Source organism: Triticum aestivum, chromosome 3B, assembly GCF_018294505.1.
Source record: "Triticum aestivum cultivar Chinese Spring chromosome 3B, IWGSC CS RefSeq v2.1, whole genome shotgun sequence".
Classification (NCBI taxonomy): domain Eukaryota; kingdom Viridiplantae; phylum Streptophyta; class Magnoliopsida; order Poales; family Poaceae; genus Triticum; species Triticum aestivum.
This window is the reverse complement of record NC_057801.1, coordinates 670,201,211-670,273,299: the sequence shown is the minus strand read 5'-3', so window position 1 is coordinate 670,273,299 and position 72,089 is coordinate 670,201,211. Positions and strand designations below refer to the sequence as shown.

General features: G+C 45.0%; 2 protein-coding genes across 5 annotated transcripts; both read right to left on the bottom strand.

Annotated features, from left to right (window-relative positions):
• Positions 1-23,023: 23,023 nt before the first annotated feature.
• Positions 23,024-29,787, bottom strand: LOC123071600 (beta-galactosidase 3). 3 transcript variants are annotated; one of them, XM_044495181.1, is made up of 19 exons: positions 29,467-29,781; positions 29,284-29,379; positions 29,070-29,182; positions 28,909-28,975; positions 28,736-28,828; positions 28,509-28,652; positions 27,757-27,845; positions 27,526-27,631; positions 27,156-27,243; positions 26,956-27,074; positions 26,550-26,714; positions 26,102-26,286; positions 25,675-25,778; positions 25,139-25,248; positions 24,810-24,917; positions 24,534-24,644; positions 24,246-24,457; positions 23,814-24,150; positions 23,024-23,457 (listed from the first exon to the last, which is right to left on the bottom strand). In XM_044495181.1, exons 1-19 carry the CDS (start codon positions 29,641-29,643, stop codon positions 23,347-23,349), a joined length of 2,535 nt encoding a protein of 844 aa, XP_044351116.1. In that variant the 5' UTR covers positions 29,644-29,781; the 3' UTR covers positions 23,024-23,346. The 3 variants fall into 3 exon arrangements, 2 of the variants coding, with proteins under 2 accessions (XP_044351116.1, XP_044351117.1); XM_044495182.1 differs by lacking the exon at positions 26,550-26,714 and having other exon boundaries at positions 29,467-29,784; XR_006434442.1 differs by lacking the exons at positions 23,024-23,457; positions 23,814-24,150 and having other exon boundaries at positions 24,326-24,457; positions 24,810-24,910; positions 29,467-29,787.
• Positions 29,788-35,566: 5,779 nt separating this feature from the next.
• Positions 35,567-41,967, bottom strand: LOC123071601 (beta-galactosidase 3). 2 transcript variants are annotated; one of them, XM_044495183.1, is made up of 19 exons: positions 41,578-41,955; positions 41,405-41,500; positions 41,199-41,311; positions 41,054-41,120; positions 40,860-40,952; positions 40,642-40,785; positions 40,206-40,294; positions 39,959-40,064; positions 39,630-39,717; positions 39,428-39,546; positions 39,129-39,293; positions 38,713-38,897; positions 38,431-38,534; positions 37,843-37,952; positions 37,524-37,631; positions 37,218-37,328; positions 36,927-37,138; positions 36,490-36,826; positions 35,567-36,130 (listed from the first exon to the last, which is right to left on the bottom strand). In XM_044495183.1, exons 1-19 carry the CDS (start codon positions 41,749-41,751, stop codon positions 36,020-36,022), a joined length of 2,532 nt encoding a protein of 843 aa, XP_044351118.1. In that variant the 5' UTR covers positions 41,752-41,955; the 3' UTR covers positions 35,567-36,019. The 2 variants fall into 2 exon arrangements, 1 of the variants encoding a protein (XP_044351118.1); XR_006434443.1 differs by lacking the exon at positions 35,567-36,130 and having other exon boundaries at positions 36,521-36,826; positions 37,524-37,624; positions 41,578-41,967.
• Between the last annotated feature and the right edge of the window lie 30,122 nt (positions 41,968-72,089).

Genomic DNA, 72,089 nt, shown 5'->3' with positions numbered 1-72,089 from the left:
TGCGGGAGAGGAATGGATCTCGTCGAGTGGGGAAGGGATAGCCACACAGCACCGCGCCGCAGCTTTAATCCTCCGCCATTCCCGACGCTCCTCCTCCTCCTTGACCTTGATTCTCGCGTCGCGCCGCACCACCGCCCCAATTCCCAGCACCCTGCCTACCAGAACAACGTGACAAGGGAACTGAATTTATGTACCTCCTATATTTTCTCCTAATCGCGTACCCGCACCGCGTCGACTCGCACCCCACGATCATCCAGCAGCGCCAGCCACGGCGACCCGCCCTGCTGAAGGAGCATGCCTCATCAGAAAAGCAGCAGCGCCGACGTCTCTAGGTCGGAGACGAGGTGCACCGCCAACCTGCGATCAGGGGGATCCGCCTCGCTCGTGTCGCTAGAGGTGACCCGTGTCGCCCCCCACCATCCGTCACGTACGTGGCTCAGGCTCAGGTACCGGCTCTGTGCCGATGATGCTTTGTTTGAAGCCACCACGTTGCAGGCACCGTACCAAAACACACAAGCCGTCCAGTGGTGCGTGCGTACGTGCAACTTTTAGAGACGACGTGCGACTTGGACGCAGGCTGCAAAGGTGACCATTGAGCATTGGCGGGACGAGCTGGAGTCATAGGCACGGTTGGGAAGCAGGGGCATAAATGGAGCAAGAGCAACGCCGTGATGTGGTCAGTGACCTCATCCGATTGATCTACCCTGCCCGCGAGGTGAAGGGAAACGGGAGTCTCGAGCTAGGAGGAGTGAATTGATGATAAGGGCTCGGCGATCCGCGGGCAGGTGCTAGTACGTGTATTGTACGTAGAACCCAGTGGGGGATTTGACGTACGGCCCGATCGATGGTCACTTGGCCAACCAGGTCGGATTATCAGCCCCTCTCTCTCTCTCTCTCGGTGTCTTCGTCTCTCGATCGCCTAGTCTAGTCTCTAAGGCCAATTCCACCGCGCGACCCTATTATGTCCGCGCACGTCCGTTTGGGGTAAAATGAACGAACCAGATGGCCCAGCGCGCGAGAGCAAACAGACTTTTGTCTGTTTTATGTCCGCTTTTGACCCATCCCCGGCCCAAGTTTGCGCCACTTTTGGGGTGAGACGGACACCACGTGAACGCGCGGGTCGTCTGCATGTGTCCTCCCCTGGCCCGCCCGTCGGTGGCACAGGGTGCGCCTTTTTCTATCCCCCCTCCCTCCAGCCGAACCCCCCTCTACTCTTCTCCACTCTTCCTCTCGCCGTCATCGCCGCCGCCGCTGCCATTGCAGCCGTGCAGCTCGAACGTGCGCTCGCCCAGCCCCTTCCCCTCGGTGCCGCCGAGCTACCCAACCACGGCCACCTGGTTTGTGCACCCGCCGGCCGGATTTGGTGCGGATCCAGTCGGTCTTGAGCTCGCCCAGTTGTGGGAGGCCGCACCGCGCCATGGACTGGCCGGGCACCTCGCCGGAAGGCCCTGGCAGGGCCGCATGGCCAAATGCAGGTAGTGGCTCCTCCTCTAGCCGTTGGGATCTGCACTATCGGTGGTCCGTCGGCAGATACATGAATGACTGTCGGTCGGGCTCGATGCTTGCTTAAAAGCTCGTCGGCGCACCGTTGCCACTCATTAAGTGCGACCACTGCTCAAAGAAGGTCGTGCGCCGCGTGTCTACAACGCCGGAACGTCCCGGATGGGTGTTCATTAAGTGCTTAAACGATGGGGTATGTGCTCTTTTTAGCTTCGGTTTGTGCTCTAGATTTGACTAATTGTGCTAACTTTAAATTTTATTATGTAGCATGGATGCAAGTTTTGGTATTGGGAAGAAGAGTACATCGATATATTGATAGAGCAAAATTTAGTAGATGTTTGTGCATGTTTAGCTAGCATAGAGGTTGTAGATGAGACAACTGCACTTGTTGCTAGATTAGAGACTAGACACGATACTAGGTGTGAGGAAGCAACATCGATTTCTTTAGACTCGAAGAAAAAAAAAAGCATGCAGGATCGAGCCTCCTCCGCAGATCAACAATGAGTGGATCGAAAAGGCTCTAACCCAACTCAAGGGAGCAGTTATGGAAGTTGGGTATCTTCTAAAATGTATTCTTATGGTTCTTGTTTTCTTTGATCTTGCTGTACTAGTCAAAATTTGATGATGTATTTTCATGTACCAAAAATGAATGATGAAAAAAAGTTAAGGGCTTGCAAAAAGTACGCGGACATGATGCGGCTGGGATGCGGCCGTGCGCTGGACGCACGGCCACCGTATCCTAGAAATTGTTCGGACACGACCCCATTACCCTACACAAACGGACAGAATCCAAACAAAACGGACGTCCGTTTGAGGCCGCGGGGTGGAGTTGGCCTAACGGAAAGGCCCGTCTGGATTAACAAGTTGGCCATCATCATTGTAATCTCCAACCGGATCGGATCACCCATGCTGCAATCGAATATATCTCGCACATGCCGCACCCACAATTTGCAGTGCATGCGCAGCGTGGGAGACTGATTGGTTGCAGGGCAGTAAATTAGTAGTGGTCGTGGTAGATTCCACTAGCACGGGTCCGGTGGATTTCACCGTGGGCGGGCGGTGGTTGGGAAGTGGCGCCGTGGCGCGGCCGTGTAGAAGTTGGTGGCGACGGCCGAGACGACGGGGGCACACGCAGACGACCGCGCTTCATCAGCGGCGTGTGGACGGTCGTCACGTCTCGACACGTCGGGTTGGGCCGATTTTGTTGGGTTCCGGTGGGGGCCCGGCGTGCGAGCCACGGCTCAATGCAGCCATGCAGGCTACTGTGGTATCGCTTAAGAACGTGACATCACAAATCACGTGTTAAGCAGCTTTTGGGGTTTTTCAGATCGAAGTCGTGTTATTCTGAATCAGACAGAGCCCACCAATAATACACCGCGTGGGCAACCGATGGAACATGTGCCTAGTGATTTCCACATGTGACTGGTAATTAGTAACCTTGTACGGCGTTACTAGCAACCAACCGGATCCGGCCGTGGCTCGAAAGCCATGGGCAGAAAGGGACGTACGTATGTTGTCAATTTCTCCGGGAGATCCCGGTGGCAGTGACGTTCCTTTTACTCGCCTGATCGGCCGCCTGATTAGGTGAAAGCATGCAACGTGGACCGGTTTGGCCCTATTCTAGCTAGGTCCAAATCACGTCAGATATGAACACTTGATTTTGACAGTCCAACCGAGGTTAGCTGCAGATTTGGTGAAACTGTGGAGACGGCAGTGGGGAGGAAGATCCAAGTCGATCGTTGGGCTATGTTAGCGGTGAGTGGATCAATAGTGGCCCTGTTTGGATCCCGGAGTTAGAGTTACTCCCTTCATTTTTATACACAAAACCACAAACTCATATTACAGATACCAAGATAAAATTTAATGCATAATTTGCAAGTCAACTTTTCTTTTCATTTACTAGGATCATTAATACGCAGCATGCATGCAAGGAAACTGAGTGGAGGAAGTAGCTAGTGTCATTATGACGGCATGCATGCAAGTATTAAACATGTTACTAGTACGAGGAAATATCATTAATTCTTTGCTCGATTACTGTTGGTGGCCTTGTATAGATGCAAAACGTATATTTCATAGTGGCCTTGCATAAGTAAATGGAAGGAGTAGTTTGGGTTAGTTTGGGCCCAATTAACCAAAAAATATTCAAACAAGAGGGTTAATTTGGGTTAGATGTATCTAACGAATTTAAAAAAACTAACCCATCCAAGAGGCGCTTATTTGGGTTAGTTCTCCTCGGGATCATTAAAAAAACAATTTCTCCCGCTCTCCCCGCAGTAGATCTCTCTCCACTTACTCGAAGCTTCTCGTCCTCTCCCTGCCTCTCGCACCGCCCGTGAAGGCGCCTCGCCGTATTCGCACTCCCGTCCGCCGCGAGTAAGCAGCCCCGCCCTATCTTCCCGTTCCAACCACCTCGTCGACCCGTCCGCCCGCCGGTAAGCAGTCGCGGCTCCTTGCGCGGCCCTTCCCCGTCGGCCTCGTCCAGCGTGGTTCCTTGCGTAGGGACGGCAGATTCGGCCAGCGGGCTGCGCGATAAGCCATCGCAGCTCCTTGCCGGGCGCATTCCCGTCTACGGCCAACGCAGCTCTGGGCAGGGCACACCCAAAGTAGCCAAATGATTGAGAAAGAGCATTTATTGTCAATCTAACCATGTCATCCAAACACCACTTTGGTTAGAGTTAGTTCAGAGCTAGAATCTAACTCTAACCTCTAACCGAATTAGAGTATCCAAACAGGGCGGGTATATCTTTATTAGTTTTTTTTGGGGGGGGGGGGGAATCTATCTTTATTAGTTCGGTTGTGACCGTCATTTCTTTCTTACTTTCTACTTGGACAACGAAATTGAAATGAAGTCAAATGAAATCTAAGGATTGACTTAGACCAAAAGATTCCAATATTTGCAGGGAGGTCAACTGTTTTACTAGCTAATTACCGGTTTGTTGCAGCGAGGGCACATATTTTAGTGGTTCAACATCAATTTCGTTCAACATATACTTACACCCACTATATTATAGATCTTGGTAAGGTTTAATTTGATTTGAGTATCTATAGGGGAAGGTAACGGAAGTTTTGATTTAGTCGAGGCTTTATTAAGATTTGATTTGGCTATGGGTAGGAAAAGGTAAGGAAAGTTTTGATTTAGTTGAGATTTCGATAAGGTTTGATTTGATCGAGGCTATGGTAAGGTTTGATTTGGCTATGGGTACGGAAAGGTAAGAACAGTTTTGTTTTAGTTGAGATTTCAGTAAGGTTTGATTTGATTTTGTTGAGTTAACACATGGCATAATTTTTGGAAAATACCAATTTATTTTAGATTATTTTAAGTTACCCTATTTATGCTAGTTTTCATTTTGTACGACAAGGAAGGCACTACTAAACCTGCAATTAGGTTGTCACTTATGCAGTTTCGTACACATTCAATCCGGATTTTGAAAATATCATGCCTTATAAGTTCCTATGGAAAATATAGGTTATTTATCTAAACTACAAACATAAAAGTAAAACTGAAAATAAAAAGATACTAAGTTAGTAAGGGTGATGCTTGAGCAGTAAGGTGCTTTCACAGGTTTCAGACTCATCACCGCTAGCATGATCTACCCAACAGATGTGAAGCGTAGTTCTAGCCTACATCTCTCTAACCACGTGTTATGTGTTAAAAGTGGGTGGATCCCGATACAAATAGTTTCTACATCACAGAATCTGTATGACGTACGCCACCACCATAGTTTTGCCATGCCGGTTTTCACTACAAATGATAAGGGTTTCCTCTTGGACGCAACGTTATTTGCCACTACTCCCCTACCTAATCGCAAAGGCGGGGAAGAGAAAATATTATTATAACCTATTTATCTTTGTTGGGGAATGTAGTAATTCAAAAAAAATTCTATGATCACGTAAAATCTATCTAGGAGATGCATAGCAATGAGACGAGAGAGTGTGTCCACGTACCCTCGTAGATCGAAAGCGGAAGCGTTTAGTAACGCGGTTGATGTAGTCGAACGTCTTCACGATCCAACCGATCCAAGTACCGAGCGTACGGCATCTCCGTGTTCAGCACACGTTCAACACGATGACGTTCCTCATGCTCTTGATCCAGTTGAGGACGAGGGAGAGTTCCGCCAGCACGACGGCGTGGTGACGATGATGATGAAGTTTTCGGCGCAAGGCTTCTAACTGAACCCGAGCGAGGCGTTCGCCTACTGAACCCGAGCAATTGCACTGGAGGCTACACGTTACTGAACCCGATCAAAAGATTCCTTCGTTCGCTATGCTGCTAACTGAAGCCGATCGAACCTGCTGCCTCCTTCCCTTAATGAACAGTGAGCGTTGTTGGGGGGGTTGGATGAATAGTTCTCATTTGATGAACGAGATCACATCATTAGGAGAACGATGTGATGGACAAGACCCATCCGTTAGCTTAGCATTATGATCGTTACAGTTTTATTGCTAGTGTTTTCTTCATGACTTATACATGTTCCTCGGACTATGAGATTATGCAACTCCCGAATACCGGAGGAACACCTTGTGTGCTATCAAACGTCACAACATAAATGGGTGATTATAAAGATGCTCTACAGGTGTCTCCGAAGGTGTTTGTTGGGTTGGCATAGATCGAGATTAGGATTTGTCACTCTGTGTATCGGAGAGGTATCTCTGGGCCCTCTCGGTAATGCTCATCACTATAATCCTTACAAGCAATGTGACTAATGAGTTAGTTGCAGGGTGAAGCATTACGAAACGAGTAAAGAGACTTGCCGATAATAAGATTGAACTAGGTATGATGATACCGACGATCGAATCTCGGACAAGTAATATATGGATGACAAAGGGAACATAAGTTGTTATGCGGTTTGACCGATAAAGATCTTCATAGAATATGTAGGAGCCAATACAAGCATCCAGGTTCCGCTATTGGTCATTGATCGGAGATGTGTCTCGGTCATGTCTACATAGTTCTCGAACCCATAGGGTCCGCACACTTAACGTTCGATGACGATTTGTATTATGAGTTATGTGTTTTGATGACCGAAGTTTGTTAGGAGTCCCGGATGTGATCACTGACGTGATGGGGAGTCTTAAAATGGTCGAGATGTAAAGATTCATATATTGGAAGGCTATATTCGGACATGGAAAGGTTCCAAGTGATTTGGGTATTTTTCGGAGTACCGGGGAGTTACGGGAATTCGCCGGGGGAAGTTAATGGGCCTTATTGGGCTTCAGTGGAGAGAGTGAAGAAGGGCCATGAGGTGGTGCGCGCCTCCCCCCTGCCCAAACCAAATTGGACAAGGGGTGGGGGCGCCCCCCCTTTCTTTCTCCCTTTCCCTCCTTTCCTTCTTTCCTACTCCAAAAAGGAAAGGGAATCCTACTAGGACTTGGGAGTCCTAGTAGGACTCCCTACACTTGGCGTGCCCCTAGGAGGGTCGGCTTCTCTCCGTCCCTCCTTTATATACGTGGGCAAGGGGCACCCGTAGAACACACAAGTTTCTCTCCCAACCATGTGTGGTGCCCCCCTCCACATTTACACACCTCGATCATACAATTGTAGTGCTTAGGCGAAGCCCTGCGACGGTAATATCATCGTCACCATCGCCACGCCATCGTGCTGACGGAACTCACCCTCGTCCTCAACTAGATCAAGAGCATGAGGGACGTCATCGAGTTGAACGTGTAGTGAACGCGGAGGTGCCGTACGTTCGGTACTTGGATCGATTGGATCGCGAAGAAGTTCGACTACATCAACCGCGTTATTGAAACGCTTCCGCTTTCTGTCTACGAGGATACGTGGACACACTCTCCCCTCTCGTTGCTATGCATCACCTAAATAGATCTTGCTGATTGTAGGAATTTTTTTGAAATTACTGCGTTCCCCAACACAAAACAGATAATATAATAGCATGGAACAATCAAAAATTATAGATACGTTGGAGACGTATCAGGCCTCCAAAGCTGCTATCTCCTTGCTCCTTTGGACGCGGCGACTGGTATTGCGGGTCGCCCAGTTGATCTTTCGGGCGGCCACCATGTTTGGATCCTCCTCATCCGGCTTCGGCAATTGTACGGATGGATCCATGCGTCGACTACCGGGAAAAAGGGCGGGAACGTGGGTGGACAGTGGCGGCACACATAGTGCGGATGTGGCCAAATGTGCGGGCTCCTAGTGGGGTTTTCGATGTGTCGGGGTTGTTAGAGTCCTATGGTAGGAACCGGATCCCTACCAGGGCGTGGTATATATCTGGCCATGGGCCGGGCCGGGCCGGGCTTGGGCCGGGCCTAAAAAAGCCCATGGCAGAAAACTGAGGCCCAGGCCCTCCCAAGCCCTACCATCGGGCCTACTTTTCAAGCCCAAACCCGGCCCATCTAGTAAAAAGCCCTGAAAAGCCCTTAGGGCTTAGGGCCGTGGGCCGGGCCTCTTCCTTAAAATGCCAATATGCCAAGCCCAAGCTCGTCCAGGCCCTGCTGGTGGGCTCAAAACTCAGGCCCAAGCCCGGCCCACGGGCAAGCCCATCGGGCCTAGGCCCCGGATTTTAGGGCCGGGCCTGGGTGGGCCGACAGAGCCGGGCCTGAGATGGCCAGGACTAGCATGGTCTCAGGTTGTAGGGGTGAAAGGATGGATGGCCTGGAGGAAGGCGTGGTCACCGGCGCTGGGGCACTGTCTTTGCGTGCGCGCGGGGGAGAAAGAGTGAGAGAGAGAGAGAGGGGGGGGAGCCGAGCAAATATGATTGCTTCTTGCTTAATCCCAAAACGGGAACTTACACGAGTTTATATAATCATCCTAATAAGATAATTGGACTAAGCCCCTAATAACGATAAGATAAACTGGGCCAAAACTAACTAGGCTAAACCCCTAACATGCCGGTCATAACATCTCTCCCCGCCTGCACAAACAGCTCGTCCTCGAGCTGGAAGGTGGGTCAGATCAACGGTCGCCAAACACCTCCGCGTCAACTGGGGCGGGCTGGTCACCGAGCCCGGCGGCGGCGGGGTCCTCCTCAATTAGTCTGCAACCTCCAGGTAGAAGAGTCATGGGCAGACGTGGCCCGGTATGTAGGGCTCGTCGCAGTTGAAGCACAACCCTTGGCGGTGACGCTCGAGTTGCTTGGCCGGGGTGACCGGCGGAACGGGCGTGCCGCAGCCGCAGCGAGGGGCGTCACGGAAGTCTGGGCAGGCCGACCCTGCGCGGGAACTTCTGGCCAAGGTGGCGGCCCAGCGGCCCTGGGCGGTGGCGCCTGCTAGATGGCCACCGCGCGACGCTCGAACACGCGGGCATAGTACATGGACGTCTAGAGGTCATGTGGCCCTCGCATCTCTATGTCCACGCGAATGTGGTCTGGTAGGCTGCAGACGAAGAGCTCAGCCCACCGATAAGCCGAAACGTCAGGGGTGTGGCACGCCAGTGCCTGGAAGCGGCCGGCGAAGTCTTGCACCGAGGTAAGGAACAGAAGACGCCCAAGCTCCGCCAGACGGCTCCCGCGTATAGGCGGACCAAAGCGCAAGAGGCACAATTCACGAAAGCGCTCCCATGGTGGCATGCCACCCTCGTCCTGTTTGAGGGTGCAGTACCATGTCTGCCCGGCTCCTCGGAGATGATACGAGGCGATCCAGATGTGATCGCCGTCGGCACGCTACCTCTACATTTACCTACGGGATTAGTTTTAAACCTCAATAATTGTTATTTAGTGCCAAGTTTGAGCATGAACATTGTATATGGATCTCGTTTAATACGAGATGGCTACTCATTTAAATCCGAGAATAATGGTTGTTCTATTTATATGAGAAATATGTTTTATGGTCATGCCCCGATGGTCAATGGTTTATTCTTAATGAATCTCGAACGTGATGTTACACATATTCATAGTGTGAATACCAAAAGATGTAAGGTTGATAACGATAGTCCCACACACTTGTGGCACTACCGTCTTGGTCACATTGGTGTCAAGCGCATGAAGAAGCTCCATGCTGATGGACTTTTAGAGTCTCTCGATTATGAATCATTTGACACATGCGAACCATGCCTCATGGGCAAAATGACCAAGATTCCGTTCTCCGGAACAATGGAGTGAGCAACCAACTTATTGGAAATCATACATACTGATGTGTGCGGTCCAATGAGCGTTGAGGCTCGCGGAGGATATCGTTATGTTCTCACTCTCACTGACGACTTGAGTAGATATGGGTATGTCTACTTGATGAAACACAAGTCTGAGACCTTTGAAAAGTTCAAGGAATTTCAGAATGAGGTAGAGAATCAACGTGACCGAAAAATAAAATTCTTACGATCAGATCGTGGAGGAGAATATTTAAGTCACGAATTTGGTACGCACTTAAGAAAATGTGGAATCGTTTCACAACTCACGCCGCCTGGAACACCTAGGCGTAATGGTGTGTTCGAACGTCGTAATCGCACTTTATTGGATATGGTGCGATCTATGATGTCTCTTACCAATTTACCGCTATCCTTTTGGGGACACGCTCTAGAGACAGCTACATTCACTTTAAATAGGGCACCGTCTAAATCCGTTGAGACGACACCGTATGAATTATGGTTTGGAAAGAAACCTAAGCTGTCGTTTCTAAAAGTTTGGGGATGCGATGCTTATGTCAAGAAACTTCAACCTAAAAAGCTCGAACCTAAGTCGGAAAAATGCGTCTTCATAGGATACCCTAAGGAAACCATTGGGTATACCTTCTACCTCAGATCCGAAGGCAAGATCTTTGTTGTCAAGAACGGGTCCTTTCTGGAGAAAGAGTTTCTCTCGAAAAAGTAAGTGGGAGGAAAGTGGAACTTGATGAAGTACTACCTCTTGAACCGGTAAGTAGCGCAGCTCAGGAAGATGTTCCTGTGGTGCCTACACCAACTGAAGAGGAAGTTAATGATGATGATCAAGGTACTTCGGATCAAGTTACTACTGTACTTCGTAGGTCCACAAGGACACGTTCCACACCAGAGTGGTATGGCAACCCTGTCCTGGAAATCATGTTGTTAGACAACGGTGAACCTTCAAACTATGAAGAAGCGATGGCGGGCCCAGATTCCAACAAATGGCTTGAAGCCATGCAATCCGAGATAGAATCCATGTATGAAAACAAAGTATGGACTTTGACAGACTTGCCCGATGATCGGCGAGCGATAGAAAATAAATGGATCTTTAAGAAGAAGACGGGCGCGGATGGTAATGTTACCATCTATAAAGCTCGACTTGTCGCTAAGGGTTATTGGCAAGTTCAAGGGGTTGACTACGACGAGACTTTCTCTCCCGTAGCGAAGCTGAAGTTCGTCTGAATCATGTTAGCAATTGCCGCATACTATGATTATGAGATATGGCAAATGGACGTCAAAACGGCATTCCTTAACGGCTATCTTAAGGAAGAACTATATATGATGCAGCCGAAAGGTTTTGTCGACCCTGAGAATGCTAACAAGGTATGCAAACTCCAGCGATCCATTTATGGGCTGGTGCAAGCATCTCGGAGTTGGAACATTTGCTTTGATGAGATGATCAAAGCGTTTGGGTTTATGCAGACTTATGGAGAAGCCTGCGTTTACAAGAAAGTGAGTGGGAGCTCTGTAGCATTTCCCATATTATATGTAGATGACATACTTTTGATGGGAAATGATATAGAACTTTTGGAAAGCATTAAGGCCTACTTGAATAAGTGTTTTTCAATGAAGGACCTTGGAGAAGCTGCTTACATATTAGGCATCAAGATCTATAGGGATAGATCAAGACGTCTCATAGGTCTTTCACAAAGCACATACCTTGATAAGATATTGAAGAAGTTCAATATGGATCAGTCCAAGAAAGGGTTCTTGCCTGTGTTGCAAGGTGTGACATTGAGCTTACCTCAATGCCCGACCACGGCAGAAGATAGAGAAAAGATGAGTGTCATCCCCTATGCCTCAGCTATAGAGTCTATTATGTATGCCATGCTGTGTACCAGACCTGATGTAAACCTTGCCGTAAGTTTGGTAGGAAGGTACCAAAGTAATCCCGGCATGGAACATTGGACAACGGTCAAGAACATCCTAAAGTACCTGAAAAGGACTAAGGATATGTTTCTTGTTTATGGAGGTGACGAAGAGCTTGTCGTAAAGGGTTACGTCGATGCTAGTTTCGACACAGATCTGGATGACTCTAAGTCACAAATCAAATACGTGTATATTTTGAATGGTGGGGCAGTAAGCTGGTGCAGTTGCAAGCAAAGCGTCGTGGCGGGATCTACATGTGAAGCAAAGTACATGGCAGCCTCGAAGGCAGCGCATGAAGCAATCTGGGTGGAGGAGTTCATCACCGACCTAGGAGTCATACCCAATGCGTCGGGGCCGATCAAACTCTTCTGTGACAACACTGGAGCTATTGCACTTGCCAAGGAGCCCAGGTTTCACAAGAAGACCAGGCACATCAAGCGTCGCTTCAACTCCATTCGTGAAAATGTTCAAGATGGAGACATAGATATTTGTAAAGTACATACGGACCTGAATGTAGCAGATCCGTTGACTAAACCTCTCCCTAGGGCAAAACATGATCAACACCAGAATTCCATGGGTGTTCGATTCATCACAATGTAACTAGATGACTGACTCTAGTGCAAGTGGGAGACTATTGGAAATATGCCCTAGAGGTAATAATAAAATGGTTATTATTATATTTCTTTGTTCATGATAATTGTCTGTTATTCATGCTATAATTGTGTTATCCGGAAGTCGTAATACACGTGCGAATACATAGACCACAACATGTCCCTAGTAAGCCTCTAGTTGACTAGCTCGTGGATCAACAAATAGTCATGGTTTCCTGACTATGGACATTGGATGTCATTGATAACGGGATCACATCATTAGGAGAATGATGTGATGGACAAGACCCAATACTAAGCGTAGCACAAAGATCGTGTAGTTAGTTTTGCTAGAGCTTTTCCAAATGTCAAGTATCATTTCCTTAGACCATGAGATTGTGCAACTCCCGGATACCGTAGGAGTGCTTTGGGTGTGCCAAACGTCACAACGTAACTGGGTGACTATAAAGATGCACTACGGGTATCTCCGAAAGTGTCTGTTGGGTTGGCACGAATCGAGACTGGGATTTGTCACTCCGTATGACGGAGAGGTATCTTTGGGCCCACTCGGTAATGCATCATCATAATGAGCTCAAGGTATCTTGCCGGTAATGAGATTAAACGAGGTATCGGGATACCGAAGATCGGATCTTGGGCAAGTAACGTAAAGATTGACAAAGGGAATTGTATACGGGATTGATTGAATCCTCGACATCGTGGTTCATCTGATGAGATCATCGAGGAGCATGTGGGAACCAACATGGGTATCCAGATCCCGCTGTTGGTTATTGACCGGAGAGGCATCACGGTCATGTCCGCATGTCTCCCGAACCCGTAGGGTCTACACACTTAAAGTTCGAGACGCTAGGGTTGTAGAGATATGAGTATGCAGTAACCCTAAAGTTGTTCGGAGTCCCGGATGAGATCCTGGACGTCACGAGGAGTTCCGGAATGGTCCGGAGGTAAAGAATTATATATATTAAGTCAAGTTTCGGCCATCGGGAAAGTTTCGGGGGTCACCGGCATTGTACCGGGACCACCGGAAGGGTCCCGGGGGTCCACCGGGTGGGGCCACCTATCTTGGAGGGCCCCATGGGCTGAAGTGGGAGGGGAACCAACCCCTGGTGGGCTGGTGCGCCCCCCTTGGGCTCCCCCTGCGCCTAGGGTTGGAAACCCTAGGGGTGGGGGGCGCCTCCACTTGCCTTGGGGGGCAAGCCACCCCCTTGGCCGCCGCCCCCCCCTAGGAGATTGCACCTCCTAGGGCCGGCGCCCCCCCTAGGGGCCCTATATAAAGAGGGGGGAGGGAGGGCAGCCGCACCCATGCTCTTGGCGCCTCCCTCTCCCCTTGCTACACCTCTCCCTCTCGCAGAAGCTTGGCGAAGCCCTGCCGAGATCCCTGCTGCATCCACCACCACGCCGTCGTGCTGCTGGATCTTCATCAACCTCTCCTCCCCCCTTGCTGGATCAAGAAGAAGGAGACGTCTTCCTCAATCGTACGTGTGTTGAACACGGAGGTGCCATCAGTTCGGCGCTAGGATCTCCGGTGATTTGGATCACGACGAGTACGACTCCCTCAACCCCGTTCTCTTGAACGCTTCCGCCCGCGATCTACAAGGGTATGTAGATGCACTCCTCTCTCTTGTTGCTAGATGAACTCATAGATTGATCTTGGTGAAAGCGTAGAAAATTTTTATTTTCTGCAACGTTCCCCAACAGTCATAGGTCGCGAACTCCAGCTTAGAGAATCTTGGCGACATCTGGATGTGGACGACGGGCGGGTGCGCCTGGTCAGCACGACGTAGTGAGGATGACGAGGCCGAGTAGGCGGGCATCAGGGTGCCGCCCTGGAATAGGGGCCCGTCGACGCTGGCGAAGGCCTCGACGTAGCCCGAGGACCCGCCAAACTGCATGGCCGGGTGCGTCACCGGTGAAGGCAGCACGTGAGGCCCGACCGAGGCCGTCGTGTAGACCGATGCAAGGGACCCAGCGAGCCAGGAAAATAACGGAGACGGCGATGCGGAAAACCGGACCTGATGGATGGGCACCCCCGGGCCCGTCGTCGGGATGCCCAGGGCCACGGTTGGCGGTGGCGGCGGCTGCAGCTGTTGCCCCTGCTGCATGGTGGAGGCGTCGGGGTTCGTCGCTGGTGGCGGCTGCCATGGCAGCTGCGGCATGGCGGCGGCGACGAGGGTCGCCGAGGACGGCGGCTGCTGTGGTGGCGAAGGGCACAGGCGGCTGCTGCCCATATGATCTCGCGAGGAACGTGTAGATGCCCGTGACCGCCTAGGTGAGATCCCGGATGCAACCATCATCTCCTCTGGGGTGAAGACGACGGGGACGGGCGCGAGCGGAGGTGACCGGCACCGGCAAGAGGGGGGCGCTCGCCGTGGTGGCCGTCGGGGTGGTCGTCGCGGTCGGCAACGGAAGGGTCGCGTTGGACGGCGGCGAGGACATGATCGCACCGAAGCTATCTGATACCAAATTGGTAGGAACCGGATCCCTACCAGGGCGTGGTCTCAGGTTGTAGGGGTGGAAGGAGGGATGGCATGGCGCTGGGGCGCCGTCATTGCGCGCGCGCGCGCGCGAGAGAGAGAGAGAGAGAGAGAGAGAGAGAGAGAGAGAGAGAGAGAGAGAGTGCAGCGGCGGCTAGGGTTAGGTCTCCCGGCTTCCTAAGGAAGCCGAGCAAATATGATTGCTTCTTGCTTAATCCCAAAACAGGAACTTACACGAATTTATATAATCCTCCTAATAAGATAATTTGACAAAGCCCCTAATAACGATAAGATAAACTGGGCCACAACTAACTGGGCTAATCCCCTAATATGTCGGTCATAACATCCTACTTGGTGGAGGTCCGGACTCGCGCGATCCTCCTCCGCTTTGCATCCGGTTTGCGGGAATTCGGACACCCAGACACGTCCGCTAACATTTGCGGCCTTGCATTGTATGGCACAAAACATCCAGACGCATCGGTCAAGACGTTCGCGGGCATTTTACGACTGACCATTGTCCCTGAACAACAACATTGCATTCTCAATCACAAAAAAGGTGTCGCCATTTGCGGAACGAAGGTGTTAGGAGCCTATCAACCACCTCATTCGATATAGGCATAGTGTCGATTTTATAGGACTCCACTGTTGTCGATATGTCAGTTTTCTTTCTCCTTTTGCCATACTCTTGGTGTTTGGTTGTGTGCATCGTAACTATGTGGAGGCCGAATGTTGCTCATCATACCGTGTCTCCACCTGATGCTACATTTGAGTTAATTAATACACCGTTTGTAGGGGGAAAAGGGGCCTATCAAGTACCAACCAAGGTTTATTATTATTATTATCTGTCATATCTACTATAAGTTGGTCGTGTGGCGTTTTCATCCCGCTTTGGCCTTTTGCGTTTTGCGAGTGAATTGCAGAAAACCACCACATTTGGGGCTTATCTTGCAGAAAACAACGTGGTCGCTAATCATTTGCAAAAGCCACCGCGGATTCGGTAAACTTGTTGCAAATAGCACTGATGAGGTGATCTGGCCCGTTTGATCACTTTCTGACAAGTGGGGCCAGATTGTCAGGATCTAACTTAGCAAAAATATACACACACACCCCTACAGATCTTTAAAAAACGCAATTGAGTCCCTCCCCGTCTGGGCCAGGTACTTTTGCGGCGGCGACGGATCGCATGTCCAGCCCGCAGGGCTGGAGCTCGCCTCCGGTGCTCCGGCGGCTTCGGCGAAGAGGCGTCGCGCAGTGAGGCGGACCTCGCCGGCGCGGACAGCTATGGAGCGGAGGAGGCTGCCGGCGGAGAGCACGTCGACGGTGGCGGCCAGGTAGGCTATGTGGAGCGTCTCAGCGTCCGCCATGGATGGATCTTGGAATGGTGGCTACCGCAGGGAGCCCGTCCCTGAACCTGCGCTGCCGCCGGGAGCCCGCCCCTGCAACCCTTCGTCCCTTCCCTTTCCTTCCCGACGCATCTCTGCAGAGGAAGGCCAGGGCTCACTTGCGGAAGAGATCGAGGGCGAGGAGCTCGTCGATGTCTTGCTATGTTGAAGTAGCAGGGCCGTCGGCGACGATGGTAGACAGGGCAGCGGTGGTCGCCGGCGACGATGGTAGACAGGGCAGCGGTGGTCGCCGGCGACGAGGTCGTCGGAGTGGCGCGGGGGGTGGGTAGCTCGGGGGCTCTGGCTCTCCCAATCCAGACGAGGTCGAAGCAGGGGGGCTCTGATTGCTTTTTCTTTTTAAATCCAGGGGCCTGTATGTCAAAATTTTGCCAAGTCAGCTTCTTACAATCTGGCCCCACTTGTCAGAAAGTGATCAAACGGGCCATATCACCTCATCAGTGCTATTTGCAAAACTTTTACTGAATCCGCGGTGGCTTTTGCAAATGATTAGCGACCACGTTGTTTTCTGCAAGATAAGCCCTAAATGTGGTGGTTTCTTGCAATTCACTCGCGTTTTGTTGACAGAGCTTATGTCCTTGACCTGCCTTGTCCTACAGGAACCTGTAAAGGCCGTGCTTAGATTAGAATAGTGTCACTTGAGAAACTGAACTCCAGGTTAGGAGTTGGGAGGGATGGCATGATTGGATTCTCCCGCTACGTCACTTATCAACACTAATCAACAGGGTTAGAGCAGCTTGATGACAGTTTGGCGCGCACTCACCTGGCGTCCTTATCGCAGCTGCATGGTAACTCAACAGTGCAGCTGATACCTGAGTCGCTTTGCTTTCTTTCGTTTTCTGGGTTTGGACTTCATTTTCCCGCACGTCTTTGTTGGAGACCGTTGCGAGAGAGACGACCACTCATGGACGGTACATCAGTACACGACATCCATCATCACATATAAAAATCTCCCCCTCACTGTAGTGTCGGCAGATGAGGATAGATATAATCATATAATCCAGCTGCCATTCTGCCTAGATCCTCCAAATTCTGCACTAGCTAGAAACCCAACACATTATTACAAGAACAAAAATGTATATATTCCTCACAAGAACTTTCTGAAAAAGAGAGAACTTGATTGGTTCAGACGACAGCAGGAATGGTTGATTGAACTTTTCAACAAATAACAAAGACAAGAAGCTTAAATTTCTTAATGAGAAAACCCTGATAGGCCGTTGGGACTGCTGGAGGCATTATTCTCTTGTTGCAATTGGGAGCCTTATCATCTTCTCTTGCGCCTTATCATCTTGGCTAAACGTAGGTTTCTAGCGGAGGCATCTTTAGAGCACAGTTTGGACTTCATTGCGCTCTCTGAAACTGGTAGGGATAATTTTGCACCACAGTTTCTTAACACGTTGTCGGGAGGAGTGGAGTTCGACTGGCATTGTCTTCCTCCAAGAGGGAGGTCCGGTGGCATCTTGCTTGGTGTGAGATGTGACTCACTGGAAGTCCGGAGCGTTGTTATGGGTGACTTCGCGGTCAAATTTCGAGTCAGATCTAAAGTAGATGGGTTTAACTGGGTTCTGGTGGCGGTCTATGGGGCCGCACAACCTGAGCTTAAACCGGAGTTTTTGGCAGACTTGGTTCGTATTTGCGGATCTGAACAACTTCCCATTTTGGTTGGGGGGGACTTCAACATCATTAGGAGGAGGGAGGAGAAGAATAATGATCACTTTGACGGCCGATGGTCTTTTATGTTTAATACCATCATTGAGAGCTTGGATCTGAGAGAGATCGAGCTTTCTGGTCGCCAATTCACCTGGGCTAACTCTTTACCCAATCCAACATATGAGAAGTTGGATCGGGTGCTAGCAAGTGCCGAATGGGAGCAGAAATTCCCTCTCGTCACGGTTCAGGCTCTCACGCGAGGGATTTCGGACCACACGCCTTTGTTCGTCGACTCCGGTGAACCAAGGCACGTGGGAAACAAAAATACCTTCTCTTTCGAAACGGCATGGTTTGAACGAGAAGGTTTCCTGGATCTCGTAGCTAGGGAGTGGGCTACGGATACTGGGGGAAGATCGTCCGTCGAGCGATGGCAGAATAAGATCAGGCATTTGAGGAGCTTTCTACGGGGATGGGCCAAACACCTAAGTGGAGTTTATAAGATTGAAAAGGATAGACTCCTACATCTTATACGATCCTTAGATGTTAAAGCTGAATCTACAATTATGCAGTCTGCTGAATTGTCTTGTAAGCTTGATGCGGAGAAGAGGTTGAAGGAACTTCTCCGTGAAGAAGAGCTGAAGTGGGCGCTCAGAGCAAAGGTTCGCAAAGTAATCCAAGGGGATGCGAACACTCAATTCTTTCATCTTATTGCAAATGGCAAACATAGAAAGAAAAGAATTTTTCAGCTAGAGCAAGATGAAGGCACAATTGTGGGTCACGATAATCTGAAGATCTACATCACCGATATTATAAGCAGTTATTTGGACCGCCGGAGGATAGCGCGGTGTCCCTCGATGAGTCCAGGACTGAGGATATGCCTCAACTAACTGCTTCTGATAATGCTACCTTGATTGCACCGTTTACGGAAAAGGAAGTTTTCGATGCCATTACCCAGATGGAGAACAATAAGGCTCCTGGGCCGGATGGGTTTCCGGCGGAGTTTTATAAAAAATGTTGGCATATTATCAAGGGGGATCTTTTACCCATGTTTCATGACCTTTTTGCTGGACGGCTTCATCTATTTCACCTGAATTTTGGAACCATAACCTTGCTACCAAAGAAGACAGATGCTCTGAGGATTGAGCAGTTCCGGCCTATTTGTCTTTTGAATGTTAGTTTCAAAATTTTTACCAAGGTTGGGACGAATAGACTCACACAGATTGCGCATTCTGTGGTGCAGCAATCCCAGACTGCTTTCATGCCAGATAGAAACATCCTAGAAGGGGTGGTGGTTTTGCATGAAACGCTCCATGAAATCCACTCAAAGAAACTCGATGGAGTCATTTTTAAAGTGGACTTTGAGAAAGCGTACGACAAAGTTAAGTGGCCTTTCCTGCAACAAGCTTTGCGTATGAAAGGGTTCGACGAGGGCTGGAGGAGCCAGATTGAATCGTTCACGCAGAAGGGTAGTGTTGGTATTAAAGTGAATGACGACATTGGTCATTATTTCCAGACACACAAGGGCTTGCGGCAAGGAGATCCGATGTCCCCTATTCTGTTCAACATAGTTGTGGATATGTTGGCTGTTCTGTTAGGTAGGGCCAAGGAGGCAGGCCAAGTTGGAGGCTTGGTGCCTCATTTAGTTGATGGAGGTATCTCCATCCTGCAGTACGCTGATGATACTATTATCTTCATGGAGCATGACTTGGTAAAAGCGAGAAATATGAAGCTGTTGCTTTGTTTGTTTGAGCAATTGAGTGGGCTCAAAATTAACTTCCATAAAAGCGAGTTATTCTGCTTTGGTAGAGCCAAAGAGGAACAAGAATCCTATAAACAACTGTTTGGGTGTGGTTTGGGGGAGCTGCCATTCACATACCTAGGAATTCCTATACATCACCGTAGGCTTACGAACAATGAATGGAAGTGTATTGAAGATCGATTTGAGAAAAAGCTAAGTTGTTGGAAGGGTAAGCTCATGTCATATGGAGGCCGGTTAATTCTTATTAATTCGGTGCTGACGAGCATGCCCATGTTCCTTCTGTCTTTCTTTGAAGTACCGGTTGGGATAAGGAAAAGACTGGACTTCTATCGATCGCGTTTCTTTTGGCAGGGAGATGAGCTAAAAAGAAAATACCGGTTAGCGAAGTGGGATATCATTTGTAGGCCTAAAGACCAAGGGGGTATGGGGATTGAAAATCTCGAGGTCAAGAACCGATGCCTTCTTAGCAAGTGGTTATGGAAGTTATCTTCAGGAACTGAAGCCACTTGGGCACAAATCCTTCATAATAAGTATCTTCAAACCAAAACTTTGTCTCAGGTCACGGGTAGACCGACTGATTCACCCTTTTGGAAAGGGCTAATGAAAGTTAAGCTTTCATTCTTTCAGAGGGCAAAGCATGTTGTTGGAAACGGTGCCAGCACGAGATTCTAGGAGGATTGTTGGCTCGGTGATACGCCCCTTGCAATCCAGTATCCGGCGTTGTATCGTGTTGTACAAAGGCGTGATGCTATGGTTACAACAGTTTTTCGTTCCATTCCACTTAATATTCATTTTAGAAGATCGTTAGTGGGCAATCGTTGGGAACAGTGGCTGCATCTAGTTGGGAGACTCATGCAGGTCCAGCTTTCACAACAACCTGATAAACTGCGCTGGAACCTCACTAGGTCCGGGGAATTCACTGTTAAATCAATGTACGTTGCTGTTATTAATTCCAGCTCGATCCCGACCTCCAAGCATGTGTGGGATGTTAAAGTTCCTTTGAAGATTAAGGTGTTTATGTGGTTTCTCCATAAAAAAGTTATCTTAACAAAGGATAATTTAACAAAGCGCAATTGGACAGGTCCTACTAGGTGTAGTTTCTGTGATCAGGGTGAAACCATTAAGCATCTATTCTTTGATTGCCCACTAGCTAGAATTCTTTGGACAACTGTTCATGTGGCTTTCAATATTACTCCACCAATTTCGGTGAACATGATGTTTGGAGCTTGGCTTAACAGGGTAGAGCCCGGGTTAGCTAAGCATATTCGCGTGGGGGTGTGCGCCTTAGTGTGGGCGCTTTGGAATTGCAGAAATGATCTTGTTTTTAACAGAACAACAAACACTCATGTTTTGCAGGTTATCTTCAGAGCCACGGCACTTATCCGTTCCTGGTCGCTACTCACTCCGACGGAGGCCAGGGAGCGTTTGGTTACTGGTGCTATCCGATGGGAGATGGTAGCACGGGATATCTTCAGCCGGTTTGGATGGCGGTCATGTAATAGGATAGGCAATTAGTTTACCTGTCTTTTGTTCAGCCAACCGGTTGTGGTTTATCCTTTGTTGGGCTAGCTTATGTATCTAGCCTTTGGGCTCTGTGTGAGCCTTGTCGTTTGTTTTTTTAGTTTGCTACTACTGAGACTTCGAGACCTTGTGGATGTTTTATTTTTAATAAGATGGCCGTATGCATCGTGCTGATGCAGAGGCCGGGGATCCCCCCTTTTCAAAAAAAAAAATCTTCTCTTGCGCCAGCTTCAGATGGGACATATATAGCAATCATATACAGTACGGTATTTTTTTTTAGAAAAGGAGGAATACCCCGTCCTCTGCATCTAGTCGATGCATACGGCCAATTTATTAATTATTAGCACAAAACCTTACAACGTCGTACAACAGTAAGATCAAAGCCACCATCTTCGCAACCTCTGTCGCTACTCCTATCTAACTGATGAAGGGGCGCTGATGGTCTGGGCCTAATACCAAACAGACCTCGCAGCCAAACCTAACATCTAAGACCTGAGGTCCCAACCTGGACGCCTGCCGGGTATGGGCACCCACCAGTCCGGCGTGCTCCTCAATCAGGCCACCTGCCGGGTATGAGGCCGCCACAACCACCTACCACATATCCATCTTCAGAGATGTATTGTTGCAACGGCCTTGCCCGGTCTCACTGCTGCCGACGCCAGACAGCGTCGACCTCCTGCGCGTGTCCGTCACCACACATCTGACGCCAAGCCTCCGCTGCTCCATGCCGCCAAGAGCCGCCGCCAAGAATATGTAGAAAGAAACACCGCTCCACCGAAAGGGGGGCAGCACACCCCCACCCCTCGCCTGCAGACCCTTCCATCTGATCCCAATGTCCTTGGCGCCGCCTCCAGGAAGGTTACGGTGCACAGGGCGCCACCGACGCCCGATCCGCATCGGATCTTGGGCTTTCACCCGGACATGGGTCGGAGAGGAGAGATGGTGCCCTCAGCAGCGCCCCCAAGGAGGAAAGCGGCGCCAAAAATCGGCATCGCCGCTGCCGGCCAGCCAAGGTAGCCAAGGTTTCCCCCGGACACCGATCTGCTCCACCAGAACACACCGGAGGTGGATCCGACAAGATCCAAACCGAACCGGGGACTGGGAAGGGATGCATGGAAGGGAAGGGGGCAATACCTCCAGATCTGGCACGCCTGCGGCTCGCCGTCCTCACGGCCGAACCCTCAGGCACGCCGCACGCCACGCCAGCAGGGCCGCCGCCCCTGGATCCGATGGCCTCCGCGAAGAACTAAGCGCCGAAGACCCCGCCGCCACCTTCCCCGGCGCCCGCGCGGGCTTTCCCGGCGGTCGTCTCTAGTGGCGGCGAGGGGGGTGGGGGAGGTGGGGGGAGGCGGCCGCGGGAGGTGATCCCCACGTGTATATACGTACGCCGAGTCGTCCAAAGCTTGCACTGTTAGGACGTATACACACAGCACGCTGGGTTTTGATTACTGGCTTGTATTCTGTCTCCTGCTGGTGATGTCTCCCAGACCAAAAGAGATGGCCGGACGATCCAATGTAGACTACAGTCGTACGTAGTATACGAGACACACTTGATACGATCTTATTCCGTAATGCTGGTCCTGGTCCACCATGCCTTATATAATAAAGAAAAGGATGGCAGTTGAACAGCCTGGCTAATAATCTTAGCTACAACGAGTCGTTGGCCTCACTGTCAGAGATGATAATACTGGTGCACTTTTAAGGCTTGCTTGACAAGCCTCTAAATGCAGACAGTCTTCTGCAACAACCCAGATGCCTCGGCAAAAATTCTGGTTATACTCTGCCAACCTGATGAGTTTACTGAAAAAGAATCTGAACTTTGCATGATAAGATGTTTGTCTATCAGTTTGGGGAAAAGTCTGAAAGCTTCCATCAGATGCTTAGTGCTAAGATCACACGTGTACAGAATACGTGCCACATGCACGTACAACAAAGCACGTACGTATGATGTGGAATATTTGAAGCTTGGTCCAAGAGTTGGGACGAATGATTCTGTCTGTTAGCTCAGATGTCGCCCTACATGTGAGTGTGATGTGATCTACATCTACTGTCAATGAGTCAACCAAAGAGAGCAACAACTCAACGTACGGAGGAATGTGAATACTATAGGGGGGAAATGGGTGAACTGAACCTGACAGAACTGGCCTTAATTAAGCAAGAGATTCCTCACACTGCATCAGCATTGATATAGGACGTCCATGATGCATTGTAGTACAATATGCTTAGTGGTAGTTTGCTTGCTCGTGGTTTGAACTCATGGCCACATTAGGTATAATGAGCCTCAGATGCAACGCATTTGCGCATATGGTCAGTTATCCAAAATAGCACCAGGACGGGCATCGTCCATCGGGAGAAATCGACGAAACAAAGGCTAACATCAAGATGCTCAAAAGAAATCTGAACCTAAATCTAGGTAGCCTTCCACTTCCAGGATTTGTAGTGCTGGAACCCTCAGCTGAGCAGAACTCACAGATTAAGAACAGTCTGCTTCAATGGCAAGTGTTTTGGTGACGCCAGGGCATGGATCTTCCCCGAATCCCTCGTCTGACAGCGAAACTGTACAGCTGTTGATGTTCAGACAGGCCTGCAGAGAATAAAAAGGACCGCTCAGGAAATATACAAGCTTTGGTCTGGTCAATCAAATCTTAGATCTCTATGTAATGATGATCCAGAAACAGCTCTTGGACACGACTCGCATGGCACGCATGGCAGCTTGGAAATGGAATGTTAAAACTTGCTACCACATGTCTAATCTGTTCCCAGTTGCACCATTACTGAAGTCTGCAAAGTCAGAGCTGACAGCCATCGAATTCCAAGACTAGATTCATGTGCACCGATCCAAATCCACGTGCATCAGCACTCCTAAGCCAGATTTTGATGCCTATCGAGTTCTGGATAAGAATCAGGTGCGGTTTTACGTCGAGAAACCGGAAATGTTACCTTCTCAACAACAGATAAAGAGCCTGAATGGTGGCAGCTTCCTTGTTGGTAGGATCTGCAAGTTCCACTGGGGTCTCCGAAGCTCGCAAACTTAACTGAAGAGATGTTTTTGCCCTTGGGGCAAGACAGCTCTACTTTTGCTGCTACTGGGTTATCATCTGAGATACTTTTATCCCAGGACTCCAAGTCTATGGAAGGATAGTTCTCCGAGACAAAGGAGCAAACACTTGCCGCGACTCTTCTTGAGAATGTAATCTTCGTGGGATCCCCACCCTGCTCCTCAAAGACCACAAGGGTGTTCCCTGATGGGTGAAACCATGACCTTGGGACATGGTACCTTTGTTCAAAAGTGAAACAGAAATGTGAGACACAAGAGAACAATGGCATAACATAATTAGGATGGTGAGCTGTGCCAAATGTCGGTCACGTTACCATCTTTGAGTTGGCTTTCCACATCCAACCCTGCACTTGTTTGGAGAAAATTTCCCTCTGTAGTCGCAGCTCGGAGTGCACCTGTCATCAGTAGGACTGGTCCTGGGCCAGTACCTCCCTATGGCATTTCCATTCAACCAAACCAGGCCTTTCCCCATGGACTGCATGTCTAGCCCAACGGGGTCATCTCCTTGTGGAACATCAACATTCACCTAGAAAGTACATTGGATTATTGGTACACGTAATGATGTGAAGAGATCATCAAGAGTAAAGATTGTAAGATGTTACCTTGTACCATGTCAGAGGCTGATGTTTTGGTGGCTCAGGTTCTGGCCTCCACCTTTGGTTATTCCCCTGATCGGGCTTAAATAAACTGTAATGTTCACCTTCCAACCCAATCTACCAACAAATACATAACAGAAGAGATAAAACACCCATCTCGATTATGTCAAATTCTAGACATAAAAATCTGGAGTTGAAACATATAGGTAGCTAAGAAATACAATGCGCTTCCAAATTGAGTTCTCAACAGAAGTTCCAAATGAAGAATATTGATGACAGTACCTTGTATGCCCAATTATTTGAAGACAAGTCCATCGTTCCATTTTTTATTCCAGAGATGTTCACACTGGTAAGGCCAGCTCCCACCCATTCATAATAGGGTCCTGCACTCTTAGAAAGTGCAAAAAGTTACAATCAGATAAGCAGTTTTAACTTTCAAGTGACCTGCTATTAGATAGAAGTTAACGAAGGGCCGTAGGCTCTAGGCTGATCTTCTCAAAAGTGTGTAAACTGCATATATATATATATGCACATAAAAATAGCATGGGCATGTAAAGAACAGCATACACATAATGCAATGTTAAATAGTTCGTACAGGTAGAGAAGCTTACTTTCAATCCAACAGTCATACTCAGTAGTGCAATTTCATTCTTCCCAGCCTTCAAGTTGATGGGCATATGCACACTGAAACTTGATTCTGAGCCATTACCATATGCACTACCTGAGAAAGACATCTATGAAAGGTAAGTGTGATGACAGAGCAACTCAAACTGAAGAGAACTGTAGATTGTAAAGAAATACTCCCTCCGTTCCTAAACATAAGTCTTTTCAGAGATTCTAATATGGACTACATACGGAGCAAAATGAGTGAATCTACACTCTAAAATACTATATTCATCTGTATGCAGCCCATTTTCAAATATCTAAAAAGACTTATATTGAGGAACGGTGGGAGTAGTATCCAAGGGTCAGAGGTGCTGCTGACGATGTATGATTCAACAACCCTCTGAAGAGTTGTTATAACAACCTCTCTACTTCTTAAGATATATTTTGACCAGGCAAAAAATGTTTATACCCCAAAGAGCAATATAGGCTGAATTAGAACAGCACAAACATTATCTCAGTGTAAAGTGAGTAAAGAACAGACCTATGAGCATATTATTCAGGAAAGCGTGAACAGCATGGCCTTTGGAGCCGATATTAAGAACGGGATGGTTCCCAGTTGCAGGATAATTTCTGTCCACATCAAAACTGCAAATTTCATTCAAAGAATGGGTCACGTACAGAACTGGAAGTGCTTAGCATGGTACAGAACAAAATATACTACTCCTTCCGTTAACATAAGTATTTTTAGAGATTTATACACACTACATACGGATGTATATAGACATATTTTAGAGTGTAGATTCACTCATTTTGCTTCGTACGTAGTCCGTAGTGGAATCTCTAAAAAGGCATATTTAGGAGCGGAGGGAGTAGAACATAAATAACACAAAGACCTCCCCTCTTTAGTTGATACCAAAAAAGCTTATCAACATACTAAGAATACATGATACAGCCTGTAGTAGACGAACCTTGTAGTGTGCCACAGGTAATCAGTAGAGTCTTTTGTTGTATTAATATGGTCCACAAATTCATTTCGTACGAAGTCATTTTTATCCCAAATGCCGATTCTCTCTGTGAAAATGCTCCACTGATCAGATTTTGATGCTTGCAAAGTTTCTGGTACCATGTCCACCATCAAAGTTTGAGATCGAACCTGAATATGATCAATCATCAAGAACCGAAGTCATAAGAGAGAGTCGTGAGCTAAATATTGTGTTTCTCAGCTAAGCATTGAATAATCTGATGTTGTCTATATACTTTTCTGAGGAACCATATTGTGAGCTAGTCGTGAGCTATACTTTTCTCCTTTTCACTTCTTCTGTTATTGTCTGTTTCATTTTCTCAGAAGAACGATGTCCATTTAAACAAGGCTGAATGTGTTTTATTCTGAAAACCATTAAAAGGAAAATCAAATACCTTCGCAGTGTTGAAAACCACATTCTTGCAGTCAGGTAGGATGCTAACTGACCAAGCAGGAAGATCATATTGTCTGTTCCTGAAAGTGACAACTTTGTCCTTTTCTGAATCAATGTTAGCCAGGAATGCAACACATCCTCCTGAGTGATCAGTGTAAACATCAGCCTGCAAGCAGAATTTGATATTATCACAGGTTGAGGTTGACTTAATGATGTAGTCAATATGTGGGCTATATTTAAAGCAGCGTGTATCATGTAAACACAAGGTGCTATTTACAACAGAGATAAATTTTACTACTTAATTTTAGACTAAAAAGAGAACAAGCATGTAGATGTAAGTGTATCACATAACTGGATCGGTGCAGCGTTAGATCAATTATAACCCAACAGAAGACAATAAAGCTTACCTCTTGTTGAGGTCCAAGAGAGAGTGACGTTGAGTTTCCAAAAAGCAGACTATGTTCACACAATTTTATAGATTTGTGAAGCTCCTTCAGATGTGCCCATTTTGGAAGTCGCCTAAGGCCTGAAATCCAGATCAAGGAACAATGTTCAGATGGTTCTAGGCATAAGATTATTGATGGATCCAAGATCAATAGAGCCTAACCATATTCATCAATTGGTGCATCATAGTCATAGCTAGTTGTAATGAAAGGCCCTCCAGAAGTACGATCAAAGTTCGTTCCACCATGGTACTTCAAAAGGACAATGAAGCCTTGGTCAATTTTCAGTAGGATGAAATCATCATCAGTTTCCGATAAATAAAAAATCATCATCATTAGTTACGCTATCAAGTATCAATTGAAATATGATTTCAGATGTTTGACCGTAATATCGGAGTGTCTTTGTCAAGTTAGAATATGAGATGTGGTATCCCATGTTGAAGTTATAATAGAAGAAAAGTTAGAATATGAGCTGTGGTATCCCTTGTGAAGTTGTAATACAAGTTAGAATATGAACTGTGCACAAAGCAATACCACATAGTAATTCTGAACGCTGCCACCTTTCCCAAAAAAACGTGCAACAGAAAATGCAACATCCTCAGGGGGTCTGTGGGGATTGCTTTCACCAAAAGTCTGGAACCTAAACCAAAAAAAATATGGAAATAAATAAGATGCAAGAGATGCTTTCCATACCGTGTTATGAAAATTAGCAGAAGTAACTGTAATTATAATCGGTTACTAATGAAAATGCCCCAAATGCATTACCATCCTGGCCAATTCTCTGTCCAAATTTTCGGCTGGGTTGGCGAATTTGGCTTGAATTGATCGCAATAGAACGAATTACAGGTATTTATCTGCAAATGTCAGTTGCATCAATGAATAGATCTGTCCAAAAAGACCCCGTACTGCATCTGCTAAGAATTATCACATATCAATCGCATCAGCTACCAAGTTCATGCATGTTTTACCAAGATGCTGCTAATCACATAACAAAGATTTTTTTATGAAGACATAACCATGACTATTTGTGCAAGTGCATTCTTACAGTCCTGACTCCTGAGAGCAGCAGGAGTTCTATATTATTATTTATTAATAACAAAGTTACATATACTGATAATCGGCTGCTTAGTTTTGTCCCTATTGCAATGGCCCTCTATTTGAACACAATTTCATGAGCAATCCATCATTCATAAAATACTTCCTCCGTTCCTAAATATAAGTCTTTTTAGAGATTCCACTACAAACTACATACGGATGCATATAGACATACTTTAGAGTATAGATTCACTCATTTTTGCTCCGAATGTAGTCCATAGTGGAATCTCTAAAAAGACTTATATTTAGGGACGGAGGGAGTACATCCTTAACTGAAGAACATTGCAGTTGGGCTGGCCATTCAAAAATAAAACTGATGGCATACGTTGCAAATTGAGTGAAAATATGTACGATGATTGATGAGGTAAATCCATGTCCCAACTGTTGCATAAAACACAAGGCACTGAATGTGAGAAACTAACCACATGATCAGGAACATCGTACTGCTGGCACATGATCCAAGGGACGCCCGTGTTCTGCGCCAGAGCCATACTACCTGCCCACATTGCATATGCCTTGCCACCAGCTCCATACGCTTGTTGATAATATCCATACTCATTTTCAATCTGGAATGCACAAACTTAGTTTCAGACAATCTGATCATGTCAGTTGTGACAAAGACCGGACTCAAAGTTGATGGAATCACAACCTGAGCTAGGATGATGTGCCCTCCCTGCGAAGCGAAGAACCGCTCCTCCTTCATCATGTCCACGATTTTCGTCGTGAAGCTCTTCATGTGAGACTGCACCCAAGAAAACATCGCTAGAATTAGCAGTTACCACAAAGCACTACAGAAATCACATGCCACCCTCACGGCCTCACCTTGAATGGCTCGTTGTTCGTCCGGAACACCGTTCCAGGTATGTAATGCAGCCACGCAGGCACGCCCCTGAACCCACACACAGAGCTTAAACTGTTCATTACACCAGAAATGGAGATGGCAGCAGATATGCAGAGCTGCAGTGAAAGGGAAGGAAGCGGACCCGAAGTTCCACTCGGCGGCGACGAAGGGGCCGATGCGCAGCATGAGGAAGAGCCCGGCGTCCTTGACGACCCTCGCGAACTGCACCAGATCGAACCGGTCCTCGAAGTAGTACTGCAATGCATTCGGCAGTCGCACATGAAAACTCACCGTTTGTTGAGAACAGACCAAATGCAGCACAAAGAATTGAGGACGCGCGGGCGCGGCGGGCGGACCTTGCCGGGGGCGGTCTCGTGGCCGTTCCAGAAGACGTAGGTCTCGATGCAGTCGGCGCCGCCGTCCTTGGCCTCCGCCAGCAGCTTGGGCCACATCTGTGAGCACGCGCAGCAGTCGAGGTCACTACTTCTGCTGCCCTGCTAACGTATGTGCCGGGGGAGCGCAGGGGGGCAGGGGCGTACCGCGGGGACGCTGCGGGGGTAGTGGATGGAGGCGGAGATGAGCAGGCGGCGGCGGCCGGAGATGACGAGGGAGCGGTGGTCGTACGTCACGCCAGAGGCGGCGGCCGCGGCGACCAAGAGCAACGGATGCAGCAGCAGGAGCAAGGGGAGCAGCCGAGGACCGGCGGCGGCGGCCATGGCTGGAGTCGACTGACGATGCGCGTACGGCGCGCCGGTGGTGGTTTAAATAGAGCGCAGAGCCGGTGTCAGTGCGCGGGGGAGTGTGGTGGGAGCGAGTGAGACGCCGCGCCGTGGATGGATGGATGACAGCGATACGCTCGGGAATTATTGCGCCACGCGGTGACTGGTGTTTTTCGTGGGGCACCGGACCGGAGCCTGTAGGGATTGGGTGCTCCAGTCTACTCTCTCCGTTAAGTCTTTGCAGAGATTCTATTATAAACTATATACGGATGTATATAGATGCATTTTAAGTATGGATTTATTCATTTTGCTTCGTATGTAGTTCATCCAGTGAAATCTCTACAAAGACTTATATTTAGAAACGGAGGGAATACAATAAGTGCCCGTGCGCTGCTGGCTGCAGTGTCCTAGCGGCCACACGCCAACGGCGACGGCGGCATCGGGTTGCGGCCGGTGGAGATGGACACGAGAAGGAAAAGGTAGCAAATCGTTTCGATTGCAGTGGGGAGCGGCCCGGCCACAGAAGAGTGCTTCCGTTCGGGGCGCGCGCAGCGGATGGGGGCGAGACGCGGGGTGTGGGAGGAACCCGTAACCGGGAAGAGTGGAGCGAGTCGGCGTGGCGTCGCGCCCCATGTGACCTCGGTCGGACGAAGGCCCACGGCGTCGGCCGTACTTTTTTTAATACAATACAAACGCAAGCGCTCGTATACACGCGTAAACACTCACCCTTATGAACACATACGCACATCCTACCCCTATGAGCACCTCCGAAAGACTGGGTCGACATATCATCGTAAAATTTATGAAGTTACTGTCGACAGCTCGTCGTCAACGGGAACATCTCCTTCCACTGAATGCGCATCGCCGGAAATTTTAAAATAAATCAAAAATAAATGCGAGCATCAGGACTTGAATTCTGATAGGCTGAAATACCACAGTTCCTCTAACCATCCAATCAAAAGTTGGTTCACCGCGTCGGCCGTACTAGACAACCGTAGTCCCCACCCGTGCTCGGTCTCCGGAACGCTGCCGGCGGTGCATCGACGTGGAAACGAATCATTTGGAATTTCGACAGGAAATGAGTCGTACGGCCCTGGTAAGCCGGAGTAGTAAATAAACTTTTTTTCTTTACAAATCATCTCCTCATTTGTTTCAAAAGGATCGTAGCATCGCTTTTGGCGGTGTCCATCCAGAGATGCCAAGGAGAAAATCTAGCTATTGTCAATTCATGTGCCACTTAATTCCTCTAAAAAAAAGATCATAGATGACATGAATAAAGTTAAACGGCATAAAATAACAGTCATCAAAGATAACAGAAGCTGCTGAAGAAGAGTAACCATCAATTAGGGCAGCAACAACCGCCGCATTATCAGAGTTGACCTCGATCTTATTGCATCCAACTATACGTGCAAGGCTCGTTCCAAACCTCACTGCAACTACCCCTGCCGTGACTGAGTCGAGCAAAGATCAATCTTTTAATTAGCGACTGCAATGAACTTTCCATGATGATCTTGCATGACTGCTTCGACCGTCCTTTGTAGCATGTCCACATAAAAACCCACATCAATGTTTGGCTACCGTAGCCATGTCTTGGATTGTATGAGATAATATAGCTAGTTGCTAAACATCTCACCATCATATTAATTTGAGCAACATTTTGCGTTTCTTCTTCGTGTGTCAACTTAAACGCTCACCTTAAAAAGGGAGGATATAATTATAATTCTATTTAATTTAATGTGCCAAGATCCTTCCTGTAGCGTTGTATACTGCATTGTCGTTCTTCTCTCTTCACTAGTAGAAAAAGGGCCATTTGTCCCGGTTCATAAGGGTCTTTAGTCCCGGTTTTGGAACCGGGACTAAAGGGTCGTTACTAAAGCCTACCCTCTTTAGTTCCGGTTTTTACACGAACCGGGACTAAAGGCCGTCCACGTGGCCGCTCCTGGAGCTCCACCTTTAGTCCCGGTTGATAACACCAACCGGGACTAAAGGTATTTTTGCAAAAAAAATGATTTTTTATTATTTTCTTTATTTTTTTATTTTCAAATTTCTGAATTATTTTCCAATTTAATCTCTAATCACCCCTCATCACTGCTCAATTTAATCTCTAATCTCTAATCACCCATCATCATTCCAAATCATCTAACTTCCAGGCCGGTCACCCATCCTCTCACTACTCCAGCCTGACAATAGTAAGATGTCAATCCTATTAACCCTCAGGAGTTTAGCTTGAGCATGAAATCACACATTTCACTGTTTGAGTTTGAAACTATTATTCTAAAAAACAATAATTATTTAGTAACACTAATATTTCTTCAGTAAGTAGTTTGACCAGATTTGACCAAAATTCAAAAAATTGAAACAATTATTTAGTAACACTAATATTCTTGAATAATTATGTAGTAACACTAATATTTCTTGAATAAGTAGTTTGACCATACTTTGACAATAGTTTGACCAGATTTGACCATAGTTTGACCAGATTTGACCAAAATTCAAAAAAAACTGAAATAATTATTTAGTAACACTAATATTTTTGAATAATTATTTAGTAACACCAATACTTCTTGAATAAGTAGTTTGACCATAGTTTGACCAGATTTAACAAAAATTGGAAAAAACTGAAATTTGAGCATAACTTTTTTTCCTTTTAGAATTTGAGGACTCTAAAAATTTGCAAACAGGCCAAAGGCGGTCAAAATCGGATGCGGATTTTCGTGCTGAACATTTTGATATATTATACATTTTTTTCTGACATCGTATACAAAAGTTATAGCCGTTTTACATTTTCCCTACACTTTTTGCAAAACATGTCCAAATTTAAGTTTTTAAATTTTCCTAACTAGTACATGTAATAACATAACTACATCTGGAAGGATTTTAATTTTTGAAGTTTTTATCATTTTCTTTTGCTTTTTACAAAACTGAAAAGGCGATCGGGGGGGGGGGGTAGAGTTTGAAAATGGGACCTTTAGTACCGGTTCGTGCCACGAACCGATACTAATGCCTCAAACCCCATTAGTACCGGTTGGTGGCTCGAACCGGGACTAAAGGTCTAACCTTTAATACCGGTTGGTGCCACCAACCGGTACTAATGGGCATCGCACCCTTTAGTCCCGGTTCGTGGCACCAACCGGGACTAAAGGTTCCATTTGAACTGGGACTAATGCACGTACGATGCCCTAGCCGCTCGAACCGGGACTAATGCTCACATTAGTCCCAGTTCGTAATGCAACCGGGATTAATGCTCTTTTCTAGCCGAACCAAAGCCCTGTTTTCTACTAGTGCTTGGTTGTACTTATTTCTTCTCCCACCTTAATATAATACATGGAACTCTCTTATATAGTCCAAAATACATTTAAGCTATGTTTCATTCTCGACTACAATCATTTTGTCTCATTGAATACTAAAAACAGAACTTATTTACAACACGTGGATTGAAGTAAGATGCTGAGACACATTGGGTTTCATGTAACAAGCTATTTTATCACTAGATTTCATTATTCAAAACTAAATAATTCAAAGTAAAAAACATGAGAAATGTTCAATTTGCTATTCCCCTTGTTTCATATAGATTTTTAAAAAAGTCAAGCATCACAAAGTTTGATCAAATTTGTGGAGAAAAATATTTACATCTAGAATGCCAAACTTATATCATTAGATTCATTATAAGATGAACTTTCATACTTTATATATTCTGTATTGTAGATATAAATAGTCATCTCTAATAACTTGGTCAAAGTTTTCGAAGTCTGACTTTAAAAAAAATCTATACTCACTACATTATGGAACGGAGGGAGTAAAATTTATGTTATATCATGTGCAGCTACTAAAATTCATATAAAAATATATGACCCCTTGAACTTCTAAAAGGGACAAATGTATGTCTATAGCTCACACACACTTACATTTATCGTTTGTTTAACGTTTTTCCAGAAACTCCAAGAGAAAAAAAAAGAATACAACGTGTAGTAGCTTCTGTACAATTAGCTGACATTGCACCCCCATTATTCGAAGACAACATTCCTATTACTTGAAAATATGAAATAAGCGATGGATGCATGTCATGTTGTATCGTGTACATATGTTAAACATCATAAAAAATGATGGCTTCTTGGGATAATAAACCATTTTTATGTCCATAGACATTGTTCATTTGTGTATTTCCCTCCTTTTATCCCTTTTTGTTTAGATCGGAAATGGGTAAAAGATATCCATGACTAGCTCCGGCGTTCTTTTTCTTTTGAAAGGTGGTTGTACCCACACCTCTGCATCGGTTGATACATATATTGTAAGTGCATCTAGTGCCACTTAGTGATTTTGGTGTATTGAAGATTTATAAGTTAAGGGATTAATATGTTTGTGAGTGTACACATGCTCTATAAGTCGATGAGGAGTTTAATATTTACGATGAAAGTCGACCCCCCCCCCAATGTATGTCTTCAGCTGAAGACTTTGGTTCTCCTGAAGATTTTGAAAGTGAAGAAATTTGTGTGACCTTGAAGACTTGGATATTCATGTGAGGATTATGAAGTGTGAAGACTTTTGTTTTTATAGTTTCTTTTTCTCTTTCTTGAGTCATAGGAAACACCGTATTCTTAAAGGGGGTCGAGGTAATACTAAGAAAACAGTCATAGGAAACACCGTATTCTTAAAGGGGGTCGAGGTAATACTAAGGAAACTGATTTCCAAGTGATGCTCATCTCAAAATCCTCCTACCCAATCCTTTCGAGTGAAGATGGAAATCTCATATCAGTTCAGTCAATTTCTTCAGTGACAAGACAAAGATCTTCTGGTCTCTGAGAAATTTGTTCTGACTGAGGAGTTAGGAATTCGCCAGTGCAGATTGCCTACACAGTGAGGAACATGATAGCCCTGAGGAATTTGAACCTCAAATATTTGACCGTCGCTGTGCTATGCGCCAGCTGTCCAAAATATCTACCACCTAACGATCATATCATTGAAGGGCATTTATGTCTTATCATGTCGGGCTGCTCCCTAGGCTATAAATAGCGCCCCCCCTACAACCACTAGATGGTTGGCTGCTTCGAGAGAAACTGACACTTGTCATTGAGAGCATCCCACCCTCCGAGGACTTTGAGCGAAATTCATCAAGTGAGGAAAACCCAAAACTCAAACCCAAACACCTACAAACCCAAAGTGATTGAGCATCACTGAAGAGATTGTTTCTGTGTGGAACCGACGCTTGTTATCTTTGAGGACTATGTATCCTTCAAACGGTTAGGCGTCATGGTCTGAGCATGCAAGAGGAATTGTGGATCACCGAGTGACCAAGTCTATGAAGGTTTGGAAGTCACCTGAAGACTTACCACAAGTGTTGGGCGAGGTCTGTGTGACTTCAGCTCAAGGAGAATACGGTGAGGATTGTGTGTCTGGGACTGTTTGTCCAGAACTGTGTGTCCTCGAGTTTAAATACTCAGCCGCTCCAACCAGACATACACCTGTCACGGCAGTTGGAACTGGTCTATCAAATCATTGTCTTCACCAAGCCAACTGGTTCTATTTTCTCAACCCTTTCATTTTCTCATTCATGTGTTGATGAACCTGATCATTACTGTTTGAAGACTTTAACTGAAGATTTTCTCTAATTCCTCATTCCTAATTCTTCAGTCACTTAGTCTTCAGCCTACTTTTCCTGTTATCACGCTATTTGTACTCTGTGCTTATTTTCATTTCATCATGATGACTATGCTGTTACTCTGTTCTGTTTATACCTGAATACTTATTCCGCTGCTAATGTGTCATTGCTTAGGAATTTCTTCACCTAGAAATTCCTCAGTGACGAATTTGTAAAAATCACCTACTCACTCCCCTCTAGTCGATATAACGCACTTTCATATATAGCCCTACTAGGCCTTAAAATCTAAAAACGAACTTGAGTCATTTGCGTGTGAGTTTTTTTATGGATTGTTTGAATGATTGGGAAACAATATTTTTTCAAAGGACACGTGCTTCCGAGCACATCAAGGAGTTCTTTACAGCCACCAATAAGTACAAGATACAAGAAGGAGGTCGATTAACTAGGTCGATTAACTGGAGACCACATTGTCCGGGCACCTTTTTTCTAGCTGGCGAGCTACATAATTTTCTTTAGGAAAGAATTCGAAGGTCACATTCGCCAACTCTTGGGCCAAAGTAGCATGGTGTTCAAAGATGGCTACCACACTTCCAGCAGACACTGCGAATCACCATTGTCTCAATCAGCGAAACACTTATTATCATGCTCACAAGAAATCTGAACCTTGATCTTGGTAAGCTTCCACTTTCACATTGTTGTTTAACAGTATTAAAGCTTTCGAATTTGATTCAGATGAGCGGATTTGTAGTGGTGGAACTTCTAGCTGTGCAGAACTCACTAAGAGCAGTCCACTTCAATCGCAAGTGTTTTGATGACTCCGGGGCATAAATCTTTTCCGAATCCCCTGTCTGCTAGTGAAATTGTGCAACCATTGTTGTTCAGACAGGCCTGCAAAGAATAAAAGACCACTCAGGAAATAATTATGGTCAATCAAATCTAGATATGATTATTAGTGATAATCGAGATATAATTATCAAACAACTCATAAGGAATGTGTGGTGCCCATTATTCAAAAGCAGAAAAATGTGCATGGTGGCTTCTAAATGGAAAATTAAAACTTCCTAGATGTCTAATCTAATCCTAGTTGCTTCATCACGGCGGTCTGTAAATGCAGGACTGACAGTCATCGAACTGGAAGACTGAATTCATGCACACTCCTAAAAAAGTTAGATTTATGGTTCCCGAGTCCTGAGACTAGCAATTCAGAATCATGTGCATTTTCACATCAAGAAGCTGCAAAATGCTACCTTCTTAACAACAGATAGAGAGTCTGGGTGGTGGCAGCTTCCTTGTTGGTAGGATCTGCAAGTTCCACTAGGGTCTCCGAAGCTCGCAAAGTTAACTGAAGAGATAATTTTGCCCTTGGGGCAAGACAATTGTGCTTCGGATGCAACTCCGTCGTCTGACATATTTTTATCCCAGGTTTCCATGTCAGCAATAGAAGGATAGTTCTCCGATACAAAGGAGCAAACACTTGTTGCAACTCTTCTTGAGAATGTGATCTTTGTTGGATCCCCACCCTGCTCCTCAAAAACCACGAGGGTGTTCTCCGATGGGTGAAACCATGACCTTGGGACATGGTACCTGACCATAGATAAACGAGAAGTATGAGACACAAGAGAATAATGGCAGAACATGCTTAATTAGGATGTGAGCTCAGCAGTGCCAAATATCGTCACATTACCATCGTTGAGTTGGCTTCCCACATCCAGTCCTGCAGTTGTTTGGGGAAAATTGCCCTCTATAGTTGCAGTTGGGAGTGCACCTATCATCAGAAGAACTAGTCCTAAGCCAGTACCTCCCTATGGCATTTCCATTCAACCACGCCAGACCTTTCCCCATAGACTGCATGTCTAACCCAATTGGATCATCTCCTTGTGGAACATCAACATTTACCTAGTAGTAGTATTTTGGATTAGTATACACATAGTAGGACATGAAGGAATTATCAAGAATAAAGATGGTAGAACATTACCTTGTACCATGTCAAAGGTTGATCCTTTGGTGGCTCAGATTGTTGCCTCCACCTTTGGTTATTCCCTTGATCAGGTTTGAACAAACTGTAGCGTTCGCCTTCCAACCCAATCTACAAACAAATACATGAAGGAAGCATAGATGAACACCTGTCTCGATTATCTCAAATTCTAGACATAAAAACTCAGGATTGAAACATATAGGTGGATACAGAAATAGCAAAGGCATAAGTACCACAACTTCCATCATGTACTTGTATATTAAGTTCTCACTAGAAATTTCATATGAAGAATCTTGATGGGAATACCTTGTATGCCCAATTATTTGAAGATAAGTCTATGGTTCCATTTTCCATTCCAGAGATGTTCACAGTTGTAAGGCCTGCTCCTACCCATTCATAACGGGCTCCTGCATTCTTAGAAAGTACACAGTTCCAAACAGATAAGCACTTTTAACTTCAAGTGACCTCAGCTAACCGATAGTAGTTTCATATATAAATTGTGTAGAATTGTGGATATCTACGTGACACATCACATATGTATGCACATAAAACAACATGGGCATATAAATAACATCATGCATACTAGTATGATACAATTTAATCATTTATTAAAGTAGACACTTACTTGCAATCCAACAGTCATACTCAATAGTGCAATTTCATTCTTCCCAGTCTTCAAGTTGATGGGCATTTGCACACTGAAACTTGATTTTGAGCCATTACCAAATGCACTACCTGAGAAAGACATCTACAAAACGTAAGTGCAATGACACGACAACTTAAATTGAAGAGGCTATAAATTGTAAGAAACCAGTATGTAAAGGTGGGAGACACACTGCTGGACAATGTAGGATTCAACAACCCTTCAAAAAAAGTCACGTTCATGCTAATGTAAACAAGCGCTCTGCTTCTTAAGGATCCATATAGGATCATTAAAACTTCAGAAACATCCTAGCAAACGTCCAGTCAAAGATGTTGATGCTAATGTAAACAATTGCTTTACTTCTTAAGGATCCATATAGGATGAATTAGAACTTTAGAAACATACCATCAAACGTCCACTCAAAGATATTACAACCCCGCCCGGACTTAACTGTCGCTGAAATGAGTGTATCAATGCGTCTGGAAACACCCACTCCAGCGACAGTTAATTTCGGACGGAGGGAGTACTATATATGGTTTCTCAGCATAAAGTAAAGAGAACATAACAGACCTACAAGCATATCATTCAGGAAAGCATGAACACCATGGCCTTTGGAGTCGATATTAAGAATTGGATGCTTCCCACTTGCCGGGTAACTTGTGTCTACCTTAAAACTGCAAAAAATAATATAAAAAATCAGTAGAGTACAACACTTAATTGCATAGGATGGTTGAAATAAACATAAATAAATAATACTAAGACCTCTCATCTTTGGTTGATACCAGGCTTACCAACATATTCAAAGCATGAATGCATACATGATACATAAAATAGTTCTATTATTAGACCAACCTTGTTGTGTGCCACAGGTAGTCAGTAGAGTCTTTTGTCGTATTAATATGGTCCACAAATCCATTTCGTATGAAGTCATTTTTATCCCAAATACCAATTTTCTCCGTGAAAATGCTCCACTGCTCAGGTTTCGATGATTGCAAAGTTTCCGGAGCCATGTCGACTATCGAAGTTTGAGATCGAACCTAAAGATGATCAATCATCAAACTGGAGTTATAAGTAAGAAAAGGTGGCGTGCTAGATATTCTGTTTCTCAGTTAGGCGTTGAATAATCTTATGTTGGCATTATACTTTTATCCTTTTGAAATCCGATGTAACTTTTTGTTTCATCTTATGAGAAGGATATTATCCATTTCACTGACAAGGCTAAATGTGTTTTTTTTCTTCTGAAAATTATCAAAAGGAAAATCAAATACCTTCGCAGTATTGTAAACCACACTCTTGCAGTCAGGTAGGATGCTAACTGACCAGGCGGGAAGATCATATTTTCTCTTCCTAAAAGTGACAACTTTGTCCTTTTCTGAGTCAATGTTAGACAGGAATGCAACACATCCTCCCGAGTGATCGGTGTAAACATCGGCCTGCAAGCAAAAGTTGACACTATTCATTTCACGAGGCATCAGTCATCAGAGGAACATATTTGACATACTAGCTTGATAGAATATTTTTAGAACACAAATATCACGTATAACCCAATAGAGAACAAAATTCTTACCTCTTGTTGAGGCCCAAGAGAAAATGATGTTGAGTTACCGTAAAGCAGACTATGTTCACACAATTTTATGGATTTGTGAAGCTCCCTCAGATGTGCCCATTTTGGAAGCCTCCTAAGGCCTGGAATTCAGATCAACGAACAATTTCAAGATGGTACTAAGCCTAAGATTATCGAGGAATGGATAAGAAAAATATAGCCTAACCATATTCATCAATTGGTGCATCATAGTCATAGCTAGTAGTAATGAACGGCCCTCCAGTAGTGCGGCCAAAGTTTGTTCCACCATGGTACTTAAAAAGGATAATGCAAATTTGGTCAATTTTCACTAGGATGAAATTATCAGCATTTCCGCTACTAACTGAATATGATTTCAGATGCTTGGTAGTAATTATCAGGAAAAAATAGTGTCTCTATCAAGTTCGAAGATGAGATGTGTGATCCATTGTAACGTTAGAAACTTAAAATGTGAGTAAAGTTAGAACATGTTTTTGTAGAACCAAGTTAGAACATGAAGTGTGCGCAAGGGGGTACCACATAGTAATTCTGAACGGTGCCACCTTTTCCAAAGAAACGCGCAACAGAAAATGCGACATCCTCAGGGGGTCTGTGGGGATTAGCTTCACCAAAATTCTGGAACCTAAATAGAAATGGAAATAAAAAAAGCAAGGGCTTATTTCCTTTTGCTTTTTGAGAAAATAAAAAGTGATGTAGTACATAATTTTCCTCTTTTTTGGTGTGTTAACAATAGCAGAAGTGATTCTAAACTGTAAACAGTTACCATCCTGGCCAATTCTCTGTCCAAATTTTTGGCTTGGTTGGCGAATTTGGCGTGAATTGATCGCAATAGAATGAATTGCAGGTGTTTATCTGCAAATTGTCACTTGCATCAAATCAATATATCAGACAAAAAACATCTAGCACTGAACTACCAAAAAATAGTACTACGTCTGAACTACCAAGCGCATGCATGTATAGATGCCAAAATGATGCTGATAGCATAACCATGACTGAATAAATTACCAAGACATAACCATGCAGCAGAAGTTGTATGTCACAGAGTCGCAAAAAAAGTTTTATGTGACTAGTAAGTTACAACTACCAACGATATGCTGTTTAGTTTTTGGCTTTTCCCTATCATAATTAACAGTTGCAGTTTGGGTGATGGTAATGCTGCCGGTGCATACGACAGGAGGCACTAAACGCCAGAAACTAACCACATGATCAGGGGCGTCGGACTGCTGGCACATGATCCAAGGGACGCCCGTGTTCTGAGCCAGAGCCATACTAGCCGCCCACGCTGCGTATGCCTTGCCGCCAGCCCCGTATGCTTGTTCGGTACCTTCATACTCATTTTCAATCTGCAACGCACAAGTCCAGCCTCATCCTGTGCAATTGTGAGGAGCATGTATTGCAAAGCTGATTGAATCGTGACCTGAGCTAGGATGATGTGCCCGCCCTGGGAGGCGAAGAACCGCTCCTTCTTCATCATGTCCACGATTTTCGTCGTGAAGCTCTTCATGTGAGACTGCATCCATAAGAGAGAAAAATTTCGCTAGGTTTATCAGTTCTTCGCCCAAACCGGCGAAGTTACCACAAAACATTGCAGAATTCACAAGCCACAGTCACCTTGAATGGCTCGTTGTTCGTCCGGAACACCGTCCCCGGAATGTAATGCAGCCACACCGGCAAGCCCCTAAAATCCTCCAAAAAAGGTTGACAGGTACACCAGAGAAACAAAATGACAGTAAATATGTAAGGGAAAGAATCGGACCCGAAGTTCCACTCGCCGGCGACGAAGGGGCCGATGCGCAGAATCAGGAAGAGCCCGGCGTCCTTGACGACCCTCGCGAACTGCACCAGATCGAACCGGTCCTCGAAGTAGTACTACAATCCATTCAGCAATCCCACATAAAAAAAAACACGAACGGACTAAATGCAGCACGAAAATTTGAAGACGCTCGGGCGCGGCGAGCGGACCTTGCCGGGGGCGGTCTCGTGGCCGTTCCAGAAGACGTAGGTCTCGATGCAGTCGGCGCCGCCGTCCTTGGCCTCCGCCACCAGCTTGGGCCACATCTGCGAACAATCGAAGTTACTGTTACTGCCGCCACAGTGCCAATGCTAGTGCGTGAGCTGGGATGGCAGGGGCGTACCGCGGGCACGCTGCGCGGGTAGTGGATGGAGGTGGAGATGAGAAGGCGCCGGCGGCCCGAGATGATGAGGGAGCGGTGGTCGTACGTCACACCGGAGACTGCAGCCGCGGCGACGACGAGCAACGCATGCAGCAGCAGGAGCAAGGGGAGCAGCCGGCCGGCGGCGGTGGCCATGGCTGGAGTCGAGGTCGAGGTGGTGCCGTAGCAGTGTGTTTAGGCAGTACGGCGCGGCGGTGGTGGTATAAATAGTGGGTGCGGTGGTGGCAGTGTCCGAGGGGATTCGAGGGGCGGAGGGAAGAGAGGGAGACGCCGCGCCGTGGCGGCGGGGTCTCTCGGTACGGTGTGCCGTGGCAACTGTGCAACGGGCAGTTTCACACTTTACACCATATCCTACAGAGTCCAGAGTTCGCTCACTGACGTACTCGCGAAGAAGAAAATCGGCCACGGCCACGCATTCACGTACGTCACACTGCTGGATGGCGCCAGGTGATGGCCGGCCAGACCGCGCCATGGACAAGAGTACGCGACGTCGCGTTCGCCGTTCGGCGCTCGGGCGCTCCGTGGGTGATGCGCTGCTGCATAGTCCAAGCAGAGCAGTGAAGCAGCCACGCCTCCACGGCGACCGCCCCCTTTCCTTTTCTTTTTCTAGCTGGATTTCTCACATATTTTAATTTTATTTGTGAATGAATTTAGAAAAAGTTCATGATTTAAAAGAAGTTTATGAAATTAAAAAAAATGTTTACAAATTGAAAAGATGTTGGTGACTTTTTAAATAATCATGAATTTCAAAAAACATGAATTTCAAAAAAAATTATAAATTTTAAAATTATCAGTAAAGGTGCTTGCGCATTTTACAAAAAAAATCCCATGAATTTGAAAAATATGGTCACAATGTTTAAAAATGTTGATGAATTAAAAACTGCTTGCATATTTATTAATTTTCGAATAAGTTCCCAAAATTTTTAAAAAAATGGCAATTTTTGAAAGATACCACGAATTTAGAAAAAATGGGGAAAAATAAAAAAAATGATAAACAAGCAATAGAAAACACAAAAAGGAAAAAACTAGTCAAGTGGAGGTTCCCAAAACCAATGGGGAAAGCACCACACAAAAACCAAGTGGGCCGACCCATTGCCTCGCGCACGCCGGGAGGCTAGGGGCGGGGGCGACAGTTGTCGGCCTACGCAGGGAATGATATTCACCACCGTGGAGCGTGGAGCAAGCTGTCACCGCGTATATGATCTAAGTCAGACATGGGCTCACCGTATCGGCTATAGTCACTACGACTACCAAGCTCCCTAGAAAGAGTCTTGTGGTGCATTGGATGCGGGTACTTTGAGGCCCGACTGTAAGTGGGTGGTCCAATTGTGTAGGGAAGTTGGACCCACTTACAGATATTCATCGCTAAGTCGACTCTTTGCGTCTCAGGTTTCAACATTTGTACAAAAGTAACGAGGAGAAAAGGTTGCAGGATTGCAGCGGATGGGGGTGAGATGCGGGATGTGGGAGTGCTCCCCGCACTGCTGATTTGGTAGAATATGCAACCGACCATTACAAAAAAAAATTGGCCTTGTTGAAGGTTTGACTTATGGAAGAAGTAAACCAAGAAGAAATCGAGAAAGTGATTAATAGGATGAGTTGCAGGTTATGATGGCTTCCCTGTATAATTCAATCAAACATGTTGGGGCATTCTTAAGGATGACGTCATTGTTGGGAAACATTTTTCACCTATATATATTTATCAAAAATATCTGGTATTACCCGATATTCACTAAAACCCTTCCGGTTACCCCGAAACGCTTTCGGATCCTCTCGGAACTATTCTTAATATTAATGAAACAATTCCACGAATATATTCTCATCACTCCCATCCTACTAACACTCAACATATCGTGATTTCCTTAAGCTTGTGACCCCGTAGGTTCGGTAACTCATAGACATGAACGAAACTGTTCGTGCAATGACCGACAACGAGACCGTGGACGTCCATATCGATCCCTATGAGCACAAGAATGATACTCGAGTGAACTTATGGTTATCATGTGATATTCCCTGTGCTTCGGGATATTTCACAAAAGCTGGGATGCATCGTTATCCTCCTGAGTCATCACTATATATGCTCACTATACCGAAATCCTCGTTACCGGTTTTGTTCTTCTTTCTCGTTATTGTGTTCCGGCATCTGCGTGACGTAGTCACATGTGTTTGGACAGACGATGATGGATGCCATCACACTGAGAGGGACCTAAGAATATCTCTCCATCCTCGGAGGAGCAAATCCCACTCTCGAGCTATCTAGTCCCTTGTCAAACTTTTTGGTGAACATGTAAGTTGTCGTTATGGTCACTGTGTTACAAGTGACATTTGAGCAACCCCAAAGCCCACTGTATGGTAAGAAGTGACTACGATACTCTCATGGTCTAAGGAGAAAAATCACAAGTTAACACTCTGTGTTATTATAATTGATTACAGACGATATAGTCTCAATTCATAACAAACAAGTTTCGGTCGATTCAATATGATTGTTCTTCAAACGTCATAATCTCAATGTTTTTTAGGACTATCGTTACACTTAACGATATCCTAAGATCCGAAAAACATGATCACCAACAACACTTGAGCTAGTCTTAGAGGCGAGACTAGAAACTTTTATTTTATCTGTTTATCATTTTTCACGTGCATATGAGTTTTCCACTGAATTTCTTATTCAAGATATAACAGTTATAGCATGAAATATGAACACTTAATTATGAATATGGAAATATAATAATACAATATTATTGCCTCTAGGGCATATTTTCAACAGTCATGATGTCTACTTTATGAGGTCCATGTTGGTAGGTTCGATTTGAGCATGATTAACTTTGGAATCATTACTCTGGTACCAAAGGGAGCTAATGCAGATACTATTCAAAAAATATAGAACAATTTGTATGTTGTCTATTCTGCTAAAAAGCTTTTCCAGAACCCTTAATGAAAATGTGAGCCTTATATGCACAAACTCATTTCAACATGTCAGATTGCTTTCATTAAAGGAAGAAATATCATGGTTGGTGTTATGTCTTTGCATGAAATTCTCCACGAGTCTAGAAGAAGGAAACAACAAAAGGGTGGTCCTAAAATTGTATTTTGAAAAAGCATATGATAAGGTTAACTAGGAGTTTCTCTTTCATTACATTGAGGAAAAATGGTTCAATGACACTTGGATGGGCTAGTTTAAGAACATTGTTGAGGGAGGAACTCTCAATGTCAAGTTGAGTGATGTGGCTGGGAGAACTTTTGGCAGCCATAAAGGTGTTAAACCGGGGGGGGGGGGGTCCTTTGTCTCCCTTCCTGTTTAATGTGGCTGCCAATTGTCTGTAAAAAATGGTGCATCTAGGTCAAAGCACTGGACAAATCAATGGGTTGATCCCTCACCTGACGGAAAGAGGGGTGGCTATTCTTCAGTATGTTGATGATATAATCATGTTCATACATGATGACTTGAACATTGTGCAAAACATAAAACTGCTTCTCTATATGTTTGAGCAAATGTCTTCATTAAAAATTCCTGGAAAGTGAAGTGTAGATGGTGTTGTATGATGAGAAAAGCCTGATGTATATTGATATTTTTAACTGTCAAATGGGTTCTTCGCCAGCTGCATGCTAATTATAAATTTTGGCATGTATAAAAGATTGGAAGGATGAGAAACTGGTACTTTATCCATTGGGGGTAGGGTAATAAGAATAAAAATAATGCATGTGTGGTATTTCTCCATGTACATATTTCCAAAAAAACAAATATAGGGGGCATGGAAAAGGCTATGAGGCGACTTTTATGGCAAGGCTCTAGTAAGAAGATAAAATATCATAGTGTAAGATGGCTGGTGGTGTGTAGACCCAAGAAGACAGGAGGTCTGGAAATTCATAATCTAGAGAAGTTTAATGTTAGTCTGTTATGAAAATGGTGGTGGACCCATGATCCAGAGAAGGGATGTGGCAAAAATTAGTGAGGGAAAAATATAAGATTGATAGAGGGATTTATAAAATACATGGTACAATGAATGACTCACCATGTTGGGCTGATCTAATAAAAATCAAAGATCTGTGCCTTAAGGGGAGAAAAATGAAAGTTGGTAATGGGATTTTTGGGGTGATAAATGATGAAGTAATAAGCCTCTATAGTTTATTTTTCCTGGCCTATTTCAACTGTGCAATGAATGGAAGAAGGCAGTTAAAAATGAATGATACCAGTAGGACAATGACACTCAGGAGATGGCTGAATGAGCAAGGTTGTTACAGGATCTGAGAGATTTATTTGGGAAGGATAAGGTTATCCCAGGAGTATGACACTCCCATTAGGCAATGTAACAGTAAAGGAAGGTGTTTCTAAAACAAGGTGTTGCTGCTCTATAAAGGACAACGTTGGAGCTATTGGGGACATAGCATGCAATTTCAAAAAAAATCCTATGATCACGCAATATCTATCTAGGAGATGCATAGCAATGAGAGGGGAAGAGTGTGTACACATACCCTCGTACTTCTTCGCGATTGATGTAGTCGAACTTCTTCGTGATCCAACGGATCCAAGTACCGAACGTACGACACCTCCATGTTCAGCACACGTTCAACTCAATGAAGTCCCTCGTGCTCTTGATCCAGTTGAGGACGAGGGTGAGTTTAGTCAGCATGACGGCGTGGCGACGGTGATGATGATGTTACCGGTGCAGGGCTTTGCCTAAGCACTATGTCGATATGGCCGAGGTGTGTAACTGTGGAGGGGGCACCGCACACGGCTAAGAGAAGACTTGGTGTGTTCTAGGGTGCCCCCCTGCCCCCGTATATAAAGGAGGGAGGAGAAGGAGGCCGGCCCTAGAGGGGGCGCGCCAAGGGGGGGGGAGTCCTACTTGGACTCCCGGTCCAAGTAGGATTCGCCCCCCCTTTCCTATTCCATCTAGGAGAAGGAGGAAGGGGAAAGAAGGGAGAAGGAAGGAGAGGGGGTGCCGCCCCCTCCTAGTCCAATTCGGACCAGCCCACGAGGGGCGCGTGGCCACCCCTTGTGGCCCTTCTCTCCTTTCCCCTAAAGCCCATTAAGGCCCAATAACTCCCCAGGGGGGGTCCGGTAACCTCCCGGTACTCCGGAAAAATACCATTCCGATGTCCGAATATAGCCTTACAATATATCAATCTTTATGTCTCGGCCATTTCGAGACTCCTCATCACGTCTGTGATCTCATCCAGGACTCCGAACAAACTTCGGTCATCAACTTCCTGATGCCCAATATGTAAGCAACTTCACCGAGGTCTTTCTTTGAAAATCTCCTTTCAAACTCTCCTTTATGCTTTCCAGAAAATTCTACATCATTTTTGATCAACAATATGTCATTCACATATACTTATCAGAAAGGTTGTATGCTCCCACTCACTTTCTTGTAAATACAGGCTTCACCGCAAGTCTATATAAAACTATATGCTTTGATCAACTCATCAAAGCATATATTCCAACTCCGAGATACTTGCACCAGTCCATAGATGGATCGCTAGAGCTTGCACACCTTGTTAGTACCTTTAGGATCGACAAAACCTTCTGGTTGCATCATATACAACTCTTCTTTAAGAAATATCCATTTAAGGAATGCAATTTTTGACATCCATTTGCCAGATTTCATAAAATATGACAATTGCCAACATGATTCGGACAGATTTAAGCATCGCTACAGTTGAGAAAATCTCATTGTAGTCAACACCTTGAACTTGTCGAAAACCTTTTACGACAAGTCGAGCTTTGTAGATAGTAACACTACTATTAGCCTCCATCTTCCTCTTGGAGATCTATTTATTTTCTATGGCTTGCCGATCATCGGGCAAGTCCACCAAAGTCCACACTTTGTTCTCATACATGGATCCCATCTCAGATTTCATGGCCTCAAGCCAGTTCGCGGAATCTGGGCTCATCATCGCTTCCTCATAGTTCGTAGGTTCATCATGGTCTAGTAACATGACTTCCAGAATAGGATTACTGTACCACTCTGATGCGGACCGTACTCTGGTTGACCTATGAGGTTTGGTAGTAACTTGATTTGAAGTTTCATGATCATCATCATTAGCTTCTTCACTAATTGGTGTAGGAATCACTGGGACTGATTTCTGTGATGAACTACTTTCCAATTCGGGAGAAGGTACGATTACCTCATCAAGGATCTGCTTTCCTCCCACTCACTTCTTTCGAGAGAAACTCCTTCTCTAGAAAGGATCCATTCTCAGCAACGAATATCTTGCCTTCAGACATGTGATAGAAGATGTACCCAACAGTTTCTTTTGGATATCCAATGAAGACGTATTTCTCCGATTTGGGCTCGAGCTTATCAGGTTTAAGCTTTTTCACATAAGCATCGCAGCCCCAAACTTTAAGAAATGACAACTTAGGGTTGTTGCCAAACCACAGTTCATACGGTGTCATCTCGATGGATTTTGACGGTGCCCTGTTTAACGTGAATGCAGTTGTATCTAATGCATAATCCCAAAACGATAGTGGTAAATCAGTAAGAGACATCATAGATCACACCATATCTAATAAAGTGTGGTTACGACGTTCGAACACACCATTATGCTATGGTGTTCCAGGTGGCGTGCGCTGTGAAACTATTCCACATTGTTTTAAATGAAGGTCAAACTCATAACTCAAATATTCACCTCCATGATCAGATAGTAGAAACTTTATTTTCTTGTTACAATGATTCTCCACTTCACTCTGAAATTCTTTGAACTTTTCAAATGTTTCAGACTTGTGTTTCATTAAGAAGATATACCCATATGTGCTCAAATCATCTGTGAAGGTCAGAAAATAATGATACCTGCCACGAGCTTCGACACTCATCGGACCGCATACATCGGTATGTATTATTTCCAATAAGTCATTAGCTTGTTCCATTGTTCCAGAGAACGGAGTTTTAGTCATCTTGCCCAAAAGGCATGGTTCGCAAGTATCAAATGATTCATAATCAAGTGATTCCAAAAGCCCATCAGCATGGAGTTTCTTTATGCGCTTTACACCAATATGACCTAAACGGCAGTGCCACAAGTATGTTGCACTATCATTATCAACTTTGCATCTTTTGGCATCAATATTATGAATATGTGTATCACTACGATCGAGATTCAATAAACCATCAACATTGGGTGTATGACCATAGAAGGTTTTATTCATGTAAATAGAATAACAATTATTCTTTGTCTTAAATGAATAACCGTATTGTAATAAAAATGATCTAATCATATTCATGCTTTAACGCAAACACCAAATAACATTTATTTGGGTTCAACTCTAATCCCGAAAGTATATGGGGTGTGCGATGATGATCATATCAATCTTGGAACCACTTCCAACATACATCGTCACTTCACCCTCAACTAGTCTCTATTTATTCTGCAACTCCTGTTTTGAGTTACTAATCTTAGCAACTGAACAAGTATCAAATACCCAGGGGTTACTACGAGCACTGATAAGGTACACATCAACAACATGTATATCAAATATACCTTTGTTCACTTTGCCATCCTTCTTATGCACCAAATATTTGGGGTAACTCCGCTTCCAGTGACCATTGATACGTCTCCAACGTATCTATAATTTTTTATTGTTCCATGCTATTATATTACCCCTTTTGGATGTTTATGGGCTTTATTATACACTTTTATATTACTTTTGGGACTAACCTATTAACCGGAGGCCCAGCCCATATTGCTGTTTTATTGCCTGTTTTAGTATTTCGAAGAAAAGGAATATCAAGCGGAGTCCAAACGGAATGAAACCTTCGGGAGCGTGATTTTTAGGAAGAATATGATCCGGGAGACTTGGAGTTCACGTCAAAAGATCCTCGAGGAGGCCACGAGATAGGGGTGTGTGCCCACCCCCTGGGCGCGCCCTACCCTCTCGTGGGCCCCTTGAGGCTCCCCCGACCGACTTCTTTCGCCTATATAAGCCTACGTACCCTAAAAACATCAGAAAAGAAGATAGATTGGGAGTTCCGGCGCCGGAAGCCTTTGTAGCCACCAAAAATCTCTCGGGAGCCCGTTCCGGCACCCTGCCGGAGGGGGGAATCCCTCACCGGTGGCCATCTTCATCATCCCGGGGCTCTCCATGATGAGGAGGGAGTAGTTCACCCTCGGGGCTGAGGGTATGTACCAGTAGCTATGTGTTTGATCTCTCTCTCTCTCTCTCGTGTTCTCTCTATGGCACGATCTTGATGTATCGCGAGCTTTGCTATTATAGTTGGATCTTATGATGTTTCCCCCCCTCTACTCTCTTGTAATGGATTGATTTTTCCCTTTGAAGTTATCTTATCGGATTGAGTCTTTAAGGATTTGAGAACACTTGATGTATGTCTTGACGTGCTTATCTGTGGTGACAATGGGATATCATGTGCCACTTGATGTATGTTTTGGTGACCAACTTGCGGGTTCCGCCCATGAACCTATGCATAGGGGTTGGCACATGTTTTCATCTTGACTCTCCGGTAGAAACTTTGGGGCACTCTTTGAAGTACTTTGTGTTGGTTGAATAGATGGATCTATTGTGTGATGCATATCGTATAATCATGCCCACGGATACTTGAGGTGACAATGGAGTATCTAGGTGACATTAGGGTTTTGGTTGATTTGTGTCTTAAGGTGTTATTCTAGTATAAACTCTATGATAGATTGAGCGGAAAGAATAGCTTCATGCTATTTTACTACGAACTCTTGAATAGATAGAATAGAAAGGATAACTTTGAGGTGGTTTCGTACCCTACCATAATCTCTTCGTTTGTTCTCCGCTATTAGTGGCTTTGGAGTGACTCTTTGTTGCATGTTGAGGGATTGTTATATGATCTATCTATGTTATTATTGTTGAGAGAACTTGCACTAGTGAAAGTATGAACCTTACGCCTTGTTTCCTATCATTGCAATACCGTTTACGCTCACTTTTATCACTTGTTACCTTGCTGTTTTTACAATTTCAGATTACAAATACCTTTATCTACTATCCATATTGCACTTGTATCACCATCTCTTCGCTGAACTAGTGCACCTATACAATTTGCCATTGTATTGGGTGTCTTGGGGACACAAGAGACTCTTTGTTATTTGGTTGCAGGGTTACTTGAGAGAGAACATCTTCATCCTATGCCTCCCACAGATTGATAAACCTTAGGTCATCCACTTGAGGGAAATTTGCTACTGTCCTACAAACCTCTGCACTTGGAGGCCCAACAACGTCTACAAGAAGAAGGTTGTGTAGTAGACATCAACCATTTCCTTTGCGGTAGAAGCACTTAGTTTCAGGCTTAAGTCCAGTTTTGGGCTTCTTCACGGGAGTGACAACTTGCTTGCCATTCTTCTTGATGTTCCCTTTCTTTCCCTTTGCCCTTTTCTTGAAACCAGTGATCTTGTTTAATCATCAACACTTGATGCTTTTTCTTGATTTCTACCTTCGTTGATTTCAGCATCACGAAGAGCTCGGGAATCGCTTTTGTAATGCACTACAAAAAATACACTTCTGTGATGATACGTGTTTGTCACAGTAGGTCGCATTTTCTGTCATGCACGTACATCCATGACGATTTTATGATAGAATCAAGATAGTCATAACTGTGCTGTCGTAGAAGTGTTCCATGACATTACCAAAATTATCATCACGGTAGTGTCCACTTCCATGACGATAAATCGCGCGTCACAGAAGTGCTTTCGTCAAGGTTGACCGACACGTGGCATCCACCGTAACGGAATGCTGTTAAGCTATCAGGTCCGGTTTTGGATCCGATAACCCGTTAACAGCCCTGGCCAATGGGGATTTTCCACGTGTAAAATCATCATTGGCTGGAGGAAACACGTGTCGGCTCACCGTTGGGACAGATGTAATCCACTCATTGGACCCAAGGCGCATATGATACGTCGACACGTGGCACGGCCCAACAGGGACCATTCCTGTGAAAAGGCTGGCCCGTTTGACTTGGTTAAAAGGTGGTGGGCCGGCCCACGGAAAGCCTGTTAACGGCCTGTCCGCATATAGCCCATTTACAACCCGCTAACCCAGGGCCTGTTACGCCCTATCCAAATTAGGCCCAGTAGCGTCATCTGGGCCGTCCAATATGATTCCAGCCCATTTTAACTTCCGGCCCATGTGTGGCCCATGACTTCTTTCGGCCCATATGAGGCCCTTTGTAACTCTTGGCCCATTAACGGCCCGTGGTGAAACTGGCCCGTAACGAACAGTGTATCACTTTATACCCATTAATGGCCCATTATTCCACTGGGCCGTTTCCAGCCCAATTTATCTTTTGGCCTTCTCAGGGCCCATTTATTCTTGGGCTCATTTGCAGCATTCGGTTACTTACGGTTCGTTACTATCATTTTCTGCTTGTGGGCCAAATTCAGCCCGTCGTTATAGTCGGCCTGTTTGTGGACCGTTAATACGTTGGGTCGATTTCATGTCAAAAAAAACCCGTTGGGCTGTTTTCATACAGTTATCAAATATGGCCTATTAACGGCCCATTATGGTCCATGAATAGTATGGCCCATGATTGGTGAAATGATGATACGCCCCGTAGAAGGCCCATGGATCCTACGGCCCATAGAAGGCCCATGGACCCTACGGCCCGTAGAAGGCCCATGGATCCTATGGCCCGTACAGAAGGCCAATGGATCCTACGCCCGTAGAAGGCCCATGGATCATACGGCCCACAAGAGGCCCATGGTTACAATAGTCCGTGTGCTGCCATGATTATTTTGGCCTAGTTACCAAAAATAGGCTATTGTGGCCACTAGAAAAACACAGAAAAAGAATTGCAGTGACTACAAGCAAACAACTAAACAAGACAATGAGGAAATAAATAAGCAAGCAATTAATGCTAGCCTATTACCTCTATTACACATATTACATCCACTGGGCATCAAAGTTCGCCACCAGTGCAAATATAGGGAACAAAGCAGCATATTACATACACTGGCCACCAAAATTGGCCACCAGTGCAAATAAACACGACAGCAAAACAAGAGCATAACTGAAACAACTTCAGAAGAGCTCAAGAAGCGTTATCCTGGGTATCCACCATGCTGGCAATAAGCTTAGCAAGCTTATTAGCTTTGTCCTGTTTGGCGCTAAAATCCTCCAATGATTGCTGTTGCACCAGAAAGTATGCATCTGAATGCTCCAGGGACTTCCGCAGTCCTTCCGCTTCTTGTCGCATCATAGCTGATCGATGTCTTTCAGCTTGTAGTTGAGACTCAAGAAACCGAATTGATTCAGACAGTGAGTTTGAATAGCTTGTGCAAGCGGTAGTGGCCAGTAACTCGAACACTAAACCAAGACATGATTTTGGGGTTGTCTCATTGTCTTCAAGATAGTCTTCCTTAGCTGTTTTATCAGCTTTGTTGGAGACCAACAAGGATGTGTCACTATCCTGAACCTTATCTGCATTACTTCCTTTACCATTGCTTAATAAGGCACTCTTCCCCAATGTTCTGTCAGCATTCTAAAAGAAGAAACAAGCAGACACATAATAGGTTTAGCATGTACTAGTATATGAAACTCATTTCGGTGAACCAGTTCATTAGTAAGGTGGAGATGATTAAACTACCAATTCTTCTATTGCCAAGTACTAGTACATAATAAAAGCATCAAACAAACATATATCTATGTTCTATGGTCACTGCATTGTCTTGCCAAATCAAAATAGAGACACGGTTCAAATCATATCAGTTCAAGACAAAGCAGCAGTGAAAGAATACAAAGCGTGGGAAACTACACGGCATAACAAGATATCAGATGGGTACCACGGGTCTACATGTACAACAACACTATTGGCTCTATTGTGATGCTAGTAATATGCATGATATGAGAAGTCAACTGTATACACAATTGAAATTGAAATCAACAAAGCTATTGATAAGAGAAAACCTGTTAAAGAAACATGCGTGAACATACCTGCTGTGCCATTGGACTTTCAATTGGATCCTTCAATTTAAAAATAAGTTTGTATGAGTAAATACAGTGATACAAGAGCAAAGTAGTATGCACGATAGCAATCATAGTTAAAAAAGGCGCGCCTAGGCTCTAGGCGTTGGCAAAATGCATTGCGCATAACTACGCTTAATCTGTGCATAACTGCGCATAACTGCACATAAGCATGTGCTTTGGTCAATAAAGCGCAAGGCGGTGGCAAAACGCACAATTAACGCCTAGCGCTTTTTTGTACTATGATAGCAATGGAATCTTAAATTAGAACAATGGTTCTTCAGGTTTAGGCACTTGTTCTACATGAACAGAGTACAGTAAGACGCAAGAATATAGTACGTAAAAATAGAAAATGAGCTCATAGACCTTACCACATTCTTGGTTCGGGACCAGTACAGAACAAGGGGTTCCCAGTCATCGTCCAGTAAATGTGTCTCAGGAGAACGTAAGGGAATTTGATGAGTTTCTTTGTCGGTGAAGTACGTTTTCTTCAGGTAATTCCGATACTGCCACCAAGCATTCTTGAAGATAGCAGAGGTATTAGCACAGGTTACCTCATCCTGAGTTTCCAAATCGGTCCTTCTCTATAGAGAAAAATGGGAAAATTAGCTGTATTATAACCATCATGGAGGTAGGATGTATGGGACAAAGCAAAGTAATTGTCATGAATAACATTACTTGCACATAACTTCTGGACAAACACGTGCAACTGGCATTTTCCTTCATCTTCAGTATAATATTTCCAAGATGGGAAGATACGCACATACGATTTAACAACATCAAATGCGATAGCTGCTAAACTACAACTAGCTGGTTGTGCTTCCTCCACAGGAATAGGCGTACTAACTGGTGGAGTTGGGGTTTGCCGTGGTAGTACTGGCCCTTTGGGCACCGGAGCTGCCTTACTAACTGCTCTTGTTTGGGAGCTCTGTGGTGAAGATGGTGTTGTGTCAATAGGAACTGGGTTACTATCTGCTAGGGTTGGGGTTAGATTGGGTGAAGCTGGTTCTCTATCCATCGCAGTAGGGGTACAATCTGCGAGAGTTTGGGTTATGTGTGGTAGGGCTGGTTCTTGTGCATGTACAACCGGGGTGCTATCTCCACCAAGAGGTAGCACTGTTTTATTTGAAGACCGTGTTTTTAGTCTGTTGGATACTGGCATCACCCGCTCCAATTCAAATGGCTGATAAACAGGAAACATAGTTGAATGTACAAACATTGTATGAGAGATAGATGCAATAGATAGTTTGGAAAAAAGGCATGAAATAGTTGACATGTATATTGTTTAACTAAAACGGATAACATGACATAATTTCACATAATTGATGTCTATCTAAACTGGATAGCATAGCATAACATAATTCAAAGATATGATGAATAACTAAACATGATCGCATGACATAATTCACCTACATGGTATCTAAGTAATCAGGATTGCATCATTTAATTCACATATGTGATTTATATGCTAAACAGAGGGCATTCGATATGATGTCTGAACGAAGAACATGGTGTTAAATATTGTGTATATGATGTCTAAACTATGCAATGCAAGACACCATATGCATGATATGAGCAGTATAACCATGCCAAGTTTGAGCATACACCTCGGTGGGGGAATAGGACTGGTCATCTGTCACTGAATCCATCTCTAAGGAGCTATCGGGACCCAACAAGAGATGTGCTTTGACAGGTAGCACTGTCTGCTCTGAAGGCCTTGTTTTCACTCCAGATTTTTCTGTCTCCCACCCAAATGGCTGATTCACAGGAAGAGTAGTTTAATGTACAAACATTGTTGACAAATGGAAATGTAATGAAGAAAAGGATGGGCAAGATATCATTCAAATATATGATGCCTGGTTAAACAGGATGGCATTGCACATTTCACATATATTATGGCTGGCTAAAAGACATGAGACTGCATAATTCCCATATATGATATAGAAACTAAATAGGTGGCATTACAAAACATGTCTAAACTAAGCAGATGACATATATGATGTCAAAAGTAGGCACTGCAAGGCAACATATGCATGATATGACTAACATCACCATGCCAAGGTAGAGCAAACACCTTGGGGGGTAAATAGGAGTGGCCAGCGGCGTCTGAATCCGCCTCAGAATAGATATCTTCCTCTGGATTACAATCTGGAGAGGGGTGGGGAGGGTTTTCCATTGAACCCACCATGGAGCGATGTCTGCATGACATTGTATTGCCACACAAAACTCTTCTCTTTTTCTCTACATGTTCAGCATGACAGTGTACAATATCTGACATGCATACGAAAAAATATGGTGAGATTATGTAAGGAGAGCATGCATAAATTTAGAGTGATGGTAACAACCAGTGGATGTATCCAGAAATAATGATAGCAGGCTGATGATTGCTTTAAATTAACAAAAAGACAGATGATGATTTCTTTATGAAAGTGCAACTATCCCTAGGTGGTTTTGGTAATTCCTAACAACATATAGCTCATTGAGCTAATGCTATTTCAAGATAAATATTTCAGGAAAGCTCAATGACTGGCATGGCATGGATGAGAAAAGTGGACCCCTCAAAATGCTAAGGACAAAAGGATTGGCTCAAGCTCAAAGCTCAAGACTCTACATTTTCTATTTTAGTGATCCAAGATCACATTGAGTCTATAGGAAAAGCCAATACTATCAAGGAGGGATGAGGTGTTGCTTAATGAGGTTCTTGCTCAAAATGCTTAGTGATATGCTCCAAAGCCCTCAACTACTTTCTCACATCCGCATATGACCTAAGCCAAAAGTCAAACTCGGCCCAACCGATTCTTTCTATCCGGCGCCACCGAGTTCAGATGTCATAGCCACTGCCACAAACCCTAGGCAAATCGGTCTCACCGATAGGGATCTCGATCTCACCGAGATGGGATTGTAATCTCTCTGTTCCCCTTCGTAACGTTTCGGTACCACCGAGACGAGCGATCGGTCCCACCGAGATTGCAATGTAAACTATCTGTTTTCCTTTTGTAACATTTCAGTCTCACCGAAATGAGCGAATCGGTCCCACCAAGTTTACCTGACCAACTCTCTGGTTAGCTTATTACCAAAATCGGCCCCACCAAGTTTGTGTAATCGGTCTCACCAAGATTACGTTATGCCCTAACCCTAACCATATCGGTCCTACCGAGTTGCATGTCGGTCCCACCAAAAATCCTAACGGTCACTAGATTTACTGAATCGGTCCGACCGAGTTTCTCAATTCGGTCCCACCGAGATTGCCAAGTTGGGTGTAACGGTTAGATTTTGTGTGGAGGCTATATATACCCCTCCACCTCCTCTTCATTTGTGGAGAGAGAGCCATCAGAACGAACCTACACTTCCAACTTACATTTTCTGAGAGAAAACCATCTACACTTGTGTTGAGGCCAAGATATTCCATTCCTACCTTATGAATCTTGATCTCTAGACTTCCCCAAGTTGCTTTCCACTCAAATATTCTTTCCACCAAATCCAAATCCTGTGTGAGAGAGTTGAGTGTTGGGGAGACTATCATTTGAAGCACAAGAGCAAGGAGTTCATCATCAACACACCATTTGTTACTTCTTGGAGAGTGGTGTCTCCTAGATTGGCTAGGTGTCACTTGGGAGCCTCCGACAAGATTGTGGAGTTGAACCAAGGAGTTTGTACAGGCAAGGAGATCGCCTACTTCGTGAAGATCTACCGCTAGTGAGGCAAGTCCTTCGTGGGCGACGGCCATGGTGGGATAGACAAGGTTGCTTCTTCGTGGACCCTTCGTGGGTGGAGTCCTCCCTGGACTCGCACAGCCGTTACCCTTTATGGGTTGAAGTCTCCATCAACGTGGATGTACGATAGCACCACCTATCGGAACCACGATAAAAACATCCGTGTCTCCTATTGCGTTTGCACTCTCCAAACCCTTCCCTTTACATTCTTGCAAGTTGCATGCTTTACTTTCCGCTGCTCATATACTCTTTGCATGCTTGCTTGAATTGTGTTAAGATTGCTTGACTTGTCCATAGTTGGTAAAATCTTCCAAGAACGAAAATTGGGAAAAGGATAAGTTTTTATTTGGTCAAGTAGTCTAATCACCCCCCTCTAGACATACTTTCGATCGTACACTTTTCTATTTGTTTCTCACCCAAGATGAACAACATTGACATACCCTAGATGAACCAGATATTAGACATGTTGGGGAACGTAGTAATTTCCAAAAAATTCCTACGCACACGCAAGATCATGGTGATGCATAGCAACGAGAGGGGAGAGTATTGTCCACGTACCCTCGTAGACCGTAAGCGGAAGAGTTTATCAACGCGGTTGATGTAGTCGTACATCTTCACGATCCGACTGATCCAAGTACCGAACGCACAGCACCTCCGAGTTCTGCACACGTTCAGCTCGATGACGTCCCTCAAACTCCGATCCAGCCGAGTGTCGAGGGAGAGTTCCGTTAGCATGACGGCGTGGTGACGATCTTGATGTTCTACCGTCGCAGGGCTTCGCCTAAGCACCGCTACGATATTATCGAGGTGGACTATGGTGGAGGGGGGCACCGCACACGGCTAAGACATCCAAGGGATCAATTGTTGTGTCTTTGGTGCTAGCCCTGCTCCTCTATTTATATGTTGAGCCCCGGGGTCGAAACTTGGAGCAAAAACCTCCTCAAAGTCGGTTTTGCCCGAAAGGCAAGAGTCCCACTCGGACTCCAGGACCAAACGCCACAATCCTTGGCGTCTAGCCCAGACGCCATGGGCCTCGGCGTCTGGCCCAGGGCCAGATGCCAGGGTCTCCGGCGTTTGGCCCCCTGGCCTCCGCAAAACTCCTTTTGCACCGACCTAAATCCTCATGGGCTTGACCCCTTGGCCTAACCATATCATCCAATATATGAATCTTTATGTCTCGACCATTTAGAGACTTCTTGTCATGTCCCTGATCTCATCCGGGACTCCGAACTCCTCCAGTACATCAAAACATGTAAACTCATAATATAACTGTCATCGAAACCTTAAGCGTGCGGACCCTACGGGTTCGAGAACAATGTAGACATGACCTAGAACTATTCTCGGTCAATAACCAATAGCGGAACCTGGATGCTCATATTGGCTCCTACATATTCTACGAAGATCTTTATCGGTCAAACCGCATAACAACATACGTTGTTCCCTTTGTCATCGGTATGTTACTTGCCCGAGATTCGATCGTCGGTATCTCAATACCTAGTTCAATCTCATTACCGGCAAGTCTCTTTACTCGTTTCGTAATACATCATCCCACAACTAACTCATTAGTTGCAATGCTTGCAAGGCTTAAGTGATGTGTATTACCGAGAGGGCCCAGAGATACCTCTCCGATAATCGGAGTGACAAAACCTAATCTCGAAATACGCCAACCCAACATGTACCTTTGGAGACACCTGTAGTACTCCTTTATAATCACCCAGTTACGTTGTGACGTTTGGTAGCACCCAAAGTGTTCCTCCGATAAACGGGAGTTGCATAATCTCATAGTTACAGGAACATGTATAAGTCATGAAGAAAGCAATAGCAACATACTAAACGATCAAGTGCTAAGCTAACGGAATGGGTCATGTCAATCACATCATTCTCCTAATGATGTGATCCCGTTAATCAAATGACAACTCATATCTATGGCTAGGAAACTTAACCATCTTTGATTCAACGAGCTAGTCAAGTAGAGGCATACTAGTGACACTATGTTTGTCTATGTATTCACACATGTATTATGTTTCCAGTTAATACAATTCTAGCATGAATAATAAACATTTATCATGATATAAGGAAATAAATAATAACTTTATTATTGCCTCTAGGGCATATTTCCTTCAGTCTCCCACTTGCACTAGAGTCAATAATCTAGTTCACACCGCCATGTGATTTAACATCAATATTCATATCTGTATATGATTAACACCCATAGTTCACATCGTCATGTGACCAACACCCAAAGGGTTTACTAGAGTCAATAATCTAGTTCACATTGCTATGTGATTAACACCCAAAAGAGTACTAAGGTGTGATCATGTTTTGCTCGTGAGAGAAGCTTAGTCAATGGGTCTATCACATTCAGAGCCGTATGTATTTTGCAAATATTCTATGTCTACAATGCTCTGCACGGAGCTACTCTAGCTAATTGCTCCCACTTTCAATATGCATCCAGATTGAGACTTAGAGTCATCTGGATCGGTGTAAAAGCTTGCACCGATGTAACTCTTTACGACGGGCTCTTTTATCACTTCCATAATCGAGAAATATTTCCTTAGTCCTCACTAAGGATATTCTTGACCAATGTCCAGTGATCTACTCCTAGATCACTATTGTACTCCCTTGCCAAACTTAGTGGTAGGGTATGCAATAGATCTGGTACACAGCATGGCATACTTTATAGAACCTATGGCTGATGCATAGGGAATGACTTTCATTCTCTTTCTATCTTCTGCCGTGGTTGGGTTTTGAGTCTTACTCAATCTCACACCTTGTAACACAGGCAAGAACTCTTTCTTTGACTATTCCATTTTGAACTACTTCAAAATCTTGTCAAGGTATGTATTCATTGAAAAACTTATCAAGCGTCTTGATCTATCTCTATAGATCTTGATGCTCAATATGTAAGCAGCTTCACCGAGGTCTTTCTTTGAAAAACTCCTTTCAAACACTACTTTATGCTTTGCAGAATAATTCTACATTATTTCCAATCAACAATATGTCATTCACATATACTTATTAGAAAGGCTGTAGTGCTCCCACTCACTTTCTTGTAAATACAGGCCTTTCCAAAAGTCTGTATAAAACCATATGCTTTGATCAACTCATCAAAGCGTATATTCCAACTCCGAGATGCTTGCACCAGTCCATTGATGCATCACTGGAGCTTGCACATTTTGTTAGCACCTTTAGGATTGACAAAACCTTATGGTTGTATCATATACAACTCTTCTTTAATAAATCCATTAAGGAATGCCGTTTTTACATCCTTTTGCCAGATTTTCATAAAATGTGGCAATTACTAACATGATTCGGACAGACTTAAGCATCGATATGAGTGAGAAAATCTCATTGTATTCAACACCTTGAACTTATCAAAAACCTCTTTGCGACAAGTCGAGCTTTGTAGATAGTAACACTACTATCAGCATCTGTCTTCCTCTTGAAGACCCATTTATTTTCTATGGCTTGCCGATCATCCGGCAAGTCCACCAAAGTCCATACTTTGTTCTCATACATGGATCATATCTCAGATTTTATGGCCTCAAGCCATTTCGCGGAATCTGGGCTCATCATCACTTCCTCATAGTTCGTAGGTTCATCATGGTCTAGTAACATGACTTCGATTACCGTACCACTCTGGTGCGGATCTTACTCTGGAAGACCTACGAGGTTTGGTAGCAACTTGATCTGAAGTTTCATGATCATCATCATTAACTTCCTCACTAATTGGTGTAGGAATCACTGGAACTGATTTCTGTGATGAACTACTTTCCAATAAGGGAGAAGGTACAATTACCTCATCAAGTTCTACTTTCCTCCCACTCACTTCTTTCGAGAGAAACTCCTTCTCTAGAAAGGATCCATTCTTAGCAATGAATGTTTTGCCTTCGGATCTGTGATAGAAGGTGTACCCAACAGTTTCCTTTGGGTATTCTATGAAGATGCACTTCTCCGATTTGGGTTCGAGCTTATCAGGTTGAAAACCTTTTTCGTATAAGCATTGTAACTCCAAACTTTAAGAAACGACAGCTTAGGTTTACTGCTAAACCATAGTTCATACGGTGTCGTCTCAACGGATTTAGATGGTGCCCTATTAAACATGAATGTAGCTGTCTCTAATGCATGACCCCAAAACAATAGTGGTAAATCGGTAATATACATCATAGATCACACCGTATCCAATAAAGTGTGGTTACGACGTTCGGACACACCATAACGTTGTGGTGTTCCAGGTGGCGTGAGCTGTGAAACTATTCCACATTGTTTTATATGAAGGCCAAACTCGTAACCCAAATATTTTCCTCCACGATCAGATCATAGAAACTTTATTTTCTTGTTACAATGATTCTCCACTTCACTCTGAAATTCTTTGAACTTTTCAACTATTTCAGACTTATGTTTCATCAAGTAGATATACGCATATCTGCTCAAATCATCTGTGAAGGTCAGAAAATAACGATACTTGCCACGAGCATCAATACTCATTGGATCGCATACATCGGTATGTATTATTTCCAACAAGTCAGTAGCTCGTTCCATTGTTTTGGAGAACGGAGTTTTTAGTCATCTTGACCAAAAGGCACGGTTCGCAAGCATCAAATGATTCATAACCAAGTGATTCCGAAAATCCATCTTTATGGAGTTTCTTCATGCGCTTTACACCAATATGACCCAAACTACAGTGCCACAAATAAGTTGCACTATCATTATTAACTTTGTATCTTTTGGCATCAATATTATGAATATGTGTATCACTACGATCGAGATCCAACAAACTATTTTCATTGGGTGTATGACCATTGGAGGTTTTATTCATTTAAACAGAACAACAATTATTCTCTGATTTTAAATGAATAACCGTATTGCAATAAACATGATCAAATCATATTCATGCTCAACGCAAATGCCAAATAACACTTATTTAGGTTCTACACTAATCCTGAAAGTATAGGGAGTGTGCGATGATGATCATATCAATCCTGGAACTACTTCCAACACACATCGTCACCTCACCCTGAACTAGTTTCTGTTTATTATGCAACTCCCGTTTCGAGTTACTACTCTTAGCAACTGAACCAGTATCAAATACCAAGGGGTTGCTATAAACACTAGTAAAGTACACATCAATAACATGTATATCAAATATACCTATGTTCACTTTGCCATCCTTCTTATTCGCCAAATACTTGGGGTAGTTCCACTTCCAGTGACCAGTCCCTTTGTAGTAGAATCACTTAGTCTTAGGCTTAGGTCCAGACTTGGGCTTCTTCACTTGAGTGACAACTTGTTTGCCATTCTACTTGAAGTTTCCCTTTCTTTCCCTTTGCCCTTTTCTTGAAACTAGTGGTCTTGTCAATCATCAACACTTGATGCTCTTTCTTGATTTCTACCTTCATTGATTTCAACATCACGAAGAGCTCGGGAATAATTTTCATCATCCTTTGCATACTATAGTTCATCACGAAGTTCTACTAACTTGATGATGGTGACTAGAGAACTCTGTCAATCACTATCTTATCTGGAAGATTAACTCCCACTTGATTCAAGCGATTGTAGTACCTAGACAATTTGAGCACTTGCTCACTAGTTGAGCGATTCTCCTCCATCCTTTAGCTATAGAACTTGTTGGAGACTTCATATCTCTCAACTCGGATATTTGCTTGAAATATTAACTTCAATTCCTGGAACATCTCATATGGTCCATGACGTTGAAAACGTCTTTGAAGTCCCGATTCTAAGCCATATATAAAGCATGGTGCACAAAACTATCAAGTAGTCATCATATTGAGCTAGCCAAACGTTCATAACGTCTGCATCTGCTCCTGCAATAGGTCTATCACCTAGCGGTGCATCAAGGACATAATTCTTTTGTGCAGCAATGAGGATAAACCTCATATCGCGGATCCAATCCGCATCATTGCTACTAACATCTTTCAGCACAATTTTCTCTAGGAACATATCAAAATAAACATATGAAAGCAACAACGCAAGCTATTGATCTACAACATAATTTGCAAAATACTACCAGGACTAAGTTCATGATAAATTTAAGTTCAATTAATCATGTTACTTAAGAACTCCCACTTAGAAAGACATCCCTCTAATCCTCTAAGTGATCACGTGATCCAAATCAACTAAACCATAACCGATCATCACGTGAAATGGAGTAGCTTTCAATGGTGAACATCATTATGTTGATCATATCTACTATGTGATTCACGCTTGACCTTTCGGTCTCCGTGTTCCGAGGCCATATCTGCATATGCTAGGCTCGTCAAGTTTAACCTGAGTATTCCGCATGTGCAAAACTGGCTTGCACCCGTTGTAGATGGACGTAGAGCTTATCACACCTGATCATCACGTGGTGTCTGGGCACGACGAACTTTGGCAATGGTGCATACTCAGGGAGAACACTTCTTGATAATTAGTGAGAGATCATCTTAAAATGCTACCATCAATCAAAGCAAGATAATATGCATGAAAGATAAACATCACATGCAATCAATATAAGTGATATGATATGGCGATCATCATCTTGTGCTTGTGATCTCCATCTCCGAAGCACCTCCATGATCACCATCGTCACCGGCGCGACACCTTGATCTCCATCGTAGCATCATTGTCGTTTACGCCGTCTATTGCTTCTATGACTATCGCTACCGCTTAGTGATAAAGTAAAGCAATTACAGGGCGTTTGCATTTCATACAATAAAGCGACAACCATATGGCTCCTGCCAGTTGCCGATAACTTCAGTTACAAAACATGATCATCTCACACAATAAAACATAGCATCACGTCTTGACCATAGCACATCACAACATGCCCTGCAAAAACAAGTTAGACGTCCTCTACTTTGTTGTTGCAAATTTTACGTGGCTGCTACGGGCTTAGCAAGAACCGTTCTTACCTACGCATCAAAACCACAACGATAGTTTGTCAAGTTGGTGTTGTTTTAACCTTCGCAAGGACCGGGCGTAGCCACACTCGGTTCAACTAAAGTGAGAGAGACAGACACCCGCCAGCCACCTTTAAGCACGAGTGCTCGTAACGGTGAAACCAGTCTCGCGTAAGCGTACGCGTAATGTCGGTCCGGGCCGCTTCATCTCACAATACTGCTGAACCAAAGTATGACATGCTGGTAAGCAGTATGACTTATATCGCCCACAACTCACTTGTGTTCTACTCGTGCATATAACATCAACGCATAAAACCTAGGCTCGCATGCCACTGTTGGGGAACGTAGTAATTTCAAAAAATTCCTACGCACACACAAGATCATGGTGATGCATAGCAACGAGAGGGGAGAGTATTGTCCGTGTACCCTCGTAAACCGTAAGCGGAAGCGTTTATCAACGCGGTTGATGTAGTCGTACATCTTCACGATCCGACCGATCCAAGTACCGAACGCACGGCACCTCCGAGTTCTGCACACGTTCAGCTTGATGACGTCCCTCGAACTCCGATCCATCCGAGTGTCGAGGGAGAGTTCCGTCAGCACGACGGTGTGGTGACGATCTTGATGTTCTACCGTCACAGGGCTTCGCCTAAGCACCGCTACGATATTATCGAGGTGGACTATGGTGGAGGGGGGCACCGCACACGGCTAAGAGATCCAAGGGATCAATTGTTGTGTCTTTGGTGCTAGCCCTGCCCCTCTATTTATATATTGAGCCCCAGGGTCGAAACTTGGAGCAAAAACCTCCTCAAAGTCGGTTTTGCCCGAAAGGCAAGAGTCCCACTCGGACTCCAGGACCAAACACCACAATCCTTGGTGTCTAGCCCAGACGCCATGGGCCTCGGCGTCTGGCCCAGGGCCAGACGCCAGGGTCTCCGGCGTTTGGCCCCCTGGCCTCCGCAAAACTCCTTTTGCACCAACCTAAAGCCTCATGGGCTTGACCCCTTGGCCTAACCATATCATCCAATATATGAATCTTTACGTCTCGACCATTTCGAGACTCCTCGTCATGTCCCCGATCTCATACGGGACTCTGAACTCCTTCGGTACATCAAAACATGTAAACTCATAATATAACTGTCATCGAAACCTTAAGCGTGCGGACCCTACGGGTTCGAGAACAATGTAGACATGACCTAGAACTATTCTCGGTCAATAACCAATAGCGGAACTTGGATGCTCATATTGGCTCCTACATATTCTACAAAGATCTTTATCGGTCAAACCGCATAACAACATACGTTGTTCCCTTTGTCATCGGTATGTTACTTGCCCGAGATTCGATCGTCGGTATCTCAATACCTAGTTCAATCTCGTTACCAGCAAGTCTCTTTACTCGTTCCGTAATACATCACCCCACAACTAACTCATTAGTTGCAATGCTTGCAAGGCTTAAGTGATGTGTATTACCGAGAGGGCCTAGAGATACCTCTCCGACAATCGGAGTGACAAAACCTAATCTCGAAATATGCCAACCCAACATGTACCTTTGGAGACACCTGTAGTACTCCTTTATAATCACCCAGTTACGTTGTGACGTTTGGTAGCACCCAAAGTGTTCCTCCGGTAAACGGGAGTTGTATAATCTCATAGTTACAGGAACATGTATAAGTCATGAAGAAAGCAATAGCAACATACTAAACGATCAAGTGCTAGGCTAACGGAATGGGTCATGTAAATCACATCATTCTCCTAATGATGTGATCCCGTTAATCAAATGACAACTCATGTCTATGGCTAGGAAACTTAACCATCTTTGATTCAACGAGCTAGTCAAGTAGAGGCATACTAGTGACACTATGTTTGTCTATGTATTCACACATGTATTATGTTTCCGGTTAATACAATTCTAGCATGAATAATAAACATTTATCATGATATAAGGAAATAAATAATAACTTTATTATTGCCTCTAGGGCATATTTCCTTCAAGACAGACATACTATTCATTGCTTCATTGATATGTGCCCCACAACTAATTTATAACTCAAGTTTGAACATTAATTTGGACCTAACTTGGAGTCCAAGAGGTGAACATGACGATAAAGTAGCAGGGAATTTTAAGCAATGCATAACATAAGCAGAAACAAAAGAGTGCGACCTCTCTTGTGGACCCGTGTACTCCTCATGTTCATCTGCTGAGTCGATGATGGTGATGCCGTTGTGGTGGGTGCCGGTGGCAGGGAAGGAGATCTAAGGCGGCAAAAGACGGTCAGGAGTCGTGATGTCTAGTTTGGTGGATGCTTCTGTCGATGGAGCAGCTCAGGTGAGGTGGACGACATCGCGGCAGGAGCAGGACAAACCAGACAAGGTTCCCTTCGACACCTACCTATAACTGAAGTAATTCTGTAAGGGCTCATTTGGCTTGATGATTCTTAAAACACAGGGATAGGAAAAACACCGGAATAGGATAGGAATGCACATGGTAAATAGAGCATTTGTAAACACAAGATTTCTGTCAGCTTGGGTGTTTGGTTTACAGGAATTGGAAGAGCAGACGAATGCAAAGAAACATGGCCAAAATAAAGTGAAACCATATGAAAGTGTGTACATTTAGAATGTTATTCTGCCACTAATGCACTTTGTCTTGTTTTCATGCATAGGATTTTGAAAAGTAGGTCCACGTGGATGTTTTGCTTCATTCCTTTCAACAAAATGCATGAATAATTGAATAGTAGAGTGCCATTGGAAAATTCCCTATTGCTATGTTTTTCCGTTGAACCAAAATAGCCCTAATGGATCGACGTGAATGTATAGTAATAAGTGATGCAACAAGTGTACAACCTCTTTGCCGTAGCCGTGTCGACCTCAGCATCATTAGGTTGGTCGCTGAAGCAGTTGAGGTAGAGGTGGCTGTCGGAGGTGTGGAGGAAGATCTGAGGAATCTGTAGATGGAGTCCAGGGCACTGCTCTGTTGTGATGGATCATTCTGTCGTTGGAGCAGCACCGGTGAGCCGTTAGACATCAAGGCTGAAGCAGCACAAGACAGACATTGTCAATCTCAAGTGGGATTCTAATAGCATCTCCAATAGATGATGTAAAATAGATGTAAAATTTACATCACCAAAAACCACCTGACTACAACAGATGAGGTAAAAACTGTTGACTCTGAACTTAACTATCGAAACTAAAATTTACTGTGGAATCTAAATGCTACTGTCGAAACTAAACGCAATGGTAGCAAAGAGGCACTTGACATGTAGTTTAGGGAGGGCCTGCAGTTCATCTTCAACCTGCACCCCCCTAAGCCGCCAGCCACCACCGGCTGAACCGCCAGCCCCAGCGCCGCCTCGTTGCCCCGAAACAACTCCCCACCACCGCCTTGGCTAGCCCTCTAGGCCCCCACCCCCACCCTAAACCCTAAGATAGATAGTGGGGTACCTCTCCAGCGAGCCCTTGTCCTTGCTATGGGTGGTTCTTCCTTAACTCCGGCAAGCCCCCGCAACCCCTGAAAATTGACTGGCCCAAAAGTCGATTCAGTCGACTGAAGTGTGGCTAAATTAGAGCAAAGTAGTAGCACGAGCGAGGGGGAGAGCAGAAGCAGCAGCGCGAGCGAGCGAGCGAGAGCCAGAGTAGATGCAGCTGGGCGAGCGAGTGATTGAGCGAGAGCCAGAGCAGCAGCAACGCTAGAGAGCAAGCGAGAGCCGGAGCAGCAGCAGCAGATCCGACTGTTATGGACGCCGCCGTCGAAGGGGCCTCGCACCGGGGGAGAGCCGCCATGGAGATGTCGCCCGCGACACCGGCTTCAAGGTAGCCGCTCCATTGGGGTGCAGGATGGAGCACCGTTGGTGCCGGGAGGTCGAGTTAAGGAGAAGGTGTGATGCGATGAGTATACAACCTCTTTGGTGGCACCGAGTAGGCCTCGGCTTTATCCAAGGAGTCGGTGAGGATGTTGCGGTTCCGGTGGAGCAGGTTAACGCGGCGCTGTGGGGATGGAGCAGCCGCGATAGACGAGGCGATTGTCGGAGCAGCTCCTTGGAGGTGGAGGAAGGGGCGGTTGAACTGGCGGGACGACAAGATGGACGACAGATCCTCATATGGGGAGGTGGACGAGGGACGTCGAGCTATTGTGGTGGATGACGTCGTTGGGGAAGAGGCTCTGGCTGGGCAGCGGTGAGGTGGCGGACGGAGGAGGGTGGGGTTTTGCGGCTAGAGCAGAGAGGTTATGGCGGCCTGGGCTTTCTAATAGCAAAAAGGGGGCGATGGGAGGGGGTGAACCATGACTTAGGGACGCGCTTGTCCAAAATGTAGGGTGTGTTACAAAAGTACCCCCCACCGATTTGAACTAGCAGCCCTTTAGGCTCAGCGTTAGAAGGGGGATTTCGCGTATCGGGATTTGGCACCTGGAGGGAGTTTTCGCGCGCGTTGTAATTTCAGGATAGCAAGGCGCGGGTTGTGTAGGCGCCAGTTTTGAGAGCACGATATCTGAATTTTCGGGATATAACAACACGCGGGTTGAATTTTAGGGACAAGCCTAATGTGTAGTAATATTGTACTTGTACGTACCAAATCAATTCGCACTTCCCTCAACCAAAAAGAAAATGAAACAAATAAAACTATTCACAGCACACAAAGAGAGAGTCTTGCCCCGTTTTACTATACAAATGCTATTCAAAGCTACTCCCTCCTTCCATCTATATAGGGCCTAATGCGTTTTTCGATGCTAACTTTGACCAAATATTAGAGCAATAATATAGGACATGCAACTTACACAAAGCACACCGTTAAATTCGTTTGTGAAAGGTTCTTTCAATGATATAAATTTCACATTGTGCATGTCATGTACTATTAATCTTGTCAATAGTCAAAGGCGGTCTTAAAAAACTCATTACGCCCTATATGGATGGAAGGAGGGAGTATGAATCCATGTTATGTCCAATTAAATTTTTTCGCTTGCTGTATAATGCATGTAACCTACTCATACCAACATTTTAGTGCATTCCAAATGTTTGTCTACCGCTGCAATTCGAACCAAATTTAAATTCGTTTCTCTATTTCAATAAGAATCTACAATCATGATTGTTGCCAACTTCAACCAGCATTCATGTATTACCTTAATAACACACCACATGATTACTATAGATATAGATATGAACTATGTGTACTACATGAACTAAAAATCTATTTTTTGAATACACTTGATGTTGATTCCAAATAATAGTACATTTGATGTACTAGCTATATATTCATAATCTAAACCATGTTCCATTCATACACTGTGTTTATCACACAAAGTATAGTGCCCCACCCCCTACATTATGACAAGTATTTAGACCTGAGCTGCAAAAGCCACACATTAGCCCAAATTATAATCAATGTTCTATGTATTATACGTAGTACTAGCAAGATGCCCATGCGTTCCACAGAACATCAACATGATCAAGGGACCTAATTTGCAAATATGGAGAGGGGTGTGGGTATCTTTTTTCAAAGTTGCCATAGTTTCCTTCCTATCCGCCAGATATAAATCGGATGGCCTATATTGCAGGATGGCAGGCACACCATCATCAACAACTCTGTTTTTTATAAGAGTAGAGATAAAATATATTATATGTAGTATAACATGTTCATAACCACACCATATGTATCACCATTATATATATTCACACATGCATTGGTTTAAAACACTATGATAAATTCTTCAAATATCCGAATTCGCTTTTTATAATGAAGTATGATCTCCATTCGTCTTTTACACCCACACAATCCTCTTATCTTTGTAGGTAGCGCTAACTTTCTCTCGTGCATGCACACGCCCGCATCCCTCTCACCCTCCCTCAGCATTCTCTAGCTCCATCATGCGAATTCGTCTTTTCACTTTAGGTCATTCACCCATGGTGTGTGTAGCCCCCCAGCTCCTTCTTTACGGTACACATCGATCGATATGCCTCTCTAGCCAGGTGTGCCTAGCACAAACACAAGCTTCCCCTCTTCTCTTATCACTGTCCATGCCTCACTCCCACCACTCTTTTCATCGATCTCGTACTCGCACACTCCTTCCCCCTCGATATAGTATGCCTTTCGTACCACCTCCTAGATGCATCCCTCTCTCTCTATCCTTCTCCTCATGCCTAATTTGCTTCTAACACACACATGCATGTATACCGATCGATCTCCCAACATATACCTAGATCGACTTTAACTACCCCCCATCGATCGATGTACCTCACAAGTTATGTCTCTCCTTTCTCTAACAAAGGGCGATTGATCTTCCTATGTAGTTACGTCTGCTTACCACAGCCATATCGTCCCCCCTCATCATTCGTGCATGCCTCCTGACCCGTCTGTCACACGCACGTGCACATACAACAAGCAGCCATCTCCTCTCTTATTGATATTGTGGGCGTGCCCTCCGTTTGTCTAGCAAGCCTATCCCACCATTTGTTAGAAGCAACTCCACTACCACCCCCTCCAACACTCTAGCTCTGTCTCTCTCCCAACCTTATTCCTCTCCTGCACATATGCATGGATGCCAATCGATCTCCCTTAATACATAAGGTAGATCGATCTCCTTAATACATGAGGTAGGCCTCTCTCCTCCTCCACACATATACCAGCCATTGTACCTCTATTGTTAATTGGGCCTCCCTCTTCCCCCACCACACACCGATAGTCGAGCGCTGCAGGTAGGTATCCATGCCACAGAGGCAAGCTGCACATGTCCCCTCTCACGTTCCAGTAGGCCAGCCACTCTATATCTTTGACGTGGGCACACACAAATTCGATGGCACTCTTTATCGATCGCGCGCGCGCACACACACACATCATCCCTCTCTTCGATTCTATGGACACCTCAAGCCGATGATACCTCCACTCTCTTCTTGTGGATCGCCCCCTCTATATATATGTTATATCCAGGACTCTATTTCACACACATTGCATATGTTACATTTTTTGATTGACCCCCCCCCAAAAAAACTCTCACGAACCCACACACTATATCTCTCTAGGTTTGTATCTCTCTCACACAACCCCACGTAGGTGGTGCACGTATACAAGAAGAGAATAGGTGCACCGTGCACGTACTCACTCTTCGTGCCCAGCCACATTCCGATCACAACGGTGGAGCTCATTTCTTTACGAAATGGCAGCCCATGTGCTAATTTGAACGCCTGTAGCGGTTGTTTACCTAGGGAGGTCGTGTACTACATGTGCACGAAACAAAGTTCGACTTGACGCGTTGCCACCTTATTTTAAAATAAAGTTATAGCGCTCAATGGCACGTACACAGAATATAAAAATGATTTTATGGAGAAAAAGGTAGTCCACTCCACTACAATAACAATGAAGCCTGCCTGCCTGGTTTGTCTCTCTTCAGAGTATCTCACATAAGGCTGTGGTGGCCTCTCTCTCTCTCACCGTTGGTCACTGATCCGGCCGCATCCCGTCCGCCGGGGGAAAGGGAGGAAGTGCATTGTTTCTCCGTTCAACGGTGCCGAGGCAACACGTCCCGATCTATGGTACACGCCGTTCTCTCTGACCAAGCTCCGACGCGGTAGGGCATACGCCAACCTGCTCGCTGCTGCAGTAGGGCAGATTCCGCCCCGCCGCCGCTCACCTAGTTACATCCCGACGACCTCGCAGGTATCCCCTCAGCCCTTGCTCCACTGCCCGTCTTCCCACATCGTTGCATGTGGATCTTCCATAGTTCTTTGCCCAAAACGTAGCTCATCCGGCATACTTTCCATATTGCAGTCTCGTCCTCGCAAACACAGCCGTGTTGTTATCTTCCCTTAGGACACAGAATATGCTTCTTTTTTGTCATCGCATGTGTCATCAATTGTTATTGGCTAGTAATTGTTTCCTTTCTACCTCTTTTTTGCAAACAAGGCTATCCATTTCACCTTGTTGCTATTGCGACCTTTT

What these genes read in the sequence shown, in the direction of transcription:
- LOC123071600 (XM_044495181.1), bottom strand. Translation starts at nt 29,643, where the DNA reads ATGGCCGCCGCCGCCGGTCCTCGGCTGCTCCCCTTGCTCCTGCTGCTG. An exon ending in GCGTTCAGAATTACTATGTG is followed by an intron (nt 27,244 to 27,525) that starts GTATTGCTTTGT and finishes GTCCTTTTGAAG; the next exon opens with TACCATGGTGGAACGAACTT. An exon ending in TGCACCAATTGATGAATATG is followed by an intron (nt 27,075 to 27,155) that starts GTTAGGCTCTAT and finishes TCTGGATTTCAG; the next exon opens with GCCTTAGGCGACTTCCAAAA.
- LOC123071601 (XM_044495183.1), bottom strand. Translation starts at nt 41,751, where the DNA reads ATGGCCACCGCCGCCGGCCGGCTGCTCCCCTTGCTCCTGCTGCTGCAT. An exon ending in CTCTTGGGCCTCAACAAGAG is followed by an intron (nt 39,294 to 39,427) that starts GTAAGAATTTTG and finishes TTTTGCTTGCAG; the next exon opens with GCCGATGTTTACACCGATCA. An exon ending in CCTGAATGATATGCTTGTAG is followed by an intron (nt 37,953 to 38,430) that starts GTCTGTTATGTT and finishes TGTCTTTCTCAG; the next exon opens with GTAGTGCATTTGGTAATGGC.